The sequence below is a fragment of the Urtica dioica genome, chromosome 6, assembly GCF_054948205.1.
Source record: "Urtica dioica subsp. dioica isolate 48M chromosome 6, U.dioica_male_clone48M_v1_H2, whole genome shotgun sequence".
Classification (NCBI taxonomy): domain Eukaryota; kingdom Viridiplantae; phylum Streptophyta; class Magnoliopsida; order Rosales; family Urticaceae; genus Urtica; species Urtica dioica.
The window spans coordinates 29,209,281-29,281,369 of record NC_142761.1 but is presented as its reverse complement, the minus strand read 5'-3'; the positions used below and the strand labels follow the sequence as shown (position 1 = coordinate 29,281,369).

General features: G+C 38.1%; 4 protein-coding genes across 4 annotated transcripts; 2 read left to right on the top strand and 2 right to left on the bottom strand.

Moving 5' to 3' along the window:
* The first annotated feature begins 5,964 nt into the window (after nucleotides 1–5,964).
* Nucleotides 5,965–8,464, top strand: LOC149393582 (TLD-domain containing nucleolar protein). The gene is made up of 8 exons (XM_089616508.1): nucleotides 5,965–6,302; nucleotides 6,746–7,158; nucleotides 7,262–7,334; nucleotides 7,409–7,489; nucleotides 7,621–7,684; nucleotides 7,762–7,849; nucleotides 7,955–8,039; nucleotides 8,171–8,464. Exons 1-8 carry the CDS (start codon nucleotides 6,198–6,200, stop codon nucleotides 8,207–8,209), a joined length of 948 nt encoding a protein of 315 aa, XP_089472634.1. The 5' UTR covers nucleotides 5,965–6,197; the 3' UTR covers nucleotides 8,210–8,464.
* Nucleotides 8,465–16,350: 7,886 nt separating this feature from the next.
* On the top strand, nucleotides 16,351–16,833 carry LOC149393581 (uncharacterized). The gene has a single exon (XM_089618081.1). It carries the CDS (start codon nucleotides 16,351–16,353, stop codon nucleotides 16,831–16,833), a length of 483 nt encoding a protein of 160 aa, XP_089474207.1.
* Nucleotides 16,834–28,240: 11,407 nt separating this feature from the next.
* On the bottom strand, nucleotides 28,241–35,799 carry LOC149393580 (pre-mRNA-processing factor 19-like). The gene is made up of 18 exons (XM_089617170.1): nucleotides 35,662–35,799; nucleotides 35,485–35,570; nucleotides 34,671–34,742; nucleotides 34,273–34,335; nucleotides 33,989–34,075; nucleotides 33,750–33,891; nucleotides 33,535–33,656; nucleotides 33,212–33,328; nucleotides 32,399–32,494; nucleotides 31,894–31,953; nucleotides 30,739–30,813; nucleotides 30,242–30,346; nucleotides 29,767–29,883; nucleotides 29,617–29,694; nucleotides 29,444–29,540; nucleotides 29,177–29,228; nucleotides 28,789–28,859; nucleotides 28,241–28,708 (listed from the first exon to the last, which is right to left on the bottom strand). The coding sequence occupies exons 1-18, from the start codon at nucleotides 35,672–35,674 to the stop codon at nucleotides 28,587–28,589; spliced, it is 1,575 nt and encodes a 524-aa protein (XP_089473296.1). The 5' UTR covers nucleotides 35,675–35,799; the 3' UTR covers nucleotides 28,241–28,586.
* A 16,968-nt stretch (nucleotides 35,800–52,767) lies between these two features.
* LOC149393579 (protein FAR1-RELATED SEQUENCE 4-like) lies at nucleotides 52,768–54,894 on the bottom strand. The gene is made up of 4 exons (XM_089618080.1): nucleotides 54,801–54,894; nucleotides 54,566–54,692; nucleotides 53,318–54,401; nucleotides 52,768–53,229 (listed from the first exon to the last, which is right to left on the bottom strand). The coding sequence occupies exons 1-4, from the start codon at nucleotides 54,892–54,894 to the stop codon at nucleotides 52,768–52,770; spliced, it is 1,767 nt and encodes a 588-aa protein (XP_089474206.1).
* Nucleotides 54,895–72,089: the final 17,195 nt, after the last annotated feature.

Here is a 72,089-nt window from a genome sequence, read left to right as displayed (position 1 = left end):
GAGTCATTGTGTTTAAAAGTTCACACATACTAAATCCAACCATTCTCTTAAGAGTCTAGTGGTAGGAACTTTCGTGGTAGCTCGACAGGTTCAAGAAGACTAGTGGGAGAGGCGTGCTACGTGGGTAGACGAATGTTTCAACCTTCCGAAGGCTTCTCAACGTTCAAGCTCCATTCGAGGTTAGTACCGAGTATAAACTAAATGTAGTTTTAAAATTTTAAATTATATGTTCATGCGCTTTGTCTAGGTTGTAAAAACGTTTTATGTGTTTTAAAAAAAAAAATTATATTCCGCCGCTTGCTAGAAGCGATAAAACTTTTCTTAACCCTAGATCTATTCCAACAAACGGTATTAGAGCTATGATCAAAGTATAAGCATATGCATATTATTTGAAATATGAGTTTGAAAATCGTTTTGTTGAATTTACTCGAGTTATGGTTTTGCTAGAATTCTTATTTTAGATTTTTTTTTAATTTATTACTCGTGTCTTTAAATTAAAAGGCATGTTAATCTTCTACAACCTTGGGATTAAATTAAAACACATTAGAATCAGTTCTAAAAGTTTTTAATTTTGTCATGATCAAAATCATTTTTTTGATAAGTTTGAGAAATTTCGGGTAATTTTCATGATCAAAATTTCGGGTAATTTTGCTTATTTACTCGCTCGTTTTATTTTTTTTATTATCTCTTGTGCTATAATATTAATATATTAATAAGATACATCTCAAAGACTTAAAAACTCAATAAAATGTTCTGTTGCACTTAAATCTTTTGCACTTAAGTCCCGACCGAAATTTTGTCCAGTTTTCCTTTAGCTTAAAAAATACCTATTGTAAAAGGGGTGTATCTTTCTGCTCGGAACTTGGATTTGAATGGTTCTTGAACCAAATCAAATTTCTGTGAGTCTAATTTCCAAAACAGCTGGAATTAGCTCAATTAGACATTGGAGTCTCCGTTTACGACATTTTTACTCCGAGGTGTTTGCTGCCTGTGATTCTAGGATTTCTAGAAAATTTTATTTTTGAATTCCGAATCCCGACTTCCATTCCAAGAGTTCTATAACTCAAATGGAATATTTTCCTTGAGCAAAAATATTTTCTGAATATTATAAACATAATGTGTAAGATTGAAAAGTTTTGATTTTTGAATATTTAATTGAAATTGAACTTTTACAAAACTAGTTTGAACTTTGAAAAACCGTTTTCACTTTCGAACTTGGAAAATTTTTGTCATCCAAATCAAATAAGCTTTCAAAATGTTTTCAAAACTATATCTATATCACTTTGTTTGCTCTTGAAAATTTAAGTGGGAGGTCTCCTCATAGACTAATCGAAAAACTGCAAGAAGATGTGTAATCTCAAACTTCAAGTGTTCGAATAAGTTAGAAGTTCACACTTCCCTCATATACTCTCCCGAGTAGAAAATATAGGAAAATGTATGAGTACGTACCTTGCGCCTGAAACAAATAAGACATAAAATAAACACGTTTTCGGTACTTAACAATAAAAGTAAACATAAACAGTCACCGGCGTGGTGTCTAATGGAATATATATTAGAGACTAGTCGGAGAACATGTCACAAAATCGAAAGAATTCACTCAACAATGTCACTCAATAGTCGCTAAAGTCCACGTGGGTTCTTTTTGGGATTTTCAAAGTTATCGGCTTGGCGATTAAGTATCGAGAAGGGAAAAAATCGTTCTACTTTTTGTGAGCGAGTTCTAAAGGCATCACTTTCTTTTGTGAGCGACTTTTCTGAGAGCTTGTAATGTTTGGGCTCGGGTCGAGTTCTAAAGCCTTTTTGTGAGCGACTTGACGCTCCTTTACAACCGTGTGGCCCTTTCTCTGATCATCACGTCATTTGAACTCGAATGAAATATTTTGGGCTTCGCTCAAAAGGCTAAGTGACACAAATATACCGACTTCTATTGCTGATGATGAGTTTTTGGTATTAATATTTGATTCCCGTTTGTAATTATTTCTTAAATTGTTGGTGAATGAATGAGTTTTTGGACTATCAATCCTAATTTAATTTATTTTTATTAATATTGAATTTTATTTTATTTTTTTATCCGAATTTAATTAAATTTTGTTAATTATATTGTCTTTGCCTTGGTTAGTTAATTTGGTTGATTAGGTTCGTTGATTTAGATTCAGTTTAGTTGATTTGGTGAATGGCGTTGATTTGGTTGATTTGTAATATTGTTGTTGACTTGGAATTGATATTTTGATAATATGTTGGTTGATTTTAAGCTAATATTTGGATAATATGTTGGTTGATTTGTAATATCTGTTTGTTGATTTGAAATTGATTTTATGTTGTTCATGCCCTTGCTAATGGTGTTGGTTTGGAATTGATATCTTGAAAATTTATTGTTTAATTTTTTTTTTGTGTGGAATGAGTTCGGATCCCACCCGAAAATATTGTCGATCCTTTGAAGGAAAGCCGCACGGTATTGTGTGCAACTTTTGTGGCTACGAGATGCAAGGCGGAGATATTAATAGGGTGAAGAGTCACTGTGCTGCCGTAAAGAATCAAAGAAGTATGAAGAAGTGTAAAAAAAATGTCTTTCTGAAGTACGGGAATAGATGAGAGAGTGTATTATCTTCGTATCTGAGAAGTCAAAAAGTAAATTAACCGCCTATATTCGATACAAAACCAATAAATTTAAAGGATGTCATGACTACAACTTTGAAGAAGAAGAACAGGAGGTTTTAGTCCGGTCAAATATGAAGAGCGTGAGACAAGAAGAAGATGTTGACCGATGGAGGGCAGAACGAGAGGGACCCGATGGATCTTCGACGGGGCCTCGTTAATTTGTAACAATCACTATCTCGGTACGCATCTTTGTATAAAAATTAACCAATTCACGGCAGCAAAAGATTGATATGATGGCCAAGTCAAGATGAGCTAAGAAGCTCAGAAGAAACATAACCAAGAAACTTAATACCTTGACAAAACTCATTTCTTCTTGAGAAATTGCCCTGTTTGCCACCAATTTCATAATATTTTCCCATTTTCCACCAAAAGACTATTTTTTATCAAAATGCCACCATCTATGTCAACAATGCTGACATCTATTTTTTGCCTTTCACTATGAGATGTCAACATTGTTGACATAGACGTCAACAATGTTGACCTCTCGGTGGCATTTTGGACCAAATTAGTCTTTTGGTGGAAAGTGGGAAAATGTTATAAAATTGGTGGCAAATGGGGCAATTTCTCTTTCTTCTTGCATTGTCCATCTTCTAGTCAATGTGGAATTTTTCAAAACCATTGTGATACATATATATATATATATATATACATATATATATATATAGATGAAATTAGGCATGTACATCGGGTTGGGTTATTCCGGTTTGTACATTTTATGAACTTGATCTGAAATCTTCGATTTGTCATTTTTATAACTCAACCTAAACCGATTATGGTACTGAAACCAAACCAACCCGAACCGATATTAATCGGGTTGGTTTGGTTTGATTTATTTGGTGTGGCTTAAGTCGGTTTGTTCGGGTTAATTTGTCCCAACAAAGGTACAAAATAGAATTGTTGAATCAAATTCATAAAAAAAAAACCATGCAAATACTAAGATTAAATAAATTATGTCTCATATCAAATTTCATATTCCATAAAAATCTAGACCTCATGAAAAATCATTAAGTCTTTAAGATCATATCGAGTCTACTTGTATTATCTATTCGTCAACTGTCGTGAGCATAAAGATACACGTACAAAATATAACTAATTTGAAAACTCATTTATATTTTCATTTTAAAACCATAAACCATATGGTGTATTTTTTTATTTTACCTTGATAATATTTTTTTCATTTTTCTAGAAAAAAAGTTTTTACTTTAACGGGATCGGGTTGTTTGGTTCAACCCAATCTCATGACGATTAAAAATCAAACCAACATGAAACACTTACGGGTTTGGTTGATTGCAACTGGTCATTTCAGTTCCTTTTTAAATTTTTGCTCAAATTTTATTTTATTAAAAAAAAAATAGGCTACCAACTCATAGTAAATTATATGACTCTTTAGTTAATTTAATTCACACCGGGATGGTGGGCTATTTCTTTAATAAAATAAAATTTGGACTACTTTTTAAAAGCAGTTTAGACTATTGGGCTACTGGCCTAATTGCCCATTTATTTTATTTATTTTTTCTTTTTCTTATTATATCAATATTCAACAATAAAAGAAGAGATTTATTAGTATCTAGCTTTTATTAAGAGGGGAGATTAAAATAGTAACCAAACTATAAATTTATTTTAAAAGATAGACAATATTAATTAAAGTCCCAAAAATACCATTCTCTCCTTCTCTGATACAAAATTCGGATGAAATCAAAATCGAATGGAGACTCGAAGCAAAACTCACACCCAAACACCACACCACAATCTTCCCCTGCGATCCACCGGATCTTCACCGGAGACTCGCCGTCGCCGACGCCGAAGAAGGAGCTTCCGACTCGATCGACACACCTCATGTCCCTTCCGGAGAAGCTCGCACCAGTTCTCCTCACCGGTGATTCCGAGATTGATTCGCCAAATTCTGAGTTGAATCACGTGTCGAACTCGAAGGCGGTGGAGGCGGAGGCGGGACCGGCGCATGAGACGGTGGAGATGCAATTTCAAATTCTAGGGTTTTTTGTTCGACATCTAATCTGATTAACTATCACAGTTAATCTCGATTAATTGTCACATTTAAATCGAACCTCTTTTGAAAACGATTTCGAACATCGGCGAGTCTCGCAATTGCGCCGATCTGGTCGTTTGAAATCGCAACTCCAGTTCTGCATATTAACTGTTAATACTTAATCGGATTAACTGTGAAGGTTAATCCGATTAACTGTGAAGGCTAATCCGATTAACCATGACGATCCTCCTCCGAAAACCATCTCGAACATCGGCGAGTCCTGCGGCTGCACCGATCCGACCGTTTGAAGGTCACAAGTCTAGTCTTGAAAACGCCGGAAGAAGTTGAGAATTGAGACCTTCGTCGTCGAATGTCGAGATCTCGTTTTCGATGTAGACGAGCGAGACTTCACCGGAGAATGGAGCAACGTTGGAGGCGATCCAGTTAACGGCGACGTTCGGATCGGAAGCTAGGGTTGAGAATTCGTCGTTCGAAACTTTGATGAAAACTCGGATTTTGGCGCCGGAGATAGCGGCGATGAAAGCTAATAAGATCTATTGTTGTTCTTGTTAAGGTTAATAAAATTTATTATTGTTCTTGTTACGGGTAATGAGATTTACTATTTTCTTGTTACCGTTAATGTTATTTACTTAGACGGTTAATAGTAACAACTTTTAAGGGTATCATTGGAATACTAGAATGTTATTATAACAAATTGGCCGCTTTCCTAAATATGTTAATAGTTGTGCTATTATTCTACAATCAGAAAATTAGAAAAATAGCCAATTTAAACGTTTGACATTGCTAAATAGCCAACGTTTGGTAAATTTTAGGTAAATAGCCGTAAACAATTACGTGGTTAAATATGTAAATACATGAAAATGACTATTTACCAAATGTTGACTATTTAACAATGTCACACGTTTAAGTTGACTATTTTTCTAAGGGACCGCTATTTGGGCTTGATACCCAGTCCGCCCCTAAAAGAATAATAATACTAAATGATAAATTGAATTATTATAAATTCTTAGATTTGTCACCTAATTAATTACAATATGATAATTACTCATGAAATATAAATATGATATATACATATATGTGTTCATTTAATTTAATTTTAGAAGATAATAATAATATGTAAATATAATATATCAGATTTCAATAATTTTTACTTAATCTTAATGTGATTATTAAGATATATATATATATATATGTATATATATATCTTATGAAACATATTATTAATTTATTTGGATCTCAAATATTTATTATATATACTAATTTGTAAAAGAAAGAGAAACACAAAAAGAAAAGAAAAATAATCTTTCATTCTCCCCTCGAAAGAAATAGAAGCACAAAGGAAAATAAAAATTCCAATTCACCGTTGATTCCTCTCTTAGCTTTTTTTAACCCCTTTACCGACGACGCGTCTTCGCCTTTTTCATCTTGTTAATTAAAAAAAAATAACTAAAAGAAAAAGGGAAAAGTATGAGATTGATATAGAGAAGCCTGCGGAAACTCTTCCGAATATTGAGGGAGGGAGAGTAATGTGATGACAATGTACACATTGAAGGACAAGGTATCAGAGAAATTGTCACGTCTGTTTCATGATCCCACAAACCCATCTTCCTCTGTCGAGCGTAAGCCTCAGCCTCAGGTAATTAATTATTTTAATTCACTGATTATTCACAAATCCCAGATGCAATATTCTAATTCTCTTACATTCGGAAGATAAAGACTAGAACTTTGAGCTTCATGAGTTTGCAAGCAATGTTTCGAGATCTAGCTGTGCTGAAACAAAATTATTAACTTAAAACTTGGATTATTTTAGTTGGCCGTGGCTTGGCTTTTTCTTATATTTATTTAATTATTTGTGATATCATCATTGACGGTTAAATAAATGGCTGTTTTCTTAATTATTATTTAGCATTGGAACATTTGGTCAGGTTGGTGAATAGCTTTTTAGAATTGTTGATCTGCCCATAATTTTGAATGTTATTTATGCTCAAGGTGAAGATATAGCTTTTCATTTTGTTCAAAGATGTTTGTGTATAAGATGAGGAACTGGATTTTGATGTCGAGTTTGTGATGGAAATGTAGGAAAGGTCTTATTCCAATGGTGTGAAATCAATTACTTCATACATATCAAACATAATTCCGTCGAGAGTCCTCGATGGATCGGAGAAGCACCAACACGAGTTCAAGCTGATTCCCTCTGACCCCGTTCGGTACAGCAATATAAACTCGAAACCCCAAAAGGACGAGTTGTTGGATAGTCGTGTTGCATCGAACGGGTCAAATGGCAAGTCTCAAACACAAACACAAACTAACTCGGTAAAAGATGAGACCATCGACGATAATGGCTCTCGGGTAAGCACGAGCCACGACTCTCCGCCAAAGCCTTTGTCCAATCTCATGGACGATTCGGCTTTCATTTCCGCGGACTTGTACGAGTTTCTCTTCTCGTCGATCCCAAACATTGTGAGAGGTTGTCAATGGGTCCTGATGTACAGGTAGGAAGAAGAAGAAAATAAAACGTATCTGAAAATGTTGAAATTATATGTTGTTTAGGCAAGTTTCTCTTATTCAATGTGGAATATTTGAAATGAAGGGCAGTACGTTAAGGCATGGAATATCGCTGCGAACACTGATACGTAAAAGTGCCGACATTCCTGGCCCTTGCTTGTTGGTATGATCTGATATGACATAGAAAGTTATATTTTGATATAATGTTAACTATGGTGTTTGGGTTTATTTTTTCAGATTGTGGGAGACAAACAAGGAGCGGTTTTCGGGGGACTTCTAGATTGCCCAATAAGACAAACCACAAAACGAAAATTCCAAGTGAGTTTGATATTTTTTTCTCTTAATCATCATATATAATTTGATCTTTGGTGACATGTTTCTTACTCCACAATTTAGGGGAAGTTAATCTCTTTTATCGGTTTTTAATCTCGTTCTGTTGGTGGTGCTAGGGAACAAGCCAGTCTTTTGTTTTCACAACAATATATGGGGAACCAAGGCTGTTCAGACCAACAGGTAATAACCACTTTTATTTTATTTTGTTTTATTTTTAATCTTAATCTAATGAGATGTTGCTTGTGCTTGTGAAATAGGAGCGAACCGGTACTACTACTTGTGCGTTGATGACTTTCTTGCTCTCGGCGGCGGTGGTAATTTCGCGTTGTGCTTGGATGGAGATCTGTAAGTTTTTCGTTGACATTATAGATCTAAATTTTAGATTCAATATTTCCAATTAAAAAAAAATTAAAATAAAATGCGGCTCTGATTTTATTTTTGGTCAAACAGCTTAAACGGAACAAGTGGACCGTGTGAGACATTTGGGAACATGTGCTTGGCTCATAAGCCGGAGTTTGAGTTGAAGAATGTTGAGGTACTTTTTTCACCCTTTTGAACCATTTATGTTTCACTTTTAATACCATATTATTCTCTTCATGCAGAAACAATTTGATTAGTTATATGTGCATTTGTATTTATACCAATTTTTCTTCTTTTTCTGGGCAGTTATGGGGTTTTACACATGCGTCGCAATACCTTACATGATGATGAGGCAACTTTTTTTTTTTCTTTTTCCTTTTTATAAATATTATCAATTTACCATTCTTTAGTCCTTCGCTCATTTGGAAGGCTTTAATTATGTGGTCTCTGTTTTGTATCTGTAGGTTTAGTGATGTAGCTTGTAGTATTTATTTATTTATTCATCCACATTGCAGTTCAAGTCAATGCATATGATACGGATTGGGAAACAGTACCAACGAAAGCAGTGGGATCATTAAAAGATTTATTAGCATGCATTTATATTTTTTAGAGTATTATTTGTTTGAGGCGTTTTTTTTTATTTTAAGTGCATTAGGATGTCATGGTTTTTAAGCGTTATGTTCAGGTCAAGTGTTAGGAGTCTTTTATTTTTAATTCTGAAAGCCCATTAAGAAAACTCGGTTGTAATTTGATGACCTACCTATAAATAGGTCAATTATCGTTAATAAAGAGTCATCTTTCAACCATTAAACTCATTCTTCTCAAACGAGGAAAGAATAGGTTTATTCTGAAAGACTCGCACCTAAACTCGCAGCATACACGCTTACGAATTATTGTTCACGCAAAAAACACACAGCCAATTCAGAAAGACGGCTCCCTTCACAAGATAACAATCTCGGGCCTTATCAAGTTTGGTATCCGAGCTAACTCTTGAGATGGGGGCAACAATTGAGGATCTTATAGCAGAGATGAGGCAATCCCTAGCGGAGCGATCTGCGGCCATCACGATACTCGCTGCAAGTCAGACGGCGGCTCAGGCGGCCCAGGAAAAATCGCATTCGGCGCTGCAAGAGGAGATCAAGGCGTACCAGGCCCGCCAGGACGAACTTCACTCCCGAGCGACGAGATTGGATTCAAGTGGAATAGAACGCCACGACGGAGTGGCGATGGGAGGAGGAAAGTCGCAGGTCTCACCGAAGAAGCCAGGCCACAACAAGGGCTCCGAGATCGCGAACCAAACAGAGAACAATCGGCAGAATTTCGGGGAGGAAACAAGCGCGATGTGTACCAAGCGTACGGCGAATGCTCGCGTGGTGGAGGAATGAGTCACGACCAAATTGGCAATAGATGGGAGGCGAGGAGCTGAGAAACAAGCAATGAAGGACCCCGCAACTACAACGACGACTGATATGAAGACGCCATTGATGATCGCGCAACATATGATTCCGGAGGGAGACGCGGGTACCACGGTTCAGGAGAGTTCAAACCACCAAGTGGTTCCGAAGGGAGACGCCATAGTCCGGGCGAGTTCAAACCAGCTCGCCTAGATTTTCCTACCTATGACGGACTCGGGGACCCGACCGAATGGCTCCAAAAGGCAGAGGATTTCTTCGAAGACCAAGGCATGGCCAATGATCGAAAGGTCCGACAAGCGAGCTTTTACTTAATGGGACCGGCCTCAAGGTGGTTCCGCACGTTTCGCCAATTATCCGCCCAGTCAATCACATGGGCCAGCTTCGTGGAGCGATGTGTGAATTGCTTCGGACCGCCATCCAACAGCAACCCCCTCAGCGAACTCCCATTCCTTCGGCAAACAGGGAAAGTAGACGACTACTGCATCGAGTTCGAAGTGTACCTAGGGCGAACGACAAAGGTCACACAAGAGCCGGCAATCTGGCACTTTTGCGCGGGACTCTCGGATGTCATTCGCCGAGAGGTGGTGTACCAAAAGCCTGAGTCGGTTTACGTGGCCATGAATTTAGCTAGGAAGATTGAACTGAAACTTCCGGATGGTAAAGGTATTCGCACTTTCGGTGGGTTTCTAGCCCCGTGTACTCGCACCTCGGGACAGCCAGGGTCTGGTGGTGCCCGAAATGGAGAGTCAGCCGGAGGACGTTAACTCGGACCACGAGGAGAAGCGCCACGAGCAGCAGGGCCACCGTCATTTTTCAAGAAGCAATCATTTCAGGAGATGGCTGACCGTTGCGCAAAGGTGCTCTGCTTCAACTGCGACGAGATATTTGCGCCTGACCATCGCTGCAAGACATTGTTTAGCATAACCATGTGTAACGAGTGCGATGGAGTCGAGGACAACGAGCCTGACCTCGAGGAAGACATGCCAAGGCTCTCCCTCGATGCCTTTCGAGGACGACAAGAAGACGAAACCTTCCAGGTCCGGGCTTCCTTAGCCGGAGAGGAAGCATGGGCGATACTCGACACCGGGAGCACGCACAATTTCGTGCGCGAGGGAATGGCTGCACGGCTGTCCCTACCGATTCTCGAGCGTCTGAGGGCATGTGTTTCACTTCCAAACTATGGAATGACGGCAAGCAACGACATGTGCAAGGACCTCCAATTAGAGGTTCAAGGAAACGAGTTCCTTGTCGATATGTACGTGATACCACTAACAGGGTTTGACATGGTTCTTAGAATTCGCTGGTTGAACACGCTCCGGCGCATCATGTGGGACTTCGAAGCCAGAGAGATGGAGTTCAAGCTAAATGGCACAACCTTGATTTGGTATGCCGAAATTCCTACCGACTCCACACACCTTAATGTTCTTGATACCAAGCGCAGTCCCGACACCGATTTAGCCAGCCTTATGAAGGAGTTCGAAGATGTGCGCCACACCTAAGGGATTACCACCACCACGACCATGCGATCACCGAATTCGGCTCCTGACCGGTACGAATGTTGTGGTCGTCTGACCTTATCGATATCTGTACCTCCAGAAAGACCAAATCGAGTGGTAGTTCATGGACATGCTCGCCAATGGGACCATTCGTGAAAGTCGCTTGCCATTCTCGTCACCGGTTCTTCTCGTCAAGAAGGCAGACAACTCTTGGCGCTTCTGCGTCGACTACTGGGAGTTAAACTCTAAGACCATGAAAGATAAATTTTTTATGTCGGTGGTCGACGAGCTACTTGATGAAGTCCACGATACCACATACTTCACCAAACTCGATTTGACTTTCGGTTACCACCAGATTCGCATGGCGCCGGAAGACATCAATAAAACTACGTTCCGAATTCACCATGGCCACTACGAGTTCCTAATCATGTCGTTCGGCTATCCAACGCCCCGTCCACGTTTCAGTGCCTCATGAACACCGTGTTTAAGTAATACTTGCGACGGTTCGTTCTCGTTTTTTTTATGATATACTAATCTATAGTCAATCATGGGCCACTGATTTACAACATGTTCGGATTGTGTTGACTATCCTCCGATCGTACCGTCTCTTTCTAAAGCACTCCAAATGCTTCTTCGGGCAACTACAAATAGCCTACCTCGGGCACGTCATCCAACACTCGGGTGTAGCGGCCGATCAAAGCAAGATTTCATCGATACTAGAGTGGCCGCAACCGCGATCAACACGAGCTTTGCAGGGATTCCTAGTTCTCTCCGGATATTACTGAAAGTTTATTAAAAACTACGGCATCATCTCGACGCCTCTCACGATCTTTCTCTGCCGCAATAGCTTCATGTGGGCTCACATGGCTTCCTTGGGTCGAGTATTGCTACAATACATGGTATCATGAGGCTCTCCAAGCAACACCATTCCGTTTGGTGTACGGGCGCGAGCTGCCGCATCTTCTCAACTACACAACGCGAGCTTCGTCGCTGGAGGCTGTTGATCGTAGTTTCATAGAGCGAACAAAATTTATGCATGAGACGAGAGCCCGCTTAGCGCAAGCACAAAAGTGAATGAAAGACCACTATGACGGAAGCCACCATCTTGTCCCATTTGAGATCGGAGATTTTGTGTGGCTTAAGCTTTAACCATATCGCCGGGTAACGGTTGCTCGGCACACTTTGAGCAAGTTGTCGCCGAGGTTCTATTTGCCGTTCAAGGTGCTGGGCAGAGTAGGGGAGGTGACATACCGTCTTCGATTGCCGGAAGGCAGTTGAATTCACGACGTCTTCCATGTCTCGTTGTTGAAGCCGCACAAGCGACCGCTGTCAGAGACGCTCACAGAGCTTTCGCCAATCTACGAGGGCCGCACGCTACTGACCCCACACGCAGTATCACGCAGCTATATTAACAAGGGCACGCGACAGTTGCTTGTCCAGTGGCATGCAAACGCCAGAGTCTGCCACGGGGGAGGAGTTCGAGAAGTTTGTCAAGGCATATCCAGATTTTGAACTTGAGGACAAGCTCGTTGCGCAGGAATGACTAATGATAAGAATACTTTTATTTGGAAATAGTACCAACAAAAGCAGCGGTATCATTAGGAGACTTATTAGCATGCATTTTTATTTTTTAGAGTTTTATTTGTTTGATGTGTTTTTTATTTATTATTTTAAGTGCATTAGGATTTCATAGTTTTTAAGCGTTATGTTTAAGTTAAGTGCTAAGAGTCTTTTATTTTTAATTATGAAAGCCCATTAAAAAAAGCCCGGTTGTAATTTGATGACCTACCTATAAATAGGTCAATTATCGTTAATAAAGAATCATTTTTCAACTAATTAAACTTATTCTTCTGCAATGAGGAAAGAATAGGTTTATTATGAAAGACTCGCACCTAAACTCACAGCACACACGTCTACGAATTACTGTTCACACACAAAACACACTACCAATTCAGAAAGACGGCTCCTTTCACGAGATCACAATCTCGGGCCTTATCAGTATACTTAATATTATGTAAATGAGGTAGGAAGTCATAACTGTAAAAGTTGACTTCCCGGGTGGTATTAGTTATTTGTTCCTAATTAAATTCGGAAATCCTTTTTGGCACGTTTAACGACTTTTGACGATCCACTCAGAGATTGACACGTGGTATTAAACTGCCACGTGTCAACCTCTGAGTGGATCGTCAGAGGTCGTTAATCGTGCCAAATAGCATCTCTCAATTAAATTCTTTGAGCTTCATAAAACTTTTGGCTTTTGTTGCTACGGCAATTTGTTTGATAAAAAAATTCCAAGATGTCATCGAGTCATGTTCTAATCTTGGAAAAATATATTGGCAATAGGCAACAATAACCAGAACAAACTCTAATTTTTAAGGTAAGGGATTGGTTTTTCTCATGAGAGGGTTGGGTTTGGTTCGTTTTCCAAAACTAGGAGTAAAAAATATGCAAATGACTTTTTTGGACGTTTTTTTCAAAAGGTCAGTAATATGACCTCTTCATTTATTTCTATTTATGTAACTACCATTATACCCTTATTTATTTTCTATTTACTTTTTGTAAAGAAAAACTAAACCTTACTCTCATCTCTCCTTCTTTCTTTTCTTTCATTTATGCTCGGTTTCATCTCCTCCATTGCCTCCGTTTCATCTCATCCATTGCCTTCGTCGCATCTCCTTCATTGGCGTCGTGTCTCATTGTCGTCCGGGTGTCTGGATCTCCGCCGGCGTCCCTCTTCTCTCTCTCTAACTTGACGGCCATCCCTCGTCTCTCTCTTAGTTTGCGTCGTCCGTCGTCTTCCACGGCTACCCACCTTCGCCGCCGTCTCTCTCTGCCCGTTTCGACGCAGCAAGCTCCCGCATTGACACTCTTATCGCTCTTTATTCCGGTAAGCTCTATCATGCATAGTCATTGCGTTACAGTATTTGTGACCAATGTTGTCACGAAAGCTTCAGCATGACTCCATATTTCGTGACGATATAGTCATAAAACTAAATTATTTCGTGACAATATTTTCACGAAACTAAATTATTTCGTGACACCATAGTCACGAAACTAAAGTCTGCAGTGACAACATAGTCACGAAACTAAAGTCTGCATTGACAACATAGTCACGAAACTAAATTATGAAGTGACACCATAGTCACGAAACTAAAGTCTGCAGTGACTTCCATAGTCACGAAACTAAAGTCTGCAATGACTTCCATAGTCACGAAACTAAAGTCTGCAGCGACAACATAGTCACGAAACTAAATTCTGCATCCTATATTTTTGCTTATATAAAATTTTTTAACTCTTTGTCAATTTTGCTTATATAATATGGATTCAAGAGCTTACATTTTTTTATTAACATTACATTTACACACACTATATATCTGCGCATATAATAAATTTTTATGAGAAAATAATTTAATGTGACTTTATCTCCACTATTTGCAGTTATGAAAGACATTCATACCTTCGTCAAGCATAGCGGTAGATGGGTGAAACACGAACGATACGATGCTGGTCTTGGGTGTGTAGTGGGAATCTTAATACCGGCAAAAGCAACGTACGAGGAGTTTATGCAGTTGTTGTATGCCACGCTCAATCGCTCACCTAAAAATCAAGTCCTCCGTGTTTCTTATGAGACAGAAGGGTCGGTACCCCCAGTAATTATTGACTCCGACCTAAGTTTGAAATATTACTTGCATCTTCGGAAGGAGAAACCGGACAAATCCAAACTTAGTTTGGTAGTAGATATGGAGCCATTGAACCAAGAGCCGTTGGTTTCGGACTCAGGCGTTGGTTCAACTCCGAACATCGGTCAACCAGCACAACCGGACATGTCGTCTCCTAAGTCGGAGGCTAGTTCTCCTGAGATCCCCGACCCGAATCAGAGTCATTCAGGCACACCATGGCAGGCCCCTCCGCGCTCAGGCACTCTAAAACGGTTTAGAACGCCTTGCTCTAGAACGAGGAGGACGAGTCAATGCGCTACGCCTTCCACGGATAACCAAAATATGCATCCTGACCTTGATGTGTCGGATAGTCACTCTCCGTTGAGACTACTCAAAGGAGGATTGTATGTCAACAAAGCAACTCTGAAGAAACATTTATGCATGTTAGCAATCACCAAACATTTTACGTTCAAGATGAAGACTTCTAACAAACGGTATATCCATGTTGTTTGTCGAGATGACTCATGCGCGTGGTCTATTTGTGGAGTAATAAAGACTACATCCAAGATCTTTGAAGTGAGGAGGTAATTTATTACTTATTTCTACATTGATATTATCGTGGTCACCCGAAATTAACATTGCTCATACATTCTTGCAGGTATGATTCTGAGCACACGTGTGCTACACAATTCAGACAAGGAGAACATCCTCAGGCTATGTCTACATTTGTAGGCGAGACTATGAAACACAGGTACATCGATCCCTCATGTTCACCATGCAAACCCAAAGACATCATGTCCTACATGCAACAAGATTTTGGAGTGGACATGTCCTACAAAAAAGCATGGAGGTCAAGACAGGCGGCACTATCATCATTGTTTGGCACCGATGATGCATCGTATAGATCTCTGCCTAAATTCATGTACATGATGTCGACTAACAATCCAGGTTCGTCATTCGACCTTGTCACAACTCCTCGATCTCACCGTTTCAAATAATTCTTCATGTCGCTTAGTGCTTGGAAAAGGGGATGGAAGTATCTGCGGCCCGTAGTTATCATCGATGGCACTTTTTTGAAGAGTTACTATAAAGGCACACTGTTTTCAGCATGTGGTATGGATGCGAATGAACAAGTTTACCCCCTCGCATTCGGCGCTGGTGATTCAGAATCTACTGAATCGTGGGTTTATTTCTTGACAAGGTTAAAGGAAGCAATCGGGGAGAGGTCACATCAGGTCATAGTGTCTGACAGGAACGAGGGAAACATTAACAGTGTGAAAAAGGTTTTCACTAACTCAGACCATGGTTATTGCATGTTTCATCTTTTGAAGAACGTGAAGAACCAAATCAAATGTCTATCAAAAGAGGTGAATTGGACGTTCTATGCTGCAACAAAGGCATACTCGTATGTAGAGTTTGAAAAGTATATGCTTATGATAGATGAGGAAGATCCAGGAGTCCGAGCGTATCTTGAGAACGACGTAGGCCACGAAAAATGGGCTCGTAGTTTCTACACGGAGAAGAGGTACTCAATAATGACATCAAACAATGCAGAGTGGCTGAATGTTATGAATGTCAAACCGAGAGAGTTCCCTATTGCCAAGCTATTTGATTTTCTCCGGGAGAGAATGAGTAAATGGTTTTACGAAAGTAGAGAAAAAGCGTTGGGAACGTTGACGATTCTTTGCGTTGACGCGAATAAATAACTTGAAGAATACTACGCTAAAGCTATTGGAATGGGGGTAGGTGGTAAGCTTTCAATTTAAATTTTTTTACAATATGTTGTTTAATATGTCCAGTTTTTTGTGACAACGTTGTATGTACTGAACAGGATTTCGTGACTACCTTTTTTGGTCACGAAATCTTGTTATCGTAGTATTTCCCAAAAATTATTATTATTATAACCCGTAAACAAAATGGTATTGGGTGTGGAACAGGTGCATCCATCATCGGTATACGAGTTTGAAGTCGTTGATAGAGAGGGGCAAAAGTGGGCTGTAAATTTGAGAGAGAAGACATGTAGTTGCCGTGTCTTTCAAACTGACAACTTTATATGTCCCCACGGCATTGCGGCTTGCGGTTTTCGAACCTTCGCAATAGAGAAGTACATATCAAATTACTACACCACCGAATATTGGAGAAGTTGTTATGCAGGTGTAATTCATCCAATTGGCAGCGAGGAGTCGTGGAATTTTCCAGAGGAAGTCACGCAAAGAATAGTAAATCCACCTCATGTTGCGGCTCGTGCCGCCGGAAGACCGAAAAAGAAAAGAATACCCTCCCAATGGGAATGGGACGAGGATAGAAGGAATAAATGTAGTCGGTGTGGTGGAGTAGGACATAATCGAGCCACATGTCGCAACGCGATCCCGACCCACCATAGCCGATCCCGAACATGATTTCGATGTTCCTTTTTTTAGACTTTTTATTTTATGTCCAAATTTGGAGTTGTACTTTACTTTATTTCTTATTTAGTTTGTTATGGATTTTTATATTTCTCATTCGTGACGTTTTAGTCACGAAATCCACGGGTTTTGTAACAGGAAAGTCACGAAATTCCCATTTTTCGGGGTGTAGAAGTCACGAAATCCCATATTTATGTGACGTAAAAGTCACGACATCTATTTTTTAGTGACAGAGAAGTCACGAAATCCCCATTTTTCGCGACATAGAAGTCACGACATCCAATTTTTTCGTGACAGAGACGTCACAAATTCCCGAAAGTTCGTGACATAGAAGTCACAAAGTCTGTGCCATTTACGTGAAACATGATATCTTTCGCTGGTTTGACCGAGTTGGTAAATGGGATATGGATATTTAATAGCATCTACTGCGAACAATAGCAATGAATGCCATTTATAACAATTGAATTTCTGAACAACCTTTCGGAAGATAGGTAAGGATATTTATTGGAGCATTTACTTATTACAAAAGTTAGGTAAGGAATCCTCATATTTATCCGACCTTTGATATTTACCTCATATCAAACTCATAATATTGTTTGAAAGAGTCTAACGCTGCAATGGACGTTAAAGATCCAACGACGAAGGGAAGCGATTCGAGTAAAAAGGTGGCGACGGTGAATGAGACGTCGGAGATGCCTTCAGGAAGAGCAAACTCGACCGCAAGATACTACTTGATTCTATGTTCGCGCCCTCCAAGGAAATTTAACAAGCGTCATGACCTGAGCGACGCTAAATTCAACGAGTACGTAGAGATGCATGCATAAGAGGATCCCAATACATCGTTTTTGATGGATAACTCCGTTCTTCTCGAAATATTCGGCGAGAATTGAGAGGAATATTTGAAAGCAAAGAGAGCTATTGTCGAAGACTATAAAGATTTGCCGGCTTGCCAAAGGGGAGTGGGCGGAAAGAAATAAAATGTAGTTTGAGATGAGGTACTCAATATTTACAACACTTTCAAATAGCTATATTGCAATGTTTTACACTAGTACAAAAAACATCATTGGGTGCGACTTTTTTTGCACCTAAAAGTCAAAAGTCGCACCCAATGAGACCTTTAGGTGCGACTTTGTCGCACCCGAAAGTTCGCACCTAAAGGTGTTGGGTGCGAAAAGTCGCACCCGATGGTCCTGACTTTTAGGTGCGACTTTTAGGTGCGGTTTTCCGCACCCAAATTCGCACCCATAAGTCAGAAAAGATGTGCGAAAAAGTCCGCGGGAAGGCTATTGGGTGCGACTTTTCGCACCCAAAAGCCTACCCGCCAAACATTTGGGTGCGATTAGTCGCACCCATTGGCCTACCCGCCAAATCTTTGGGTGCGACAAGTCGCACCCAATGACTTTCCCGCGAAACTATTGGGTGCGACTTTTCGCACCCAATAGCCTTCCCGCCACCTTTGGGTGCGACTATTCGCACCCAAAGGTCTACCCGTCAAATTTTCGGGTGCGGATAGTCGCACCCGATAGTTTTTTTTTCTTTTTTTTTTTTGATTTATTATGCTTATAAATTCTATGATTATAATAAAATAATACTTACTAAATAGTTTATTAATTAGAAAATTCATTAATTAATATTCATAATAATAATAAAAACTAAACATTTGTTGTTCAATTACAATAATTAGTATAATGTACGACAAATAATTAAAAAAAAATGTTCATTCTTTTCCCTTTCCTTTTCATCGGTTTGTAAACCACTCCTTCAATGATTTACTCCCTCTTCCACCAAATCTTCCTCCGGAACTGCTGCTACCTCCTCGTGCACTGCCGCTCGTACGCTCTCGCTGGAATTTTGCTGAAGCTGACGGCGTCGTCTGAGCATCTGCCATTGAAACTGATGGCGGCGTTGTCTGAGGCGACGGGTGCATTTGAGGCGACGGCGTCGTCTGTGGCATCCGTGGCAACATGCCGGGCGACATCTGAGGCATCTATGGCATCGTGCCGGACGACATCTGAGGCAAGGGCGAAAACTGCTGCGTGAACGCGAACAGTTGTCGCTGCATCTCCTCCATCTGCTGTTGTTGGGCTCGCCTCATCTCATCCACAGCGAGTTGTTGTGCCGCCACCTGAGCTTGGAGCTCGCCAACCACTGGATCTGGAACGCGGCGCCGCGACGAGCCTGAGCCTGACGACGAGCTTTCATCCTGAGCTTGAGCAATAGCCCAAGATGATCTCGGGACCGCTGGACCTATTCCAACGTACCAATCTTGACGGTTCCCGAGAATTTCTAGCATTGCGTGTTCCTCTGCGTCGTCCTGGTTAAAGACTACGCCTTGCTCTTCTGCTTGTCACTGAAGATCCGCCAGTAGAGTAACTATCCGCGCCTTTACACATAAGAAAAAATTATTAAAAATTAATTATTATGTAAGTAACGTAATCGTAATTATCACATATGACTTACATGTGCTCGTCTCGCCCAATCTGTCGTCCATTCACATTTTCTATTATGGTGTTTTTGCTCCCACGTTGTTAACGCGGAGCCCAAAGTCCCATCATCCTTACTCTGCAATTGTTATGAAAATATAAGTATTGAATTTATTTCAAATTAAGTATTTCAAAATTAGAATAACTTACGTTCAAATGACGATGAGCCAAGAAAGAAAGAGATCCTTGAGTCGACCTCGTCTTCTTCTTCTTCGAATTCTCCTTGTTGCAATTAGACTTTTTCTGCAAATAATTAATTTTGTCATTATTCAATCTGATAAAGATATTGTGATTTATTACAATCATACATTATGTACCTTCCAATCGTCAGTTGCGAACTCGTCTACCACCGCCTCCCAATCCTCTTTCTTATATCCCGGTTGTGTTTCCGCCTTAGCGTTTTCTTTGCTCCCACAAAACTCCAACCTGAACTTCTCTGATAGCTTGGACTTCTGGTTGCGTCGCCTGATCTTGGCATTCCGAATGATAGCCTGATCAATCGTATTCTGATAGCAATCTGCAGGCAGATCCTCTCCGGTGTCAAGATCCGTGTACACAAATCTGAACTCGGAATGAAGTGCGCTCAAAATAGCAGCCAACGTCTGGGGCGTCACTTCACTCCAATCACGAGTTGTAGGCGGGATATGTGCTTTCACCAAAGCACCGAGGCGGTTGTTAAACAGTCCAACCTTTTTATTTTATTTCCTTATCTCTTGATAGAATGTTCGGTTTATTGGGTCCCACTTGACCACCTTCGCACCCGGTACACCCTGTGTTGCTCGCGCCGACGTCGAGCCGATTGTTGGTCCCCTTGATTTCTTAGGACCTTGGGAATCAGGTTCCTGTGGCGGACCTTGAGAACCCGAAGCGGTCGACATCCTATAAAATGAAAACAACATTTGTAAATTGACATCGCATAAAAGAAAACAACATTTGTGAACATACATCACAAAACAAAAAGGAACAACATCATACAAAAACGTGGGTGACACCACGGATATATTTTATTATAAAACCTCACATATGGCGGAGGAAAACCGTGGTTACATAGATAGTTCTCATTCATCGTCATCACTACTTATATCAACATCAACATCAACATCAACATCAACATCTTCTCCCTAAAAAATGATGCATTCCTCATGATCGTCATCGTCTTCCTCACCATCGTCAACGATATTTACTAGCTCAGCATCTTCGATTTCATGTCGATGATTCAGACGATCGATGTTTGACAATTCTATTGTCAACGGAATCGAGGCTGAGGTGGTGGGGTCGACTTCAGGATCGTCCCAAATCCCTCGATGATTGCATTCCTGAACGATTTCCCAGTTACCACCTAAAACAAGATCTTTAAATTCCCAGCGAGACCATCGGGAAATTTGACAGATTTTAAGTACTCTATAAATCGCTGTCTCTGCTCAAGGGTCAAAACGTACGACGCTCGCGGTTTGTAATACCCACCCCCATTTGGTTCCAAGTGCAAAGCGGTCTTGATGCCCAAGTCCATCAAGTCAAGCCTCGCCTTCTCGGTGTCATAGTTCTTCTTTTCCAAGCTGAGCATCGTCCCGAGAAGATTCTCACACACGTTCTTCTCTACGTGCATCACGTCCATGTTGTGTTTCAACTGCGACTCAGACCAGTACGGCAACTCGTAAAAGATGCTTTTCTTGGTCCAATTCAGTTCGCACTCAGCTCGCTTTCATTTTTTGCCTACAGCGGCAGCGTGTTTGCCAGTAGTCGTGCAAGAAACACCAGCCAACTGAGCGAGTATGTCTTGCGAAGTCAACTTCTCGGGTTTATTTCGTTTCTCGTGCTTATCTTTGTAGTGATCGTTGCTTTTCCTCAATCGGTGACGCCTTTTTAAGAACCGACGATGGTCGTAGTATACGATCCTGTTTCTGACTTTTAGGGACGGCGTGTCAAAGTTGCACGTAGGGCAAGCGAGATACATCTGGCCGCTCCATCCCGATAAATACGATCTAGCCGGAAAATCGTTTATCGTACAAAGTAACGCGGCCCGCAGCCGAAACACTTCATCTTTTGCTCCATCACGAACGCGGACTCCATTCTCCCACAGTTCTTTCAGCTCTTCAACCACAGGCTGCAAAAAAACGTCCATATCTTTTCCTGGTGAATGAGGCCCCGGGATCAGAAGCGTGAGCATCAGGTACTCTTTCTTCATGCACAACCAAGGCGGCAAGTTGTACGCCGTAAATACTACAGGCCACATGCTGTATGAACGGTTCATATCCCCAAACGGGTTGAATCCATCCGCAGCTAGCCCAAGCCGCACGTTCCGAGGCTCTGCAGCAAAACTTTGGTATCTCTCGTCCAAATTCTTCCACGCTGTACCATCCGCAGGATGTCGTAGAACGCCACCTTCCCTGACGCGATCTCTTTCGTGCCACTGCATATGAAGCGCCGTGTGTCGAGATGCGTACAGTCGCTTCAATCGATCTTTCAAGGGAAAATATCGCAATATCTTTTGCGGTATCTCCTTACCAGTTGGCTTCCATCTACTCTCGTTACATATCGGGCACACGTCGACGTTCGCGAAATGTTTTCGGAATAGGACACAGTCATTAATGCACGCGTCGATCATCTCGTATCCCATGCCAAAACGCTTCAGCTTTGCTTTTGCCTCGTAGTGCTTCTCCGGTATTCGATTACCGGCTGGATGAGACTTCCTCAAAAGCTGCAGCAGTTCTGTGAACGACTTGTTCGTCCAATGGTTCGTGACTTTAAGGTGCATCAACTGAACCAAGAATGACAACGACGAAAACTCCTTGCATCCAGGGTACAATTCCGCTTCCAACTTAGTGAACAAGTCTTCCACTTGCTCCTCCGCACGCACATCGCTCGGAGCCGGCTCCGTAACACCATCGAAATCCTCGTGGTCTCTTATATCCTCCACAGCAGCATGTATTCCTCCTACTCCTCTCTGGGCTGTTTCTCCGATGGGGACTTCTTCAAGATGACCGACGGAGCGCACGACCTCGCCATGATGATACCATTCTGTGTAGCCCGGGGTAAACCCTTTGTTTAGCATAATTTCCCCTATAATTCTAACAAACCAAAAACTTGCAAACTCATTTCAAAAGCATATATAAATCATCCAAAACTATCTTCATAATCAACTAAACCCTAAATCGAACCTCCGTGGCTCGATTACAACAAAAATTCAATAATATCAACTCAACATTGTTTGCAATCTTTATTGCCCCCTGCTTGTACAACTCGGTTGCCATCTTATTTCTATACATGAACATATTGTCTTGATGCAAACTAGTGACCGGAATCCCATGGATCATAAATTCGGCGGCCTTTACGCAGAACATGTAACAGTCTCCCATGTTCATGGTTGCTTACTAGTAATCAATATGCATCAAAATATAACATGACAATCAAATATGAGAAGAGATCTTACCCATTGCTTTGTTGTGGCATAGGCACAATTACTATTCTAAACGGCTCCGGGTTGCCATCTGCAAGACCGACGACGCCCAACACTATCGGGATAAAATCCACCATCATCTGAATGCTGTCACGAACATTGCGTGCATACTTGGAGTCCATAGAGTCGTATATTGTTAGCGATCTACGACTTAAGGAAATTATGACAAGGAGCCAGTGTGCCGGCACGTGGACAGGGGCATAGATAGTGTTAACATCTGCCCATGGAGTGTTCGGAAAACCTGTTTTTTTGGCAGTTATGTAGTCAAGCACCACTAAATGGTCCGTCCAGTAAAACGTGTCCTTGTTCTTCGCTTTGGACCAAGCGTCATGGCATCGGGTGAGCATTGGTAGAAAGTATGAGTTGGTTGTCGTGAACAGCTTTCGGACATTTCCATACTTCCCTTTTTTTCTCAAGTAGTAGAAAATGACGTCCATATGCTGCAAAAAAGAACAAATTCACATAATTCAGTGACATACTTCGTGACAAATTCACCTGATTCTGTTCACTTCGTGACAATATTGTCACCCGATTCTTATCATCATGTCTTGACAACAACACAATTTCTGGTGACAATATTGTCACATAGTAAACATTACAAAAAAAACAAATGTAGTTGATCATTTCGTATGTAGAATAACAAGCGAAATCCAAGTTCAGAAATTCATTGTCACCAAATATATAATTTATTACATGAAGTTCAAAAAACCAAATAAAAAACACGTCACAACATAGCTACAAAAAACAAAAAAGAAAAAACAATCCGAAGTGAAGTGGTGTTTCTCATCCTTGGCTCTAAAAAACCTGGTTGAGTGGACGTACCTCTCCCGTAAGCCACTCAACCGGAGTCCACAAGGCGTAAAACCAAGTCTTCGATGTAATCTCAACCACCGTAAACTGGAACGAGGGAGATAAATTTTCTTCTGGTGACTTGTAATTCACAATGCTGAAAATAACAAGCATGAGATTCCATTTTTATTTAAAATGAACAAACAATATATGTAAGAAGGAGAAGGATACTTATGCATTTTTGTGATTCGAGACCAGCTTTAATCTATTTTGCCATTGCTGCAAGATCTCTCTCGGAAACCTCTTCTTTAGGGTAGGAGAATGGATAAAATGACGATGGCCGAAGTGGTCGTGTGAACCTTGTAAACACAGCTGGTGCGGGTGTCGGGGTGTAGACCGTTGGCGCCCTCCTCTGGCGATTAGGCTTTTCATCTGATGATGAAATCATTATGAGCCTCCCAAGAATCGTCAACAACCGCCTCTGGACGTGGCATGGGCATTTTAGACTCTTGGGTCTCTTCGACTCGGGTCTAGTCCTCGCCGCCATCAGCCTGCGTTTGGTTCCCGTCTACTTCTTTTGTCCCTTCATCTTCAGGACCTCTCCCAACGTCTTCATCATCTTCACCATCATCTGTATGAGAATAGATTCACGAAATGAAGTATTTTCGTGACAGTAAAGTCACGAAATCAAGTAAATTCATGACTTTTATATCACCAAATCAAGCCGATCGGTGGTGAGGTCGAGTCTGTGACAACTGGAGGACTGTTGTGAGCCCCTCTGAGAAGAGGGGGAAGAAGAAAAAAGAAGACATTGTTACCACATCATCATCAACTGAGGTAATGTTTTCTTAACTAATTAGTTTCTTATAGTTTAAAGTAAATTCGTGACAGTAAAGTCACGAAATCAAGTAAATTCGTGATATTTATGTCACGAAATCAATTATATTCGTGACATTTAAGTCACGAATTCAAATTCTTTCGTGACATAGATATCACAAAATCAAGTATACTCGTGCCGTGAAAGTCACGAAATCAAATATTTTGGTGACAATAATAATGTCACGAAATCAAATATATTCGTGACACAAGTGTCACGAAATCAAATATTTTCGTGACAAAATAGTCACGAAATCAAATTGTTTCGTGACTTTCATGTCACGAACATACTTGATTTCGTGACATTATTATTGTCACAAATATTTGATTTCGTGACTTTCATGTCACGAGCATACTTGATTTCATGACATTATTATTGTCACCAAAATATTTGATTTTGTGACTTTCATGTCACCAGTATACTTGATTTTGTGACATGTATGTCACGAAAGTATTTGAATTCGTGACTTAAATGTCACGAATATAATTGATTTCGTGACATAAATATCACGAATTTACTTGATTTCGTGACTTTACTGTCACGAATTTACTTTAAGCTATAAGAAACTAATTAGTTAAGAAAACATTACCTCAGTTGATGATGATGTGGTAACGATGTCTTCTTTTTTCTTCTTCCCCCTCTTCTCAGAGGGGCTCACAGCAGTCCTCGCAGTTGTCGCAGACTCGACCTCACCACCGATCGGCTTGAATTCGATCTGGAAGAGGTCCGCAGTTAATTAAATGTGCATGTTCTTATAAGTAAGAGATTAAAATTTAATTAAATGTGCATGTTCTTATTAATCATATTCATACCTCTTGTAACCGAATCTTTTATAGTTGGGACTCCAAGACCTTCCCTGATTTAGTAGCCCAACGCCTCATCAGCGGCGTTGCGTCGGCAACGAGTATCGAGGCGAAGTCCAGCTCCACGAATCGTGGGATGCACTCGTAACCCCAAATCTGGAGTGGGAGCATGAAACCCGACAGGTGGAGTTTTGGGTTGTTACCCTCCTTGATGGTCTTGGCCTTGCTCACAAAGCCCTTGATAGAATCCAGAAAGAAGTCCCAGGCGACGTTTCCCCATGGGTAGTTGTTGAAAACAACCGGGTCGTCCACCATCTTGATGTAGCTATCGCATGGGAGGTTGACGATCTTCTCGACTGCCAAGAGAACATTGTACAGAAAGTGGAGGAGGAGTAGTCTCACCCTCCTTTCATCTGGCCATTCATGGCTAGTCTCAAGGACTGCCCCAATGTTGGCCCTTTTCCGGCCAAGAGCACCATTACAGAAGGTGACATTGTATAGCCCTCCATCAACCACATTAGCGTACTGTAGTTGCTCTGCGTAGTTTTCGTTGAATCTTAACTCTGTGATCAGGGAAAAGTGCTCTTTGGTGAACTCGCGGGGTCTTCCACCAATCTCCATGACCAGAGATTCGTTCGATGGACCGGCCCCATCATAATAACCAAATCTCAATACCAAATGACTTATTATTCTGGATGATTTTGTTATCAAGGGCATGTCCAGAAACTGCCCAAAACACGTCTTTTTGAATAAGTCTTTTTGGTTGGCGATCATGCCGGTCTCCTTTTCGAAGGCATCCAAGTTCCCATGGAAGTTGAACGAGTAGCCTGAGTCTATTTCTTCTTCTTTTATCCATCGTATGAAACCCTAAAAATTAGAACATTAAACACATAAAAGTTAGAACATTAAACAAATATGAGTTAGAACATTAAACACATAAACACTGTGGGTTTCGTGACAATTGTGTCACGAAATTTCTGGGTTTCGTGACACTTGTGTCACGAAACTTCTGCGTTTTGCGACAATTGTGTCACGAAATTATGAACTTCGTGACACCTATGTCATGAAATTTCTGGGTTTCGTGACAATTGTGTCACGAATTTCTGGGTATCGTGACAACTATGTCACGAAATTTCTGGCTATCGTGACTTGACTTGACTGTCACGATACCCATAAATTTCGTGACATAGTTGTCACGATACCCAGAAATTTGTGACATAGTTGTCACGATACCCAGAAATTTCGTGACATAGGTGTCACGAAACCCAGAAATTTCGTGACACAATTGTCACGGAAACCCATAAATTTCATGACACAATTGTCACGATACCCAGAAATGTGTGACACAAAACAATTCACAGAACCTACATCTAATATGAGCAAGCCTAGAAAATCTAATTTTCTTACACAATACACACATAATCCCCAATAACATAACAAATGAACACTTTTGTCAAACTAACAGTTATACCAAACACACAATAAACATGCAAACCCATGAATCAACACAAAATCCACACGGAATCAACACAAAATCCAGACATGATCCATAATAACATCAAACTAACATAGAATCAACACAAAATTAACAAGCAAACCCAAAAGTTTTCATTTTTCTCACGAAATAAAAAATTAAGCAACCAAAAAACTGAAACCACCAATTGCAAGTAAAAAAAATCTCACCATGTGAGGTCTCTCGGATGTAGAAGGGACAGAGGAGTCAGAATTTGAAGGCGACTCAACAACCACCTTCCTCTTCTTCTTCGGCGGCGCAAGAACCTTCTTCCGTTTCTTCGCCAGGGAGTTTTGCGTTGGTGGATTCCGATGCGGGGATGCATGCGTCACTGGAGGTGGAGTTTCGGCCGATGATTGAGGAAGACTCCTCTTTTTAGGGTTAGGTTTTGGAACTTTTGGGGGGCGTTTGATCGGCGAACTATTCTTTGTCTTCATTTCTTGGGCGAAGAATGGACGAGAGTGACGAAATGAGTGAGATAATGGAGTTTGAAAAACAAATCGAGACGTTTTTTAGAGTGTTGGTTAAGGGAAGTTGGATGGGTTTCTCTCTCTCTCTCTCTCTCTCTCTCTCTCTCTCTCTCCCCCCCCCCCCCCCCCCCCCCCCCCCCCTTGGTTAAATTGTCTCGGGTGAATGAATAAATAAAGAGGAAGGTGACGTGGAGGCAAGGTAAGTGGGAAATTGAATTGGGTTACGTGTAAAGTGGGCTTAATAAGTGGGCCCGTTTCAGCATAAAATCCGGCTTTTTCATGACATTTCGTGACTTCTTATTTAAATTTTAATGTTCACGGGGGTAAAATGGTAATTACATAAATCCAAATTAATTACGAAGTCCTATTTGTGACCTTTTTGAAAAAAAAAGTCAACTCTTTTTTTTACTCCTATTTAGAGCAATTTCCCATACTTCAATATAGAACTCAAATACAAGCCCGGAGGAAGAGCCAGTCTTAAAGGCCCCGTCAGATCTCTATGATAATGAATATAATGACCTCTATGTTTTGTTCTATTTTGTATGCGCTGAGAAATTACTTCTCTTTTTCTAGCCAATTATGCTGATATGATTTGCAACATTAACTATGAGATTGAAATATAACACTATTTAGACACTCCATTGGAGAGTATCTGTTATATTTCACAACGACACTTATAGTAACCGGGGTTGTATATATGATTGAATAAGCTAAAAATAATCCACCTATCCCGTATTAGCTTTTCACTCATCTTTTTTTTTTTATCCTTTTTCCTCAAGTCATGTATTTTTTCCGACGATAATTCTATATACATTATTTAGAAAGTTATTCCTTCGCGTACACTCTGTACTGTTTTAATATGACTTAGTTTTTTTACATTTCTTTGTTTTAGTTTTGAGCTTTTCAATTTTTTTCGTCGAAGTTGATAGGTAATACAAAAGCATAAAATGGGAGAGAAAGCTTTGATCATGTTTAGAACTAGTTATACTAAGAGCCAAATGCAAATTGGTGGGCGTGTGAAAAATTCTAAGTGCATAAGATATTGTAGATAATACAAAATCATTAAATGGAGAGTCCAAATGGTACACGAATGATCCTCTGCCTATGTTTTTTACTGCTGGCTCTGAGCTATTTTAAAAAAAAATTGCACAACTCGGTTAATACTGCAAGAATTAATTACCCCCATATTCCCCAAATGAATAGACCCTCTTCACTCTTCGTTCGGTCATAGAAGTACAACAAACATTAGGGTCGTCATCATTATCAACTTTTGGCATAGAAGTGTACAAGAAAAGAAAACGATGAATCAGAACAATAATCCTTCGTAGCTTAGATCTGAGAAAATTTCTCTTCACTTAAGACTCCATTTCATCGGTGTTGTTATTTCCGGGTAGGCCAAAAATGCGAAGGTTTCTGTCCATTGATCCAACGGCCACGAATTTTGCCTCCGGACCGAACTTGACACATGTAGCTTTACCTAAATTTAAAAAATTTGAACACATTATTGTAGTTCAAAAGACGTTTTCCTCGGCGTAAAAATAAATAACAATTAATTACCTGTGCCCGACAAATCTGGGAAAGTTTTGATGCCGTTCCATTCTGATTTTACATTAGCAACCTGGTAAACTCTGCAAAAGCACATAGATCGAGGTAGATCACACTGTAAGTGTTTGGATGAGGTTTATACCCTCTAGCCAGATATATATATATATATATATATATAAAAAAAATTGTAAGTTTAACATGAATTACTAGAAAGCAAAACTTGAGTAGGTACTGAAACTAATGGGGTGTAATGCAAGAACACAATCTTCAGCTTTAACGACTTCAAATACAAAGCAAAAATTAAAGTATTCTGCAGAATGTATGAATTTTACCAATCAGCATGGGAAACACTTGCATCTACAAGTGAAACTAGTATTATCATATTTAATGATATGCTTACCTTATATCTGAACCCGCAAGAGCAAGGTAACTTCCACTGTGGTCAAACTCAACTGCACGATCACACAATGTCTTGTCATCATACTAACAAAAAACTAGTGTAATACCAGAATTATAGTACCCAATAAAATTAAATAAATAAAAATTCTGTTATAATAAGATAGGTGGTGACCACGAGAAACCAAAACCACCTTGTAGATAGCAAAATAAATGGATATTTCTCCTCAATTGATAAACATTTACATGTATTCGATGGGGATAAGCAAACCTGAGTTTGTCGGTATCTCGGAATCATAAGGAGAAAATGTCCGGAAGTTTTTCAATTTCCGCAGATCCCAGAGTTTGACACCATCACTGGCTGCAGTCTGTTCATTACAGACTCTAATAATGAGCACTCCACACATTTCACATACAAAGTCAACTAGAAGAGAGAGCACATACCGCGAGGAAGTATCCATTTTCTGAGAAAGATATGGCAGTTACAGCGCCAACATGTCCGTCGAATCTGGCAACGTTCGTCTGGGCACCAATTTGAGGATTAAAGTAAGTGAGATACAAAAAATGGACTTTTAGCGTTACAGAAGTATTTACCTGACTTTTCACGTCCCAAATTTTAACAATAGCCCCTGATGTTCCTGTTCCAAGGATGAGACCATCAGGATGAAATGCAGCTGATGTATACCCTTCCGTTTCTGAAGCATCTTCAACCTGCAGTATTATGGGTAGGCACTCGGTGATCCACACGACAACAAAATATTTTCCCCAGGAAATTTTTAAACATAGCTCCAAGGGAAGGTTAAAACACTTCAATAGATAATGAGAATGCTATATTTAGACCCCTAGTTTGTTCATTTTAGATGCAAGCAGAAAGTAAATATCATCATCACCACCTGTGCTTTTATGCTTTACTTCTGTATCATGCAGCAGATCTATATAACGTTTTATAACTATTCTCGTCAATTGTATAATACGTTCACTAAGCAGAAAATGACTGACGAAATATCCAGAAAAACCACACGAGAGAAGTTGGACACTTCCATCAGACTGAAAAAGAGGCGTGCTAAACCTGAGTGAGACACAATCCGGAAGCAAACTCGTAAAAACACCATGTGTTATCAAGAGAAGCAGTCACAAAGTAGTTATTTGTGGCATGGACTGTAACAGCTTGTACCTAAAAGAAAAAGGAAAAAAAAAAAACGATATTAGATTTAGACCAAAAAAAGAATAAAACGTAAATTAAACAAGCTGCAGACATGAAGGTTAAACCATGAAACTAAATATAGTGAGAAACCCTGGTGTAGATCGGGTATGCATCCAAAAGTCAGCACTACCAAAGTTTATTAGAGGATGAGGAACACCTCCTCTTTCATTTTTTTGTTTTCCTTAATTTTCACTCCATATGCGGTATCTATCATATATTCTCTCTATCTTAGAAACTGCTAGGACAAGTACCAGGAGTAAAATATACGAGGCAACCCTCAATTTGATGGGTTTGTGACACTCAGCGGTCAGCCCATTAGTTGATAGGTAAGGAAGAGACACATACATCAGATATACATTTACCTCAGCCTTGTGATCTTTCAGAGTATGATGGCAGTTGTAGTTTCCATCATTAGAACCTTGCCATATGCGCACTGTCTGCACATTGAGATAGCCATGTAATTACTAATCGAGTAATGACTCCAGAACCAATAAAAAAATGTGTACGCTGCAGCTTCGAGATAGCTATGTAATAATCGATTAATAATAATATTCAGATAATTTACATCTTCGGAAACAGGACCATCCTAAGGCTTTGTTTGGTAACATGGAAGGAGAGATTGAAGAGGAGGGAAATGGAAGGAAAAGAAATGGATGGATTGTATTTTTCCAAAAACTTGATTGGTATGTTAAGAGGAAAGATTAAAATCCATCCACTTGTTGTTTGGTATAAATCATAAAGAAAAACATGACTATTTTTTATTATACTAATGACATTAATAACTCTTTTATTATATGAGACCAAATTGTGTAATTTATCCAAAAATAATTTGAACAATTTAATATATATATTTATATATATATTTATATATATATATATATATATTAATATTTATATATTATAAAATATGTGAGTAAAATAACTATATTGTCTACATATCAAATATATAATCAAGGTACATAAATAAAAGTATATAACATTAATTTTAAAATTATGTTTAATTTTTACTCATTTTTGCTTCGCATCCAAAATAATTTAGAAAATAAATTGTGTATAAAATAATTAGATACTATGAAATTGCATCAATAAATATTATAAATGTAATTTTCATGAATAAAATGCTATGGATTTCTACAATCCTTCCAAAATGGAGGGGAAAGTTTTTTGGTGGGTCCCACGGATACAAATTCATCCCTTCATTTTTTTCTCTTCCTACCAAACAAAGAAAATGCATAATCCATCATTCCAAATCTCTCCTATATAATCCATCCCTCCTATTTTCTCTCATACCAAACAAGGCCTAAGATTCCATTACATAAAAAATGGTATCAGTTCCTCTTTATTATCTAACTTGATCAATTTGCACTTAGTTTCAGATCAATTATAAAATCAGGATCAACTATATCTAATAACCCCGTAAACTCAGATTGATCAGATCATAATACCGAGAAAAAAAATATTAGACAGCAGGAGGCAATGTTAGACTAATTGTAACCACCACAAGGATTGTAGCTTACCTTGTCTGCTGAACCAGTCAAAAATAAGTCATCCCGGCCGACAAATTTAACACATGTGACCTACAGAAAGAAAAATGCAACTGTTAGACAACCTTTGACAGAATATAGTAAAGCAACACACCATACTTATAGTTTATTTTTATTGAAGTAAGAAATGAGTCCCACATTGGTTGTGTGTGTGAATGGACGTGTGTTTATATATTGGTTGGGACCCTCCACTTAATACCAATTGGTTTTGAGTTGGATTTCCACATGGTATCAGAGCCTTGACCGTTCATACACATATTTGGCCCCACTCATGCGTGAGGGGGATTGCTCTTCTGCCCTGCCCGACCACGCTACGCGTGAGGGAGGGTATAGAAGTGGGAAATGAGTCCCACATTGGTTGTGTGTGTGAATGGGCGTGTGTTTATATATTGGTTGGCACCCTCCACTTAATACCAATTGGTTTTGAGTTGGATTTCCACAATTTTAAAGTACAATCATGATCTTGCTAGTAACAAACCTTCTTTGAATGACCACTAAGAGTTGACAAGATTTCTCCAGATGATCGATCAAAGACTACAGCATTTGTATCAAAACCACCAGTTCCAATTATGTCCTGAATAGGCATAACAAACAAACATAAATAACCAAAGGCAGGAAAAAAAATCTGATCAGGAATAAAAAAACACTTTCAAACCAGATATAAATCTTTTTTTTTTTTGTTATCAAGGCTAAATCAATGTTTAAATAGGCGTAAACGAGCCTCGAAGGGGATTTCTGTTTTTGAGGCGAGGCGTAAGCCTCAAGGCGTATCAGGGCGTAAGCCTTAAAAGTTAGGCATAAATTAAAGGTTTTTGACTCATAACACAAGTCATACTGTCATAAAATATAGTTTGTCTCAAATAGCAATTTTACAACAAGATTTTCGTTTTATATTGCATTAGATGCCCTGATCGTAAGTTTAACAAATAACAATTTAACATAGTTTCAGTTAGCGATTAAATAAAACCCTAATCGTAAGATTTTCGTTTGTTTTATTTAACTCTGATTAAATAAAAAAATAAAAAAAAAAAATAAAAACCATAAAGGTCCAGAAAAACGCCCAAATATTTTAAATTGGGCCAATTTTTTTTAAAGCGGCCATTTTCCAGGCGGTTTTAGAGCAATTTTTTCTGGGCGTACGCCTAAAACGGCCAAGGCGTAAAACGTTCAATATTTTTCCAAGCTTAAGCCTTGAGGAGATTTCTTTCGTAAAGGCAAAATGTGTGCCTAACCGCCTTTTGAAACATTGGACTAAGTTGATAGATAAGAAGAAATATACAAACCCCCGAACCTTTTCATGATGTATATCAATAGAAGTAATTCCTGGCTTGCTTGTCTTGTGAAGCGGGTGACTAGATATTTGTGTGTACCTCTCTATATCATCAATAGGAGCCAGTGTCGAGGGGATCTGTGGAATCCAAAATGCGTTAGAAATAAGAAAGTTACAAGAAAATTTACTTTGTAACAACAATAATAATAAAAATGGTCTTTACTTAAGTTTCTATTTATACAAATCATAGATATGAAACTAATACTGTTTAGAAAATATCACTAAATATATCATACTAAACTGAAAGGCATATAATTGGGATACCAACAAGGTATATAGGATACCTGGCGTTTTTTCCGTTGCTGTGAAAGAGTGGCATTGCATTCGGTAAGCTCATCAAACACTGCAGCTGATATTCCAGGATGTACTGTTGGTCCACCGGGACCCACCTCATCAGCAGCAGATGCTGCGGACACAAATCAACGAAATCCCATGAATCATAAGCCAAGGTGCACTTATTTACTAAATAAATATTTCACATCAAATGTGAAGAAAGAACCTGCTCTCCCATTGCTAACAGCTGGGGCATTTTCTGTAGCTGGGGTTAAAGTTGGAGCGTATCTCTCAGCCTGAGCAAGTAGTGATCTTGCTTCGTCCCTTTCTTTCTTTAACCTTGCAATCACACGGCAAGCAGCATCGTGCTGCAACCGAAGAAAAAACAAATAATACATTTAGGCAGAAGAACCTAAAATTGCTCTTGCCTTGCAGCTGAGTAAGTTATACTTAAGGCAATGATACCTGGTACAGAGCATGACTAAGCTCTTGCCTTGCAGTGTGTAGCTGTTGTTCCAATGCAAAATTGGACAGCATTAAAGTATCCCATTCCTGTTTGCATTTAAGAGGGGAAATACATTAGCAGATTAGAAACAGACTCCCCTAAACAAATTTAAGCAATAACTAAACCACAACCCACAGCTTGAAAATAACAACCATAATCTACAGGCAGAACTAATGCAATGATGTATATATTCATTTAGATACAATCTGAAAAGAACAGAAATTTATTAAGTGAAACCACATACAGTCTGAAAAATTCCAATCATGCCCGGGATGCTAGCAGCTTGTGCAGGTCTCGGTCGCACGATCTGTATTGTAATAAAATAAACTGAATCAATTTGAAGGTCATTGAATACTAGGACTTTGGCCAATTACATCCAATTTGAGAATTATTTTATAATAATGCAGAGTAATAGTTCAACTTCTTCAAGGACAGGATCCGCTACTAAACATGCATATACATATTTATTATCTGACAAGCACAAGACTGCTCTGTTGTGCTTTCTCTTGTACAACTTCTTATCTAGTTGATTTTTAAAATAAACCTTTTACCAAGTTCTCAATCTTTCCTCTCTTCTATTAATGAAAAATAGTGCATGTGCAAGGTAGATGATAGAATGTGAAACTTAAATAACAGCCATACCTTGCCTGTTTTGACTGGAACAAGGTCATCCATAGTAAGTGGTTCTCCTGTTACTGGACATTTTCCATAATCCTAGAGAGAGAGAAAAGAAAGAGACGTAGGAAAAAAACTGTCAATCACAAATTTCACGTTAGATAAAAGATATTAGAAATGTGAAAGACAGAATAGAGAAAAATCATTGAGGGTTTGGTGAAAAATTGTAAATCTATACAAAATACCATAATGTTTTTTCCATGGAAGATTCAAAAGAGTCTTCACTAGTTCAGCGAAAGAATAGCTGTAACTAGCATAAATATACTATTAAAATTAGCTAGAGTTTGAAAAGTAAAAAAAAATAAAAAAACGCATTTCATTGGTACATGGCCCAACTATCAAAGCCTCAAGCAACTGAAACATCAAATTCACGCTGAATTAACTTCATTTATTTAAAATATTAGTAATAAGTAGCCATCGGAAGCAGAAGAAAAAAATTCTTCTAAAAATAAAAAATAAAAATTGCTATAGCCGAAAATTTTAATTCTTCCAAAAGCATTGTCATTCACATTGATACATGAAAAACATTCTAGGCTTACAATTAGAACTTCAAATTTACTATGAACATTTCTTTCACTTTTCACTTTCATTTTTACATTAAACTATCCTTCAAGTCAATGTGATAAAAATCTTCACTTAACTAACATTATTTCCGTTTCCTGAAGAGCTCAACTTGTTTGAATGATAAACAACGATTCAAAAACCGAAACAAATCACAGTGAAACATAAACCCTAGAAATTACATATACACAAAATTAACAACTGAAAGAAAAAAGATTACCGAAACGTGTCTCTCAATTAACCGCTTCTCGTAGAGCAGACCGGACTTCGCAGAGACCACCGGCTCCCCCGGCACCTCGCCGGAAACTGTACGGACGAACCATGACCACGCACAGAATTGAGCAAATTGCCAAAATCGAAACAAGGAAAAGAGAAGATAGAGAGATAAGTGACTTACTAGAGCAGTTCATTGTGAAGAGAAAGAGTTAGGGTTTTGGGTTCTGAAATGAAATCTTCCGAGCGGGTTGAGCAAGAGCGTAGAGTAAAAGAGAGCGAGACTTTTTGAACCAGAATATGGGGAGCGCCTTAGCGTTGGTGGGCTTACATCATTTTGGGCTTGATTGTCATGGACTTATTTTGGCTTTAAAACTTTTTTAAAATAATTAATAATAAATCTATCTTTTTTTTTTTTTTTGCTCAAAAATAATAAATCAATTGTTATACACTTCATGCCCTTGTAAAAGACAAGAAAATTGTGTAAATTATTCAAAAATATATATTCATAAGTTTTTCTTTCACTTTGGAGAGTCATTAGCACGTTAAATTCTAGGGAAATTGCCCTAAATAGAGTAAAAAAAAGGGTTTTTACTTTTTTGGACTTTTTTCAAAAAGGTCACAAATAGGACTTGGGAATTAATTTGGATTTATGTAATTACCCTTTTACCCCCGTGAACATTAAAATTTAAATAAGAAAACGCAAGCCAATTCTCACTTACGCACGTCACCTTCCTCTTCTTCATTGACCGAGATAGTGTAACCAGAAGAGAGAGAGAGAGAGAGAGAGAGAGAGAGAGAGAGAGAGAGAGCGACCGAGCGAAAAAAAAAAACCGTCCAACTTCCCTTAACCAACACTCCTAAAACCGTCTCAATTCCATTCTTCGCCCAAGAAATGAAGACGAAGAATAGTTCGCCGAGCAAACGCCCCCCAAAATTTCCAAAACATAACCCTAAAAAGATGAGTCTTCCTCAATCGTCGGCTGAAACTCCACCTCCTGTGATCCATGTATCCCCGCGTCGGAGTCCGCGCGTGGCTTTTGCCCCGGAGCCACCAACGGAGAACTCCCCGGCGAAGAAATGGACGAAGGTTCTTGCGCCGCCGAAGAAGAAGAGGAAGGTGGTTGTTGAGTCGCCTTCAAATGCTGACTCCTCTGTCCCTTCTACATCTGAGAGACCTCACAAGGTGAGATTTTTTTTACTTGCAATTCGTGATTTCAGTTTTTTGGTTCCTTAATTTTTATTTCGTGACAAAAATGAAAACTTTTGGGTTTGCATGTTAATTTTGTGTTGATGAAACTATTAGTTTGATGTTATTAGGGATTCTGTGTGGATTTTGTGTTGATTCATGGTTTGCATTGTGTGTTTGAACTTTGATTTTGTGTTGATTCATGGTTTGCATGTTTATTGTCTCCTGTTAGTTTGACAAAAGTGTTCATTTTTTTATGTTATTGGGGATTCTGTGTGTATTTTGTAATAAAATTAGATTTTTCTAGGCTTGCTCATATTAGATGTAGGTTATGTGAATTGTTTTGTGTCAAATATTTCTGGGTATCGTGATAATTGTGTCATGAAATTTCTGGGTTTCGTGACAATTGTGTCACGAAATTTCAGGGTTTTGTGACACCTATGTCACGAAATTATTGATACAGTCAAGTCAAGTCACGATACCCATGAATTTCGTGACAATTGTGTCATGAAATTTATGGGTTTCGTGACAATTGTGTCACGACATTTCAGGGTTTTGTGACACCTATGTCACGAAATTATTGATAGTTATAAAGTGACAGTCAAGTCAAGTCACGATAACCATGAAGTTCGTGACAATTGTGTCACGAAACCACGAAGTTTTGTGACATAAATGTCACCAAATTCATGGGTTTCGTGACTGTGTTATCACGAAACTGAGTGTATATATTTTGTTCAATGTTCTAACTTTTATATTTTCTAATTTCTAGGGTTTCATACGCAAGATAAAAGAAGAGGACATAGAAGAAGGGTATTCATTCAACTTCCGTGGAAACTTGGACGCGTTCGAGAGGGAGACGGGCATGACCTCGAACCAAAAAGAGCTATTCAAGAAAACGTGTTTTGGGCGGTTCCTGGACATGCCCTATATCACAAAATCATCCAAAATAATCAGTCACTTAGTGTTGAGATCGGGATTTAATGACGGGGCCTGTCCATCAGACGAATCTCTGGTCATGGAGATTGGTGGGAAACCCCGGGAGTTCACCAAAGAGCACTTTTCTTTGATCACAGGATTAAGATTCAGCGACGACTACGCAGAGCAGCCACGATACGCCAACGTGGTTGAGGGAGGGCTATACCAAGACACCTTCTGCAATGGTGCGCTTGGCCGAAAAAGGGCCAACATTGCTGCAGTCCTTGAGACCAGCAAGAAGTGGTCAGATGAGAGGAGAGTGAGCCTACTTCTCCTCCACTTTCTTTACAACGTACTCCTGGCGGCCGAGAAGACCGTCAACCTCCCATGCGATAGCTACATAAAAATGGTGGACGACCCGGTGGTTTTCAACAACTACCCATGGGGAAACGTCACGTGGGACTTCTTTCTAGATTCTGTCAAGGGCTTTGTGAGCAAGGCCAAGACCATCAAGGATGGTAAGAACCCAAAACTCCACTTATCGGGTTTTGTGCTCCCACTCCAAATTTGGAGCTACGAGTGCATACCACGATTCGTGGCCCTGGACTTTGCCACGATACTGGATGCCCATGCAAGGCCGTTGATGAGGCGTTGGGCTACCAAATCAGGGAAGGTCTTGGAGTCTCAACTCCAAAAAATTCAATTTCAAGAGGTATGGATTGATAAGAACATGCCCATTTAACTAACTTCGCCCCTCTGAGAAGAAAGGGAAGAAGAAAAAAGTGTATGGATGCCCCACATCAGCAACTGAGGTAATGTTGTCGTGACATTAAACAAACAAAATAAAATGGAGGCAACTGCAAAGAAGATGATCTTCAGAAGAAAAAAGATGATGGTGAAGACGACGAAGACGGTGGGAGAGGTCCTGAAGATGAAGGGCCAAAAGAAGTAGACGGGAACCAGACGCAAGCTGATGGCGGCGAGGACCAGACCCCAGCCGAAGAGACCCAGGAGTCTAAAATGCCTATGCCACGTCCAGAGGCGGCTGATGAGGTATGTTCCTCGTTGTTGAAGATTTATGGAAAGCTCATAATGATTTCATCATCAGATGAAAAGCCTACTCGCCATAGGAGGGCGCCAGCGGTCTTCACACCGACACCCGCGCCGGCTGTGTTTACGAGGTTCACACGACCACTTCGGCCACCGTCAGTCTATCCATTCTCCTACCCTAAAGACGAGATTTATGAGGGAGATATTTCAGCAATGGCTAAATGGATTAAAGTTGGTCTTAAATCGAATCACAAAAATGCGTAAATATCTTTCTCTTTCTTACATATATTGTTTGGTAATTTTAAATAAAAATGAGATCTAATACTTGTGATTTTTCAGCAGTCCGAAGTACAAGTCACCAGAAGAAGATTTATCTCCCTCGTTCCATTTTACGGTGGTTGAGATTACATCGAAGACTTGGTTTTACTCTCTGTGGACCCCGGTTGAGTGGCTTACAGGAGAGGTACGTCCAACCAAGCAGGTTTTTTAGAGCCAAGGATGACAAACACCACTGCACTTCGGATTGTTTTTTGTTTGTGTGAATGTCAATAGATAAAACCATGGTTTTTCTAGATTTGTTGTGACGTGTTTTTTATTTGGTTTTTTGAACTTCATGTAATAAATTCTATATGTCGTGACAATGAATTTCTGAACTTGGATTCCTGAATGAATTCACTTGGATTTCGCTTGTTATTCTACATACTCAATAGTCAACTGCATTTATTTGTTTGTTGTTAATGTTTACTACGTGACAACATTGTCACCAGAAACTGTGTTGTTGTCACCACATGAAGATAAGAATCTGGTGACAATATTATCACGAAGTGAACACTTATATGCCACTGATTTCTGTGAATTTTTTTTTATTTTGCAGCATATAGACGTCATTTTCTACTACTTGAGAAAGAAGGGGAAATATGGAAATGTCCGAAAGCCGTTTACGACAACCAACTCCTACTTTCTACCAATGCTCACATGATGCCATGATGCTTGGTCCAAAGCGAAGAACAAGGACGCGTTTGATTGGACGGACCATTTAGTTGTGCTTGACTACATAACTGCCGAAAAAAAAAACAGGTTTTGCAAACACTCCATGGGCAGATGTTAACACTATCTACGTCCCTGTCCATGTGCCGGACCACTGGCTCCTTGTCGTAATTTCCCTAAGCCGTAGAGCGCTAACAATATACGACTCTATGGACTCGAAGTATGCACGCAATGTTCGTGATAGCATACGCATGATGGGGGATTTTATCCCCATTGTGTTGGGCGTCGTTGGTCTCGGAGATGGCAACTCAGAGCCATTTAAAATAGTAATAGCGCCTATGCCACAACAATCCAATGGGTAAGATCTCTTCTCATAATTGTTTATCATGTTCTATTTTGATGTATATTTAATACTAGTAAGCAACCATGTGTTGTCAATGGTGCCCACAAGAAGAGTTGTAGTCTTTATTTTGTACATTTGATGTAATAAAGTCTCATGAAGACTCTTGCTTGTAATTGCCTATCTATTCATTAATAAAGTTGAAACGTTCATTCATTCTTTCTTTGCTTGAAGCTTTATGATAAAACCATAGTCTTTTAGTCCATAAACAAACTTAACAACGTACGAAGAGACAAATGTAGATTTGCATGAACAAACTCTTCGTAGTTTGCTTAAAACGATATATTCGCAATCTTAGGGTCAAATGACTATTGACCTCAGTATGATTGTTAGAAGAATCTATGATGTCTGGTTATGAGGCATTGAGAGTTGGGGACTCTATAGTTCTTCTAGGTATCTTCCGAAGGTACTGAATTGACCAGTGCACTTCTAGAGACAATATAAGAACAAACCATTTAACCTCTTATGTCTCGAAGTCACTATGTATGAATTGCATCATGCTTACCTTAATCCTGAAATGAGACATGCCATTTCACACCTTAGTATTCTCATTTGAGAAAGTCAAAGTTCGGACTCACTATGTGATTCCGAACAAGGCCTATTGGTGAAGTACTAAGTTGTGAGTCTGTCATGAGTAACTTTGTGAAGTTCTCATAGATATGGAATTCATGTACAAGATTGCTGAAATGCAATGTATGTCACCTCATGCTTTGTTCCTTGGAGTGTGAATAAATGAACTGGCCAGTGTCCAAATTGAGTCTTGACTCTTTTGGATGAAACAATGTGACTTGTTAGCTCCTCGTCAATACATTGTTTCTAACTTATTCACAAGCGACAAAGGAGTTGAGGAAATAACAGCTAGAAGGGTAAAATGGTAATTTAGTAAATCCCGACTAGCTGATGACATTCATGAAGGGTAGCATAGATAATATTCAGTGGATCCGCTCATTACAATTAGGTGAATTCTTGAGTAGAAAATAAATTCATTTGAACCGAGAGATTTTCAGTGTCAGCTCTTTAGTGGAGTCAGTTGGCATTAAGCTAAACTTGGAAAAGGTTTGTGAACTTTTGAGTCCAAGTGTTTAGCTAAAGCTTTGTTCATTTGGGTCCATGAGGTCACTGTCACGAATCACATCGATAGGAATAGTTAAACTGGAAGCTAAGCCAAAACAAGAACGAAAATAGTCAAAAGGGTATTTTTGTCTTTTGAGACAAAGGATGAAATGAATGTCAATAAATTTTTTGACAAGGTCATTTTATGACATGTTTCACTCGGCCATGACTTGATCATTGGGCCTTGTGAATTAATTTCATTTCATAAGAATTTTATTGAAAATTCTTAATGGGTCTTTTTCATGTTGTCATGAACAAATGGAAAAGCTTCTAGAAGGCCTTTCTAGAGTGTAATAGGCGCCCACTACCCAAAGAGAAAGAGAGTTCCTTTTGTGCATTAATGTATGAAGATACTTGCCAAAAGAAAAAGAGGAAACAAATTTCCTATTCAAGGCAATGGGAATTTCGACCATAAGGGTCAAGAGAGAAGCAAATAAAAGAGGAAACAAATCCAAGGACTTGCTTGGCAAGTCTTGTCCGTGTGCCTCATTAAAGAAAAAGGGAAATTGGCTCATGAATATGTGATATTCTATAGAAGAGGAAACTACCTTATTGAAGGTAAGACCTCTCCTATAAATAGGAGCCTCATTCTTCTCATTTTACTCATTCAACATAAGTTAGAGATTGAGAGACTCTCTCTCTAGACATTGTTGGCCGAACTCCTCTCTCTCTCTCTTTCTAGTTTATTTTCGATTTTTTCTTGTCTTGGCACCTAGGTCCTCACTCGACCTAGTGTTTAGCTCTGCGACTTCAAGACTTGTTCTTAAGTCGTAGTGTTTAAAAGTGCCCACTCACTAATTCCTTTATTTCGAGTGATTTAGTGATAGAAACTTTCGTGGTTGCTCGAGGTGCCGAGGAAAGGAAGAGAGACGTGCTGCGAGGGGAGACGAGCGTTGCAAACTTTCCAAAAGCTTCTTCAAAGTTCAAGCTTCAAGAAAGGTTAGTAAACTCTTAGCTCATATTGGTTTTTAATTACATGTACTTGCACTTTGTCTAGGTTAGTAAAAACTGTTTTTACTTGTAAAAGAAAATTTTTAAAATTCCGCCGCTTACCGAAGCGTTAATTATTTTCTTAAACCCTAGATCGATTCCAACAAATGGTATCAGAGCTATGGTCAAAGGAATGCATGTGCATGTTTTTAAAATTATGAGCTTGAAAATCGTTTTCGAAAGTTTACTAATTTTGTGACAAGTTAGAATTGTAATCTTAGATTATTTTTAATTTATTGCTCTTGTCTCTAAATTAAAAACCATGTTGATTTTCTATGAGTTTGGGATAATGTTAAATCACATTAGAATCAGTTCTAAAAGTTTTTAATTTTTTATATTGAAAAACGTGTTTTAAAGGTTTGAGAAATTTCGAGTAAAATTTTGTGACTAGTTTTCTTGTCTTACTAGTTTCTTATTTTTACTTGAATCGTTTTATGCTTGTTGTTATTTCTTTTATGCCTTGTTATTACCCTGCTAATAAAAGACAAATAAAAGCTTTAACAACCTTCATAAAACGTTCCGTTACACTCGATTCTTTTTCGCACCTAAAAAGGACCAAGCTTTAATTATTTCTTTTTCTTCGAGCTAGAGTAAACCCGCATTAAAAGCGGCATAAATCTCTGCTCAGAAATCTAAATTTAATGATTCTTGAATCAAATTAAAGCTCTGTCTGTCCTCTGTCCAATGCCACCGGTTTTGGCTCAAAAGGACATCGGAGCCGCCAGTTATGGCGATTTTACTCCGAGGTGCGCGGCTGTCTGAAATTCCAGTTTTTTTTTAGAATTCCGGATTTTCAAACCCCACTACCATGAGTTATAGAACTCTAATGAGAAAATTTTCTTGAGCAAAAATGTTTTTCATATGATTATAAACATAATGTGTAAGATTAAAATGTTTTGATTTTTGAAAATTTAATTGAAATTGAGTTTTTACAAAACTAGTTTGAATTTTAAAAAACCGTTTTCACTTTCAAACTTGAAAATATTTTGTCATCCAAATCAAATAAATTTTCAAAATGTTTTCAAAACTATATCTATATCACATATGTTCAAAATCTATATGCTCTTGAAAATTTGAGTGGGAGGTCTCTTTGTAGACAAAAGCCGAAAAATAAAAAGATGTGTAATCTCAAACTTTCAAGTGTTCGAGTGAGTTGAAGTTCACACTTCCCTCACGCACTTTCCCGAAATAGAAAATAGGAAAAGATCGAGTATGTACCTTGTGCCTTTATGCACTAATACTGCTCTGAACATGTCGATCTAGGATTCTCTTCTAGTTGTCCGCTCTGTCGCTCTCTAACTAGGAAATCTGTTTCCGAACTTATAAGAGTCGATGAACCAACTCCAAAAACTAAGTGGGAGGGTTATACTTGTTGTTTGTAACCCACGATCCCCAACACTAATGAAAAGTGCAAGTGTCGCCGGACTAAGAGTCACCCTCGTGGCCCTCTCTTAAATGAGAGTACTCAAGGGCGCTTTGCTCTGATCATTGCTCAATGAGCTACGTCCGAGAGTGAGACGATGATGACAAGGCCTCCCCTTGGGGGATTGTTTTTCAAAGTTGACCTTTTGGACTAAGTGGTTGGTTGCACACTTAGACTCAATCCCTAGTAATCCTCCCTCGAGGCCCTGCGAAAGGATGTGAGTGATCAAACCAATTTACAAGGTGGCTAGTCAAGTTGATGTATTGACATCTTGGCTATGCATTAATGATGAGTCATTTACTTATGAAAGGAGACTCGTTGCGGCCTTCCCTCGAAGGAGTAAAGTGTCATTTCGTTCATAACACCTTTGGATTTTATAAAGTCTTAAACAAACTTAAATCCTAAACCAAAGACTAATCATAAACTTGTTTCAACTTTTATAGGCATAATGTCTCCCAACTCTCTCTCTTTCATCCTTTCCTCGAACAAACTCGAAAACGAAAACTACATAGATTCGAAACGTAACCTCGACATAATACCTACCGTTAACAAGCACAAATGGGTACTCACCACCCCGTGTCCTCCTCTGTCGAATGATGATTCAACTCAAGAGGACAATGACGCCTTAGCGGCCTGGCTTCGATCCGATGAGATTGTGAGGTGCTATATCTTGGCATCTATCAACAATATGCTGAAAGAGCAACATCGTGACATCGAGACTGCCGCCGAAATGCTCTACAATCTCCTTGAGATGTTTGGAGGGCAAGGACGTCAAACAAGGCAACAAGCAGTCCGACAGTTTATGAACTGTCACATGAAGGCTAGGACTCCTGTTGGAGACTTTATGATACTGATCATTAGTTTTCTGAATAAAAAGGAAATCCTAGGATCTGAGATTGATTGGAAGAGTGTCATAGATATGATCTTAGAAACTCTCCCCGCATCTCATGATTCCTCCAAGATGAACTACTCCATAAACAAGCTAGAGTACACTGTTACCAAGCTTATGAAGGAACTTCACACTGCTCTAGGTCTCACTAAGAGAAAGAGGAATCAAGGAGAGGCACATGCTACTGAGCAAAAAGCCTCCGTCTCTGGAACTAAGAAGAGACCTCACAAGGCCGATAAAAAGAACTGTCCTGCCAATCTCAAAGCAAAGGAACATAGTATTGTACTAGTTACCGAAGCATGCTTAGTAGCTGATAATGTATCAACGTGGATTCTTGACTCCGCTGCTACTAACCATATTTGTTGTTCCTTGAATGGTTTCAAGAAAACCAAAAGCTTAGAGGAAGGCGAGTTCTGTTTCAAATGGGGTGATGGGAGCCTGGTGTCTGCGAAGGCTGTGGGATCCGTGACGCTGTCTTTTGAAGACCGCACTTTAAACTTGAATAATTTTTATTTTGTTCCTACCTTTGGGAAGAACTTAATATCTGTTGCTCGTCTTCTTGAGCAAGATTATTGTTTAAAGTTCATTAAGAATGGAATTCGTATTTCGTTTTCTGATAATTCTTTTGTCACTAATGCATGTATGAAGAATGCTCTTTTCTACATCTATCCCACTAAACCTTCTCTTTTAGACACCGAAATAGATGACGATCTAATTAGGGAGCCAAAGAGGATTAAACTTTTTGAATCCTCCGATCTAACAAAATCAACATACTTATGGCACTTGAGACTTGGTCATATCAGTCTAGATAGGATTAAGAAACTTGTGAGGGATGGTCCACTCCAAGCCTCTGCAATAGGTTCACTACCTACTTGTGAATCCTGCATAGAAGGAAAAATGACCAAGCGACCTTTCTCTGATAAGGGTCGAAGAGCCACTGAGTTGCTGGAACTAGTACATTCTGATGTATGTGGTCCACTCAACCAACAGGCACGTGGAGGATACGAATACTTCGTTACCTTCACTGATGATTACTCACGATATGGGTTTGTCTATTTGCTCAAACACAAATCCGAGACCTTTACCGTATTTAAGGTCTTTAGGGCTTTAGTGGAAAAGCAAACTGGCAAAGTGATCAAAACCCTTCGATCCGATCGAGGTGGTGAGTATATGTCTAGAGAGTTCGATGACTTTCTTAAAGAAGAAGGTATCGCTTCTCAGCTTACCGCACCTGGCACACCTCAACAAAACGGAGTGTCAGAGAGAAGGAACCGAACTCTAATGGAGATGGTTAGATCAATGATGAGTTACTCATCACTCCCTCCTTCCTTTTGGGGATATGCCCTCAAAACAGCCGCTTACATTCTGAACCAAGTTCCGTCCAAAACGGTTCCTGGTACTCCTTATGAAAGATGGACTGGCCGTAAAGTTAGTTTGGGCCACATCCGAATTTGGAGTTGCCCTGCACATGTGCTAAGGCAAAAGACTAGCAAGTTGGCTAGTAGGTCAGAATTGTGCTTGTTTGTGGGATATCCAAAGGAAACCAAGGGTTTCATCTTCTATAGTCCCGAGGACGATAAGACTTTCGTTAGCACGAATGCTCGTTTCCTTGAGGAGGACTTTATGAAGGATGCGAAACCTAGAAGCAAAATTGTGCTTGAAGAAAAGTTGGGTGAGGAAGCTTCTACGTCATCTGTAAGAACTGTTCTTACCCCAACTGAAACACAACCTAACTCATCAGAATCTCGTCAAGTAGTACTTCGACGTAGTGGGAGGGCTACTCAAAAGCCTGACAGGTACATGTCTTATGGAGACTCTCTTGTAGCCGTCTCCGACATGGATGATCCTGTTTCCTATAGCCAAGCAATGGCTTGTTCTGAATCAAACCTTTGGCTTGACGCCATGAAAGTTGAGATGCACTCGATGTATGTCAACAAAGTCTGGAAACTTGTAGACCTTCCTGAAGGGATTAAACCCGTAGGGTGTAAGTGGATATACAAGAAGAAAAGGGGTCCTGATGGGAACGTTGAGACGTTCAAAGCACGACTTGTGGCGAAGGGTTATACCCAACAAGAAGGGATTGACTATGAAGAAACCTTCTCGCCAGTCGCGATGCTTAAATCCATCCGCATACTCCTATCCATAGCTGCAGCTCTCGACTATGAGATCTGGCAAATGGATGTCAAGACAGCCTTCCTGAATGGCAATCTTGATGAGCGCATTTACATGGCTCAACCAGACGGTTTCGTGGATAAAGGTCAAGAGACCAAGGTTTGTGAGTTGCTTAAATCCATTTATGGACTAAAGCAAGCATCTAGGTCATGGAATATTAGATTCGATGAAACTGTAAAGAGCTTCGGCTTTGAAGAGTCAATAGATGAGCCTTATGTTTACAAGTTAATACACGAAGGCAAAGTTGTGTTTCTGGTATTGTATGTCGATGATATACTACTCATTGGTAATGACGTGGGTAAGTTATCTGAGGTTAAGGTCTGGTTAGCAAAGCAATTCAATATGAAGGATCTAGGAGAAGCCGCGTACATTCTGGGGATCCAAATCTTTCGAGATAGGAAAAACCAGACTTTGTCGCTCTCTCAAGCATCTTATATTGATAAGATTATGGATCGCTTCTCGATGCAAGACTCCAAGAAGGGCCAAACACCCTTTAGGCATGGAGTTTCACTCTCTAAGGACCAGTCTCCCAAGACTGCACAAGAGATTGAAGACATGAGGAAAATTCGTTACGCCTCTGCCGTAGGAAGCCTCATATATGTTGCGCTTTGCACCCGACCTGACATATGTTTCACCGTTGGCGTAGTTAGTCATTTCCAATCCAACCCTGGACCCGAGCACTGGATTGCTGTTAAGCATGTTCTTAAGTATCTTCGAAGAACTAGGAACTTGATGCTTACATACTCAGGTACTGACCTGACTATGACGGGATATACCGACTCCGATTTTCAAGCGGATAAGGATTCCAGGAAATCCACTTCGGGATCTGTGTTCATCCTTAATAGTGGAGCTGTCGTGTGGAGGAGTATTAAGCAATCTTGCATTGCTGACTCCACAATGGAAGCAGAATATGTGGCTGCTTGTGAAGCATCCAAAGAGGCTGTATGGCTTAAGAAATTCCTTAAGTATTTGGAAGTTGTTCCAAACGTCGACAAGCCCATGACCCTTTATTGTGATAATAGTGGGGCTGTTGCTAACTCAAAGGAACCTTGAAGCCATAAGCGCTCTAAGCATATTGAGAGGAAATACCATTTGATCAGAGAGATCGCGCAACGCGGAGACGTGGAGGTGAAGAAGATCTCTGGCAGATCTATTCACCAAGGCCCTAGCGAACATGGTCTTCGACCAACATCGTGAGGGATTAGGCATGAAGGACTACACACACCTTCTTTGAGTCAAGTGCGAGTTTGTTGTCAATGGTGCCCACAAGAAGAGTTGTAGTCTTTATTTTGTACATTTGATGTAATAAAGTCTCATGAAGACTCTTGCTTGTAATTGCCTATCTATTCATTAATAAAGTTGAAACGTTCATTCATTCTTTCTTTGCTTGAAGCTTTATGATAAAACCATAGTCTTTTAGTCCATAAACAAACTTAACAACGTACGAAGAGACAAATGTAGATTTGCATGAACAAACTCTTCGTAGTTTGCTTAAAACGATATATTCGCAATCTTAGGGTCAAATGACTATTGACCTCAGTATGATTGTTAGAAGAATCTATGATGTCTGGTTATGAGGCATTGAGAGTTGGGGACTCTATAGTTCTTCTAGGTATCTTCCGAAGGTACTGAATTGACCAGTGCACTTCTAGAGACAATATAAGAACAAACCATTTAACCTCTTATGTCTCGAAGTCACTATGTATGAATTGCATCATGCTTACCTTAATCCTGAAATGAGACATGCCATTTCACACCTTAGTATTCTCATTTGAGAAAGTCAAAGTTCAGACTCACTATGTGATTCCGAACAAGGCCTATTGGTGAAGTACTAAGTTGTGAGTCTGTCATGAGTAACTTTGTGAAGTTCTCATAGATATGGAATTCATGTACAAGATTGCTGAAATGCAATGTATGTCACCTCATGCTTTGTTCCTTGGAGTGTGAATAAATGAACTGGCCAGTGTCCAAATTGAGTCTTGACTCTTTTGGATGAAACAATGTGACTTGTTAGCTCCTCGTCAATACATTGTTTCTAACTTATTCACAAGCGACAAAGGAGTTGAGGAAATAACAGCTAGAAGGGTAAAATGGTAATTTAGTAAATCCCGACTAGCTGATGACATTCATGAAGGGTAGCATAGATAATATTCAGTGGATCCGCTCATTACAATTAGGTGAATTCTTGAGTAGAAAATAAATTCATTTGAACCGAGAGATTTTCAGTGTCAGCTCTTTAGTGGAGTCAGTTGGCATTAAGCTAAACTTGGAAAAGGTTTGTGAACTTTTGAGTCCAAGTGTTTAGCTAAAGCTTTGTTCATTTGGGTCCATGAGGTCACTGTCACGAATCACATCGATAGGAATAGTTAAACTGGAAGCTAAGCCAAAACAAGAACGAAAATAGTCAAAAGGGTATTTTTGTCTTTTGAGACAAAGGATGAAATGAATGTCAATAAATTTTTTGACAAGGTCATTTTATGACATGTTTCACTCGGCCATGACTTGATCATTGGGCCTTGTGAATTAATTTCATTTCATAAGAATTTTATTGAAAATTCTTAATGGGTCTTTTTCATGTTGTCATGAACAAATGGAAAAGCTTCTAGAAGGCCTTTCTAGAGTGTAATAGGCGCCCACTACCCAAAGAGAAAGAGAGTTCCTTTTGTGCATTAATGTATGAAGATACTTGCCAAAAGAAAAAGAGGAAACAAATTTCCTATTCAAGGCAATGGGAATTTCGACCATAAGGGTCAAGAGAGAAGCAAATAAAAGAGGAAACAAATCCAAGGACTTGCTTGGCAAGTCTTGTCCGTGTGCCTCATTAAAGAAAAAGGGAAATTGGCTCATGAATATGTGATATTCTATAGAAGAGGAAACTACCTTATTGAAGGTAAGACCTCTCCTATAAATAGGAGCCTCATTCTTCTCATTTTACTCATTCAACATAAGTTAGAGATTGAGAGACTCTCTCTCTAGACATTGTTGGCCGAACTCCTCTCTCTCTCTCTTTCTAGTTTATTTTCGATTTTTTCTTGTCTTGGCACCTAGGTCCTCACTCGACCTAGTGTTTAGCTCTGCGACTTCAAGACTTGTTCTTAAGTCGTAGTGTTTAAAAGTGCCCACTCACTAATTCCTTTATTTCGAGTGATTTAGTGATAGAAACTTTCGTGGTTGCTCGAGGTGCCGAGGAAAGGAAGAGAGACGTGCTGCGAGGGGAGACGAGCGTTGCAAACTTTCCAAAAGCTTCTTCAAAGTTCAAGCTTCAAGAAAGGTTAGTAAACTCTTAGCTCATATTGGTTTTTAATTACATGTACTTGCACTTTGTCTAGGTTAGTAAAAACTGTTTTTACTTGTAAAAGAAAATTTTTAAAATTCCGCCGCTTACCGAAGCGTTAATTATTTTCTTAAACCCTAGATCGATTCCAACACCATGAACAGGGGAGACTGTGGCATGTTTTGCGTAAAGGCCGCCGAATTTATGATCCATGGGATTCCGGTAAGTAGTTTGCATCGAGACAATATTTCCATGTACAGAAAGAAGATGGCAACCGAGTTGTACAAGCACGGGGCATTAAAGATCGCAAACAATGTTGAGTCAGACGAAGAGAATTGAAAGTAGGAGAAGTGATTAGTGATCCAAATCTTATAAATAGGGTGAAGTGTATTCTTTTGGAATGTCTTTGTGATGGCGGTGTGACTCTTAATTCTCCTTTGTAGAATTTGTGTGACAAGGTCGTCACGAAGACATGGTCTATGTTTTATACGTACGTATAGGGGCCAGTAAATTATTAAATATGTAACTCTATACTCTTTTGGATGCGATAATATGAAATACAATTCATATGATTTCATAACAACGCCAAATAGATTCATGAGTTCGGTTAATTGGTACGCATCTCGTGACGTTCCTGTCACGAAAATTGTGCACTTCGTGACGTTCCTGTCACGAAAAATGGGGACTTCGTGACGTTCCTGTCACAAAAAATGGGGACTTCGTGACGTTCCTGTCACGAAAAATGGGGACTCTGTGACGTTCCTGTCACAAAAAATGGGGACTTCGTGACGTTCCTGTCACGAAAATTGTGCACTTCGTGACGTTCATGTCACGAAAAATGGGGACTTCGTGACGTTCCTGTCACGAAAAATGCAGATTTCGTGACGTTCATGTCACGGAAAATGGGGATTTCGTGACGTTCCTGTCACGAAAATGAAGTCTTCAAGTCACGAAACGGTACGATTTCGTGACATACCAGTCACGAAATTGTTCCCTTTGATGGAATTTAATGAGAAATCTCTTCTTCTTTTCATTAAATCCGTCGTAGGGGATCAATGGTTGCTATGAATATTAAAATGATAAAATTTGAAAAATAAATGGACAGCCGTTCTACTTACCTAGAATATCAAGAAAATATGAGAAGGATAAATGGTAAGTGAGTTCTACTTACCTAGAACATCTTGACGAACTAATGTGTTTTGTATCTTGAAGTGTTGTTGACATACATTCATTTGTCCCATTTCATTTCATCATCTCAAACGGACAGAATTTAAAGTACTCTAAACATATGAACATAGGTGAATGAGGTTGAACGTCATGTCGTCCGACATGTCGTTTTCAACTCTAATTTCTCCTTAATGTTGGAATTTTTTTATTAATAGCGTTGGTAGTCCTCCCAAAACAACTCATTTAAGAGTCTAGAAGGAAATTTATGAGGACCAAACGAGATCAAATGAGCGAAGTAGATTCATGAGTTCGGTTAATTGGTACGCATCTCGTGACGTTCCTGTCACGAAAATTGTGCACTTCGTGACGTTCCTGTCACGAAAAATGGGGACTTCGTGACGTTCCTGTCACGAAAAATGGGGACTTCGTGACGTTCCTGTCACGAAAAATGGGAACTTCGTGACGTTCCTGTCACAAAAATTGGGGATTTCGTGACGTTCATGTCACGGAAAATGGGGATTTCGTGGCGTTCCTGTCACGACAATGAAGTCTTCAAGTCACGAAACGGTACGATTTCGTGACATACCAGTCACGAAATTGGAAAAAAAAAGTCCATACCCAACATTAGTACATCAAGAAAAAGTCTTAAAAACATATGAACATATGAGGAGAATTATACAAATAGTTTTAAAACATGTGATATCGTCTAAACATTAAAACATTAAAACATTGTAAATATTGAGTACCTCATCTCGAACTACATTTTATTTCTTTCCATCCACCCCCCTTTGGCAAGCCGGCAAATCTTTATGGTCTTCGACAATAGCTCCCTTTGATTTCAAAAATTCCTCCCAATTCTCGCCGAATATTTCTTGAAGAACGGAGTTAGCCATCAAAACCGGAGATTTGTAATCTTCACCTGCATGCATCTCTACATACTCGTTGTATTCAGCTTCGCTCATGTCATGACGCTTTTTTAATTTCCTGGGAGGGCGCGGAGATGGAATCATGTAATATCTCGCGGTCGAGTTTGCACTTCCTGAAGGCATCTCCGACGTCTCATTCACCGTCGAAACTTTTTTACTCGAATCGCTTCCCTTCGTCGTTGGATCTTTAGCGTCCATTTCACCGTTAGACTCTTTCGAACAATATTATCAGTTTGATATGAGGTAAATATCAAGGGTCGGATAAATATGAGGATTCCTTACCTAACTTTTGTAGTAAGTAAATGCTAAAATAAATATTCTTACCTAACTTCCAAAGTTGGTTGTTCAGTAATTTAATTGCTATGAATGCCATTTATTGCTATTAAATATCCATATCCCAGTTACCAACTCGGTCAAAACAGCGAAAGATATCATGGTTCACGAAAAGGGCTCGAATTTCGTGACTTCTATGTCACAAACTTTCGGGAATTCACGAAACAATTGGATGTCGTGACTTATATTTCAAGAAAAATGAAGATGTCGTGACTTCTCTATCACGGAAACAATTGGATGTCGTGACGTCTATGTCACAAAGAATTGTTATTTCGTGACTTCTCTGTCAATAGATTTCGTGACGTTTACGTCACGTAAATTGTTTAATGGGACTAAAATGTCACGAATGAGAAATATAAAAATCCATAACAAACATAACAAACTAAATGAGAAATAAAGTAAAGTACAAATCCAAATTGGTACATCAAATAAAAAGTTAAAAAAAAAAAAGAACAATCGAGCTCATGTTCGGGGTCGGCTATGGTGGGTCGGGATCGCGTTGGGACATGTGGCTCGATTATGTCCTACTCCACCACACCGACTGCATTTATTCCTTCTATCCTCATCCCCTTCCCATTTAGAGGGTATTCTTTTCTTTTTCGGTCTTCCGGCGGCACGAGCCGCAACATGAGGTGGATTTACTATTTTTTGCGTGACTTCCTCTGGAAAATTCCACGACTCCTCGCTGCCAATTGGATGAATTACACCTGCATAACAACTTCTCCAATATTCGGTTGTGTAGTAATTTGATATGTACTTCTCAACTGCGAAGTTTCGAAAACCGCAAGCCGCAATGCCGTGGGGACAGATAAAGTTGTCAGTTTGAAAGACACGGCAACTACATGTCTTATCTCTCAAATTTACAGCCCACTTTTGCCCCTCTCTATCAACGACTTCAAACTCGTACACCGATGATGGTTGCACCTATTCCGCACCCAATACCATTTTGTTTATGGGTTATAATAAAAAAACATATTATAAAAAAATTAAAAATTGAATGCCTATCACGTACCCCCATTCCAGTAGATTTAGCGTGGTATTCTTCAAGTTTTTTATTCGCGTCAACGCAAAGGATCGTCAACGTTCCCAATGCTTTTTCTCTACGTTCGTAAAACCATTTACTCATTCTCTCCCGGAGAAAATCAAATAGCTTGGCAATAGGGAACTCTCTCGATTTGACATTCATTGCATTCAGCGACTCAGCATTGTTTGATGTCATTATTGAGTACCTCTTCTCCGTGTAGAAACTACGAGACCATTTTTCATAGCCTACGTCGTTCTGAAGATACGCTCGGATTCTTGGATCTTCCTCATCTATCATACGCATATACTTTTCAAACTCTGCATACGTGTATGCCTTTGCTGCAGCATAAAAAGTCCAATTCACCTCTTTTGATAGACCTTTGATTTGGTTCTTCACGTTCTTCAAAAGATGAAACATGCAATAACCATGGTCTGAGTTAGTGAAAACCTTTTTCACACTGTTAATGATTCCCGTGTTCCTGTCAGACACTATGACCTGATGTGACCTCTCCCCGATTACTTCCTTTAACCTTGTCAAGAAGTAAACCCACGATTCAGTAGATTCTGAATCACCAGCGCCGAATGCGAGGGGGTAAACTTGTTCATTCGCATCTATACCACACGCTGAAAACAGTGTGCCTTTATAGTAACTCTTCAAAAAAGTGCCGTCGATGATAACTACGGGCCGTAGATACTTCCACCCCCTTTTCCAAGCACTAAACGACATGAAGAAGTATTTGAAACGGTGGGATCGGGGAGTTGTGACAAGGTCGAATGACAAACCTGGATTGTTAGTCGACCACATGTACATGAATTTAGGCAGAGATCTATACGATGCATCATCGGTGCCAAACAATGATGATAGTGCCGCCTGTCTTGACCTCCATGTTTTTTTGTAGGACATGTCCACTCCAAAATCTTGTTGCATGTAGGACATGATGTCTTTGGGTTTGCATGGTGAACATGAGGGATCGATGTACTTGTGTTTCATAGTCTCGCCTACAAATGTGGACGTAGCCTGAGGATGTTCTCCTTGTCTGAATTGTGTAGCACACGTGTGCTCAGAATCATACCTGCAAGAATGTAAGAGCAATGTTAATTTCGGGTGACCACGATAATATCAACTTAGAAATAAGTAATAAGTCACCTCATCACTTCAAAGATCTCGGATGTAGTCTTTTTTACTCCACGAACAGACCACGCGCATGAGTCATCTCGACAAACAACATGGATATACCGTTTGTTAGAAGTCTTCGTCTTGAACGTAAAATGTTTGGTGATTGCTAACATGCATAAATGTTTCTTCAGAGTTGCTTTGTTGGCGTACAATCCTCCTTTGACTAGTCTCAGCGGAGAGTGAATATCTGACACATCAAGGTCAAGATGCATATTTTGGTTATCTGTGGAAGGCGTAGCGCATTGACTTGTCCTCCTCGTTCTAGAGCAAGGCGTACTACACCGTTTTGGAGTGCCTGAGCGCAGAGGGGTCTGCCATTGTGTGCCTGAATGACTCTGATTCGGGTCGAGGATCTCGGGAGAACTAGCCTCTGACTTAGGAGACGACATGTCCGCTTGTGCTGGTTGACCGGTGTTCGGAGTTGAACCAACGCCTGAGTCCGAAACCTGTTGTCAATGGTGCCCACAAGAAGAGTTGTAGTCTTTATTTTGTACATTTGATGTAATAAAGTCTCATGAAGACTCTTGCTTGTAATTGCCTATTCATTTAATAATAAAGTTGAAACGTTCATTCATTCTTTCTTTGTTTGAAGCTTTATGATAAAACCTTAGTCTTTTAGTCCATAAACAAACTTAACAACTTACGAAGAGACAAATGTAGATTTGCATGAACAAACTCTTCGTAGTTTGCTTAAAACGATATATTCGCAATCTAAGGGTCAAAGGACTATTGACCTCAGTATGATTGTTAGGAGAATCTATGATGTCTGGTTATGGGGCATTGAGAGTTGAAGACTCTATAGTTCTTCTAGGTATCTTCCGAAGGTACTGAATTGACCAGTGCACTTCTAGAGACAAGGTAAGAACAAACCATTTAACCTCTTATGTCTCGAAGTCACTATGTATGAATTGCATCATGCTTACCTTAATCCTAAAATGAGACATGCCATTTCACAGCTCACGTATTCTCATTTGAGAAAGTCGGAGTTCGGACTCACTATGTGATTCCGAACAGGGCCTATTGGTGAAGTACTAAGTTGTGAGAATGTCATGAGTAACTTTGTGAAGTTCTCATAGATATGGAATTCATGTACAAGATTGCTGAAATGCAATGTATGTCACCTCATGCTTTGTTCCTTGGAGTGTGAATAAATGAACTGGCCAGTGTCCAAATTGAGTCATGACTCTTTTGGATGAAACAATGTGACTTGTTAGCTCCTCGTCAATACATTGTTTCTAACTTATTCACAAGCGACAAAGGAGTTGAGGAAATAACAGCTAGAAGGGTAAAATGGTAATTTAGTAAATCCCGACTAGCTGATGACATTCATGAAGGGTAAACATAGATAATATTCAGTGGATCCGCTCATCATAATTAGGTTGAATTCTTGAGTAGAAAATAAATTCATTTGAACCGAGAGATTTTCAGTGTCAACTCTTTAGTGGAGTCAGTTGACATTAAGCTAAACTTGGAAAAGGTTTGTGAACTTTTGAGTCCAAGTGTTTAGCTCAAGCTTTGTTCATTTGGGTCCATGAGGTCACTGTCACGAATCACATCGAGTATGAATAGTTAAACTGGAAGCTAAGTCAAAACAAGAACGAAAATTGTCAAAAGGGTATATTTGTCTTTTGAGACATATGATGAAATGAATGTCAATAAATTTTTTTGACAAGGTCATTTGATGACATGCATCACTCGGCCAATACTAGTCTTATTGGGCCATGTGGATTAATTTCATTTCATAAGAATTTTATTGAAAATTCTTAATGGGCCTTTTTCATGTTGTCATGAACAAATGGAAAAGCTTCTAGAAGCCCATTCTAGAAGGTGATAGGCGCCCACACCCAAAGAGAAAGAGAGATTATTTTGTGCATAAATGTATGTAGATACTTGCCAAAAGAAAAAGAGGAAACAAATTTCCTCCATGAGGAAAGTAGAATTTCGGCCAAGAGAGAGTCAAAGGCAAGGCATGGAATAAAAGAGGAAACTAATCCCTTGGGGATGTGTTTGATGTAGGCGCCCATTTAGGAGATTTGGGCAATAAAAGATTGCTCAAAAATGCTTGGAAAATAAGAGGAAACTACTTTTTTCCAAGGCCAACCCTTCTCCTATAAATAGGACCCTCATTCCTCTCATTCTATTCATTCCACACAAGTTAGAGATTGAGAGACTCTCTCTCTAGACATTGTGGCCGATCCTCTCTCTCCCTCTCTCTTCAATTTCGTTTTATTGTTTTGGCACCTAGGTCCTCATTTGACCTAGAGTTTAGCTCTGCGACTTCAAGACTCGTTCTTAAGTCGTAGTGTTTAAAAGTGCCCACTCACTAATTCCTTTATTTCGAGTGATTTAGTGATAGAAACTTTCGTGGTTGCTCGAGGTGCCGAGGAAAGAAAGAGAGAAGTGCTGCGAGGGGAGACGAGCGTTGTAAACTTTCCAAAAGCTTCTTCAAGGTTCAAGCTTCAAGAAAGGTTAGTAAACTTCTATACTCATAATCGTTTTTAATTACATGTACTTGCTCTTTGTCTAGGTTAGTAAAAAACTGTTTTTACTTGAAAAGAAAATTTTTAAAATTCCGCCGCTTACCGAAGCGTTAATTATTTTCTCAAACCCTAGATCGATTCCAACAAAACCAACGGCTCTTGCTTCAATGGCTCCATATCTACTACCAAACTAAATTTGGATCTGTCCGGTTTCTCCTTCCGAAGATGCAAGTAACATTTCAAACTTAGGTCGGAGTCAATACTTACTGGACCCTTCTGTCTCATAAGAAACATGGAGGACTTGATTTTTAGATGAGCGATTGAGCGTGGCATACAATAACTGCATAAACACCTCGTACGTTGCTTTTACCGGTATTAAGATTCCCACTGCACACCCAGGGCCAGCGTCGTATCGTTCATGTTTCACCCATCTACCGCTATGCTTGACGAAGGTATGAATGTCTTTCATAACTGCAAATAGTGGAGATAAAGTCACATTAAATTATTATCTCATAAAACTTTATTATATGCGCAGATATATAGTAAGCACTTGAATCCATATTATATAATATCGTTCATGTTTGTCATTGCAGAATTTAGTTTCGTGACTATGGTGTCACGAAATAATTTAGCTTCGTGACAATATTGTCACGAAATAATTTCGTTTTGTGACTATATTGTCACGAAATATGGAGTCATGCTGAAGCTTTCGTGACTATGGGTGTCACGAAATAATTTAATTTCGTAACAATAGTGTCACGAAATAATTTCGTTTTGTGACTATATTGTCACGAAATATGGAGTCATGCTGAAGCTTTCGTGATTATGGGTGTCACGAAATAATTTTGTTTCGTGACAGTCATGAAATAATTTCGTTTTGTGACTATATTGTCACGAAATATTGAGTCATGCTGAAGCTTTCGTGACAACGTTGGTCACAAACACTGTAACCACAATGGCTATGTATGAGGGAGCTTACCGGAATAAAGAGCGAAAAGAGTGTCAATGTGGGAGCTTGCTGCGCCGGAAAGGGCAGAGAGAGACGACGGCGAAGGTGGGTGGCCTTGGAAGACGACGGACGGCGCGAACTAAGAGAGAGAGGAGGGATGGCCGTCAAGTTAGAGAGAGAGGACGGACGCCGGTTGAGATCCAGACACCCGGACGACAACAATGAGACACGACGCCAATGGAGGAGATGCGACGGAGACAATGGAGTAGATGAAACAAGTGCAGTGGAGAAGATGAAGCCGATAATAAATGAAAGAAAAGAAAGAAGGAGAGATTGAGAGTAGGGTTTAGTTTTTAGGATTCTTTAAAAAAAAATAAATAGAAAATAAATAAGGGTATAATGGTAATTACATAAATAGAAATAAATGAAGAGGTCCTATTGCTGACCTTTTAAAAAAAAAACGTCCAAAAAAGTCATTTGGTCTTTATTTACTCCTAGTTTTGGAAAACTCCCTAAATTCTATATGTATAAAGTTTTATGTTATTTATTTGGATGAAATGCACCTACATGTCTTACAAAAATTGAATCTACATAGAGAAAATTATAAAGATAGTGTTTTAAAAGTGTAACATTTCTAAATTATTAAGTGTTTTAAATCATTTCAAAGATGGTGTTTGTTAAAAAAAAAATAGTTAACAAGTTTTAGCTTATAAATAAAAATGTAAGCATAAAAAAATGTTTACAATTTGAAAAATATTGTTTTCGCAATAAATTTTTATGCACATTATTTTAGTGATTAATAAAGTTTAAAACATTGAAAAAAAAATAACTTTTAAAAAAAATTGTAAACATAAAATAAATAAATTGCATATGACTTAAAAACCGTTGCTTTTGCAATAAAACTATTTATACACATTTTTTTTGTTATTAATTTGTAAAAGTATTGAGAATTTCCGCATCCTACATAAGTTGACACCTTAAAAACACTCTTGAAATATATCGGTAATGCAATTTTAATGTTTATCATATAGTCAATTTTTGATAAATTTAAGTGAATAGCCCACTAGATTCTATTTATAAGGCCAAAATGACTCATATGCCTTGTTTTTCCTGCCCGCATGCCTTGAGCTTTATTAATTAAATTAAATCAAATAGCAACCATTAATATAAATCCCTAATTATTTTTTTGATTCACACATTATTTATATTGATTATTCTTTTAAATTTTTTTGTTTCAAATTATTCTAGTTTTCCACGTTTTTCATTTTCTTTAGTTTCATAAGAATTTCGTTCATAAACACTATTAACTATTATTAACATATACTAACCAATTTATTATGTTTATTAACTATTATTTACAATTATTAACCCACGGATCATATATTTTATTTTTCAATCAATGTTTTGAATATAGTAGTTCAACAAAACAAAAATTGTTTGATGACAATAAATAGTTATAAATATAATTAAGTTAATATATTTGTAAATAATAGGTGTAAATAATCATAAATACTTCTTCTTCTTCTTCTTCTTCTTCTTCTTCTTCTTCTTCTCTCTCAAGCTTCTTCTTCTTCAATGGCTCTCAAGAGCACCCAAAACTTCGTATTTGGCTAATGGGCCTAGATGATATAGATTTGGACCAGATTAAGACTATAAGTCATTGGATCGGAGCTTTTTGAACCCTTGGATGGGATCCAAGGGTCAAGATTAACTCAAAACGAACTCCTTTAAAAATCTGGTCCGTCATCATGAACGTCACATGACGGTTTTGCGCGACGCGTAGAGGTTTGCGCATCTGTCACGCTGGACTTTGGGACTTTAGGTGCCTCGTGAAATTTGGATGCGCGACGCGCAAAAGGTCTTGCCCATCGTGCTCCTCTGAAACCTACCAACGCCTCGCGCGCTAAATCTTACGCTACGCGCAAGGCTTTTTGTTGACTTCTTCTCCTGCTTTGACTTTAGCTCCAGAGGTCATTTCTTGTGCCTTTACGCTCCAATTTTGCTCCTTTTTGCACCATAACCCTCCTCTAGTCTCTTGACCTGAAAAACATCAAAAACAACCAAAAACTATCAGATGCCTAAAGATTAGCTTTGGTTTTCGTATAAAAGAGTAAGATTTCGTGTGAATGAATCACATCATCACGTCTATTTATTCAGATTTGTGGGAGCTTCTGTTACTATGTCCATAGTCTCCGAGTAGGCTCTGATAAAGTTGAATAAGAACTCTCTAGTAATAATAAGATTTATTGTTTACAATCTCACAACTGTAAATTGTCTAGCAGCATTTATTTGGAAAATTGAATTTTAAGTTTGGTCTTATGGACATTGTAAAATTCGAAATTCATAGGCCTAGATACAACATTGTAGGCACATACTTTAGGGAAATATTCCTTGATATTGTCTCTTTAATTGGTTCTTATATTTGTGGATAAATTCTAATAATTAGTTATATCCAAGATAAGATTTGTGGATAAGGATGAAAGAGAATAATATGTTTGATATTATCTCACTATGAATTATACATTTCATTTATTCTCTCATGGTGGTTTCCTTAATTTGTGAAGAAATATAAGGAACCACCAAATCAAATATATTGATCTAATGTACGAGAGAGAAAGTAGGATCCCTAGTTAAAGATCCGATAGATCATATTTAACTATTATTTTATGGAAGATATTATTTTTTTCAAAGGTAATTTCTACCACTATAAATAAGAGTAATGGAGAGCGCAAAAAAAAAAAAAAAAAAAAACTCCAACTGATAGAAAATTCGACTCCCCCTCTTTGTGGGTATCAAATTTTTTCTCTTTCCCTCTCCCTCTGGAACATCCAGATTCCAAATCCCAAAAACACGAACATGATCTGAAACCCTAATTCAGAGATCGTAGTGAGATAATGAGTGTGCCAACACTTTATTCTTATTCTTTCGGAGATTACGACTTCGAAGATTACAGTGCCATTCTTGAAGATCCGAACGACGAAGCATCCTATCGTCGTTGTCAAAGTTTTAGAAACAAGAAGGAGATCCAGATTTCAGAAAATTCCAAGAATCAAGACCGGAGATTAAAGCTTAAAGATCAAGAATCGGAGCGCAGAATTAGATCTTGAAGTCTCGAATGTGGAATCAGATTAGTAGCAGAATATCCAGCTCGTAAGTTCTTGGGATATCCCTTCTATGCTATTTAATTACTTGGTTGATTGATCCTTGCTATTTAGTATTCAATTAGCAAATCTAGATCGTTTATTATAATCGTATATTTAATTATCTCTCGTAGCTTAGTTATTTATCTTCCGCACGATTATAGGGATACAAGCTACCATCATAATCTAGCTTCTAATAAAGAGAGTCAATATTCGCTCACCTGATAACTGAAGCTAGAATTGATCGATTGTCGACACCTTTGTGCTATGAGCATCAAATGAATCTTTCACTAGGGAATCGGTGGAACTCAGGGCTCATAAGTGACTCGAGGGTATAACGATATATTTGACCCTTCGTGTCACGAGCTATACCTGTAGAGTAGATACGTACGTACTGGCTATATCAATAAATGGACATTTATCTTTAAGGATCAAGTAAATATAATTATTATCATTTCGAGAGGTTCAGTCTTGGAATTATAATGGAATATCACCAAGATTTGATGAAACAAAAAAAGAGAGGTAACATTGTCTATGCTCTCACTGGTGTTCATCTAGCTCTAAGTTATTAGATCCATAGTCCCCAAGTCCGCTTTGGTAAAACGAATTATAATACTCATGTAGTAAATATGTTAATTTGACTACTCACTCACTACTGCAACTTGGTTGCAATCTCTTTTGCATTTGCAATAAAGTACTTTACGAATAACTTATTAACTATTAAGCAAGTTTTGAATATCACGAAGATTTAAATGGGTCTGTAAAAGAGCAATTTAAATCAACCCACGAGCCTAAATAGGGTTTGTCTTACGCGTGTACAACATAGTACATGAGCCATGAGTTTGTTTTATCAAAGCCCAATAGGATTTAGGCTTATCTCAAATATGAAATATTTATTAAATATGACCTTATTCGATAAGTATTTAATGTGATGATTATTTATGAGAGTACCTTGAAAATATTCTCTACTATTCTATTTATAGAATAATATATCTTATTATAAGAAACAAATAAGATATTAATTATATTATTTAATGAGAATATCATGGAAATATTTTTTATTATTTAGTTATCTAAATAGTTTATTATAATATAAGAAGTGAATAAATATTAGATATAATCTGAATATTTTATTTATTAAAGTATTTTGGAGATATTTGATTTATTATATTCATAAATAAATATCTCTTATTAAATAAAATAAGAACAAATAAAGTCAGGAAAATGCATAGTGTATTTAGGTAAAGCTTGAAAGCTATAAATAAGGGATTGAAGCATGAGAAAAAAAACGTCCAACCTAGTGCATTCCTCATTTGGAGTTCACGCAACCCATCTCCCTTGGTGTGGTCAAATTTTCCTCACTCCAGGCTTGAGAGAATTCGTCTATACCCCTTACCAAAGAAAGAAATAATTATTCTGACACCTCGTTGAAATAATTAGTCAAGTAAAGAGTTGGTCCACGCCTTGGTTCTATCTCATTTGGAGAAACGGTTTGGAAGACTTAGTGTTGATCCAACCCGAATAACACGAAGAACAAAAGGAACGCGAAGAACACGAAGACTGACAAACGTCGTGAAAATTCAAATAGCGGGAGATCATGTGAGCAGTTTATGATCTCATTAGTTATTTATATCTTATATTTGTTTTGTTAGCCACACATTCATCTCGATTAATTAGATTTGTTGTTAAGTCTTGTGTTGGCTTATTTTTTACTACAAGTTGTTAGGTAAAGATGTCGGACAACATGCCTCGGGATTTTTGGAGACATCTTTATCTTTGTGCGCAGAATATAATTCTGGCAAGTTTCATGTTTTGCCAGAACTATTCGCTGAAGACTTTTCTTGTTGACTATAATTCCCAGCTCATGTAATTGATGGTTTGTATGTCGAGGAAGTTTGGGAAGTTACTCATTTTTCAAAACTATTGAGCTTCAAAATCCCTATTTTCTCGCTCTTTATTCTCGCAATTTTTCTGGTTAGTGTAACCACCCCTTGCTTCGTATTATTTTGTGGAGGTTATCTTGCAAAATTCGCTAGAATGGTTGGAACAAGAAGTGGGAAACTTCTGCCATGGCGAAAAAGAAAGTTGTCACGAATGAAGCCTATGATTTTCAGATCACCCAACATGGTGTTCGTGTTAAGAGAATATCCTCTGGGAAGAGTGTCGATGGTCAGTCCGGAGGTAGTCAAGCCAAGTAGAATCTCCCTACAAGAGAAAATATTATTGGCAAGAAGAAAATTGTGAAGTTTGCTCCAAGAAAAACCGCCTTGACAATCTAAGATGTTACTGTGTCTGTCTCTTCCAGTGATTCTTCTGCTACAAGAGGAGAGAGTGTTGAAGTCACCGTCTCAAATTCAGGGAGAGGCCATGTTTTGGTAATCACTTGTAGTAGTAGTTTCTAGAGCATTTATTTTGGTGTTGTTCATATAAGTCCTTTGTTTGTACTATTGACTACTTGATGGTGAATTCATTTCCACTGCCTGAGAGCCCCCAGATGTAGGTGACGTTGCACGGAACTGGGTAACCATATTGTGTTTCTTTACGCACTGTTTATTTTATTATCTGTTATCTGTGTAGAGCAAGTTGTCGAACACAATGACTCTTGTGTGCGACATCTTGCCTTTCTCTAAACAGAATTTCAAGATTTTCTTAAGAACTAAAACACAATAAAAGCTAACATGTGTTTTTGAATTAAATTTTTTTTTAATTATACTTTACGCTATAAACACGAAAAGTAGGTTTTCTGGAAATTTTTCCATTCCGAGCTTCATGAACTCGTATCAAAAGTTTTAAAAGATTTTTGTAAAGTGAAAAGAACTACCAACAAAATATACCGTAACTGAAAAGAGTTTTCGTATTTTTCATTCTTGGTTTCATTGATGAACATTAAATTATGAAACATTGGACGAACAACTCATTCACTAAACTTTTCCGCACTTGAGGAAAGCTCACCATGCTAGAAATCGAATTAAAAAAAATCACTACAAGGCAAAGGCAAGGCTGCAGCGCATCTAAATGTTTCCCACCAAAATGCGGAAATATAGATTTAGATGGGACATGTCGCATCTAAATCTATATTTCATATTTTAGCAGGATGGATTATTATGCGACATGTCTCATGTAAATACACCAACCCCCGCGTTCAAGATGTGTTCTATTTGAATTAGATGCGACATATCGCATCTAAAAAAAATTAGAGGCGAGCTTTTAGATGCAAAGACTTATTCATCTAATGTCACATCTAAAACACTTTAAGATGCGACATTTGGACTTTTAGATGCATAAATTATTGCATCTAAAGGCCCTATTTGTCCTAGTGAGTGTAGCAATCGAGGAACTATGAGTGCCTATAGAAACTACAGGTGGAACAATCGCTGCCATGTTCACATCCATATTTCCACTGTGACGATGACTGCACCTTGTCCAACAATTTGAGACAATTGCGCCTTCCAATGACCGTTTTTCTTGTAGAAGATGCATTCATCGTAACTAGCCTTAGCTTGTCTTGTGTTGATTGTTGGATTGATGAAGAACAACAAGGACATAGAGATCATTAGTAAGCAGAATCCCTTTATTTATGCCTCGTCTATCAAGATGAGACTTCAAATACATATCTTCTGCCAACAACTCATTAACCAATGAATTAACAAATGGAAGAGGATTGTGATGAAAAATTTCTCAACAAAGACCTTTAAATTCATATTAAGAGCCATCAAAAGCAGAACTAGTCGTTGTTTCTCCCTTTGAGCAATGTAAGGTTCAAACACTCGTAATCCTTCCAATTTAGTCAAAGAAAGCTGATCCCAAAGACTCGACATAGCACAATAAAATTCTTGTACACTCAAGCTATTTTGTTGAAGGGTCTGAATATCGATTTCCAACTAATATGGCTTTGTGAAATTAGACTGTATCTGTAGCCTTTCCAAATGCTACCAAACCTCCTTAGCCGTCTTGTATTTTGCCAATTGAACATTGATCGATTGCTGAACATAGTTGTTGACCAAAGTGATAATTTTGGAATTTGAACCATCCTAAATATCCAAGTGTTCTACAAAGCCCTCATCCTCTTCTTTTTTTTTGGCTTCATGTAGGTTTCAGAAACATAATCCTACATACCTCATGACATAACTCGAATATGAATAGTTTTGCCTAGTTAATTGCACATCGATGGCGTGAAGCAAATTTTCTTTAGTTCCAACCATGACGAAGAGACAAACAAGTTCCAAACAAAACCTAGACAGAACCCAAACATAGCAAAAGCATGCAATTATAAATCGTAGTAGGAACAAAGACATACCAGAAACAAATCAAAGCCAAATATGTAGATGTGAATCGGTACAAAATCTCTAGAAATCGAGTTGAACAATCTGGGAGTCGCGCTCTGATAGTATGATGAAATTGAGAAAGTGATTTGAGATGGCGAGAAATAACCAAAGAAAAGAGGCTAAGATTTATATTTCAAAGCCTAAGTAAAACAATACAAAGAGAAGTAATAAATAGTCAAGACAAGAAATACAAACTAAAATTAAAATAGCCTTGTATAAAATACATATATTCTGATAGTTCATAGGCTTTCTCTCGAAAATTCTCATAGTTCCGGTTATAATACCAATAGTCGTGTCGTTTGGAATGATTGATTGTTTTCTTACCATTGTATTATCTAATAGTTGTGTTAGTTTGTACGAAATACTTGTCTGACCAACGTTCATGTTGTTTCGGTTAGCGCCATCATGTTTTTACGAGTTCACTATTGTTGCTTATCTTCACAAATAAGTGTGTATTTGCGTATAAATCGAGTTGAGTTTATAGAAAACACTTCACATTCGAATATCTCTCTCAAGTATCTAATTCCATAGAGCATAATTGGGCTGCATGTTCTTTTCTCTCTATAAGCAATCGTATCTTGTGCAAGTGATATTATAAATATAATGTATTTTATACGTGATTCAAACCCAACATATTTAATCTCTGCGACATTTCCTACATGTTCTCTCAGTGCTTGATACTCCCATTATTCGAATAAGATGTTGCAAATCTGTCATCGGATGAAACTGATAATCCCAGAATAACTATTTAGGATTATAACTTTTGAGCATTTTAAGCATATAGTGTACACACGCCACTATGAATCTAAGAGCAAAGGGAGTAGTGTACAATACGTACGCCACTATGCAAATTCTAAATTACATGCAGACGCGTATTTTTTGTTTTTTTTTTCGTGTGTCGATCTGAATTTATTTTTCGGTTTAATTATATATATATATATATATATATATATATATATATTTTAGATCATTTAAAAAAAAAAAGAGCTCAGATAAATATGAATAAAGAAGAATATAAAATCGTATCACGGGGACACGACCAAAAAGTAACCGAAGTAACACTCTCCACACTTTATCATAAATAAATAATTAAAAAAAAAAAGAACAACCTTCACACTTTATTGATACCATCGTTTTATCACGTTTGAATTTATGTGTTGCTTATTAGAAACATTTCGAATCTATCTTTGTAAATACTAAATACACATACATGATTAATATTAATACTGCCATAATTTTGCTTTCTATTCCAATAATCTCATAAAGACGTATGGAATCAAATGTATGGTGGATTCAAAGAAGTCTTATACCATCTAACTTTAATTAAGCATGTAGAAGATATGAATATATGTACTCATAACGTTTAAATCTATTGCTCGATATCTTTCTCATATATAAGATGTAATGTATAATTTCTTTCAAAAGCACACCCACGTACACCACTAGTTTCAACAACGCGCAACAAGTGAGTCAATAAAATTATTATTATTTTTAAACAAAAAATAGAAAATAAAAATAAGGAAAATAAAGTAAATTAAAGATTTTTAATTGTATTAAATTAAATTTAGCAAACTATTTTTAAAATGTAATTAAAGGTAGAAAAAAACTCTTTTATGATTCAAAGTTTTTCAAAATATTGCATGTATTCCTATCTGTCAAATTTCTTAGAAGTATTATGGACAAAAAAAAGTAGGTAAATAAAAGTTGAAGTTAAATTTTGATTAAAAAAAAGATATAGGAAATAGAAAATAAGAAAAGTTTCTTATATTTATATTAATAATATATATTGTTATGTTAAATTACAAAAGTGTATTATATATCAAACAATAACCTATAAAATCTACGTGTAATATTAATATCACATAGTTTTTCCAAGAATATATATATATATATATATATATAATAACATATACTCAAAATAATGTATGCTATTGATATAGTATAATATAGTATTAGTAATTATGATTATAATATAAATAAAAAATTATACAAAATATATTGATGAGAGAGGAAGAAAATAAATATGCATAAAAAACTATACAAAATATATTGATTAGAGAGAAAAAAAAAGACCGAAAAAAAAAATTTAAGGCCGTCACGTGTCGTTGCCTGTCGATGCCACGTGGCGGTCTAATATGAAAGTAGGAGAGGAGGTGCTCTTTAATATATGTTATAGATATATGTATAAATATATATATATGTATATATCTGTGCTAAGGCTATTAACGCACACGTTTAATCAAATCAACGTCTAGTATTCTTAAATCTAACAGTGTTCATATTATAATAAGATTTGATGCCTTATCATATATCGATACTAACTTGATTTTATTCAGCTTGCATAACTTCCTTTTTCTTTTTCTTTTTTCTTTTTGTGCTTTGCTCCATATTTATAAGCATTAACACTTTAATTACTTATGTCTCATACTTTTTATCGGGTTATAAAAATTCACAATTGACGCCTCCATTGCACTTTATCCCTAAACTTTTATCTAGGAAAAACAAAGACCTGTTTTTTCTTTTCATATTCAAAAATAGTTCCAAATCATCACACACAACACATGCATTTCTCACGTGACCACATAAAGCAAGGCTATAATATATATATATATATATATATATATATATATATATATATATATATATATATATGCACGAAGTGTTCAAGGTCGACTCTCAATTTCTTTTTATTTATTTTTTGCACTTTTTTTCATTTTATTTTTATATTTTTTTATCCTCAAAATTTACAAATCATCCTCCAAATTTGTTTTTGCAAACTAGCCTCACTAATTTAGATTTCTAACTTGGTCTCATATATATATATATATATATATATATATATATATATAATCGTCGTGTATCCATGATTGTGGTTTGGATTTATTTCCCGTTGTTGTTATTATATTAGTCTAGTAATAGCTTTACACCACCTCCGTAGTGAGGTCATAGATTTAAACCCTTTAAGCTGTAGATCCCCATTATATAATTTACTATTTTTCTTGAAGATAGAAGTTTATTTTGTATCAAATTTAAACTTATGTATCATATATCCGCCCGTTGCAAGGGAATGTTTGTGCATTTTTATGATAATAAATTACGCAATAATTTATTGTTTTCTTATTATAAGAAAAAATACCTAGTCAAAATATGTAACTACATAGTTGAAATAATAAATGTAATATATGTATTAAGCCATGCAAATAACATGTTATTGGAAAACTATTAGACCAAACATTAATACTATTAGAAAATATTAAGAAATTAGTAATAAAGATATACACACTAGTACAAATTCGGAAATCCAAATTCTAAACCCTAGAAATCGAATTCCAATTTGGGGGAGAAATCCTATCTCACCTTGATTGTGAAATCACGTCTCCTCGGCGCTCTCTCCCTCCTTCCTCGACGATCCCTTCTCGGCTGGCGTCCTCGGCGTGCTCGCGGCGGCGCTCGCTTCTTCTCGGTCGCGCGCGCGAGGTGGTGCTCGGTCTCGATGGCTGCTGTCGGCCGCGCGTCCTCTCACTCGGTCGCTCTCCTTCTCAGTCTCCCTCTCTCACTCTCTCACTCCCCCTCAATCTCTCGTTCTCTCTGTCTCTCTCTCGGTCGCTTCTTCTTTTCTTTTCTCTTCTTCTCTTTCCTTTCCCTTCTTCTTCTAATTAGCGAAATTTTTAGAAATGTTTTGAAATGTTTTGGAATGTTTGGGACTTTATCAATCCCGCTAAATTTTTAGAAATGTTTTGGACTTTTGGGTGCGACTTTGTCGCACCCAAAGGTATGATGAGCTTTTGGGTGCGACTTTTCGCACCCAAATTAAAAAAAATCAGCGAAATTTTGAGGTTACTTCAGTGACATTTGGGTGCGAAAAGTCACACCCGAAAGTAATTTTGGTGCGACTTTTAGGTGCGAAAAGTCGCACCCAAAAGTCATCCGCACCGAAAAACTGTATTTATAGTAGTGTGACATTTCATTCTAAATTGCATACAAAATAAAGAAGACGCGTATTTTGTTAGGATAATAAATCACTAAAATGTAATTTCTATGCTTAAGAAAATCAAAGATTCTTTATTTGAAAAAAAAAAAAATACAAATTTTACCCCTTAAATTATAAAAAAAAAAAATATTATGAAAAATGATTAATTAGAGCACTAATTGCATATTTAATATAAACTACAACTTTTTTTTATATTACAACAAACATAGTATATACAAATTTTAATAGATGTATAGTACAAATATTTTTAATGAACTTTATTTATGTAAAATATGAGAAGCATATATATATATATATATATATATATATATATATATATATATATATATATATTTTCTTTTGATAGTTCAATTGAAATCGTTAAAATCATTAATTAAAATAAATCATTTTTCAATAATATATTATATTCTCTAATATTTGTATGCCCTTTATTTCATACAGAAATAATTACCACATCTCAATTTTATTTATATTAGCAATTTATAAACAGTTCAAAATTTTCTGGTGTAATTTTGTTGGCCTAGGTCCGATACATCAGCCCATTGCCCATACCCAAAAATAATTGAAAAAATGAAAGCTTCTTATTTGTTGTTTACCTAGAAACGACAATCTTCGCCATTTTTCAATTTCGATTTTTAACCGTTGGATAAATGCTATGCAACGGCCTACAAATGTCTAAAAATCTAAGTGTCATGGTCTGCTTGGAAATCGGAGTCAGTGTAACGTTGTACCACCAAGTCATTACTTGTGTATACAAGCATCACATCCCTAGTTCTCTTAAGATATTTCAATATATGTTTTACAGCTCCACAATGATCAGGACTAGGGTTAGACTGGTATCTACTCACAACTCCCACTGCATAGCAGATGTCAGATATTGTACACAACATTGCATACATTAATGCATACGGTATTCGACTCATATCCTCCACTTCTTGCGGTGTCTTAGGACACTGCCCTTTAGACATGTGTAAACCTGACTGCATCGGCAATAAAGCCCCATGAGCGTTTCGCGTCGAGAAGCGAGTTAACACCTTATCAATATAAGCGCATTGAGGCAAAGCTAGTAGTTTGATCTTCCTATCACAAATGATTTGGATTCCAAGAACAAATGTAGCATTCCCCAAATCTTTCATTTAGAATTGCTTTGCCAGCCACGCCTTTATGTCAGACAGCAATGCTATGTTGCTTCCTATAAGAAGGATCTCATCCACATAAAGTACTAAGAAAATCACAACTTCCTTTCTCGACAAGGGCAGTGTAGTAAAATAGCCAAAATAAAACTATGAAATTTTTTTTTAGTCTACGTTTGACAATTTTTAGGGATATAGCCAAATGACATATGTGAGAATAATTAAGGTCTGATTTACCCTTATTTATTAACAAATTCGTCACTTTCTCTCTCCTATTTTTTTTCAAATAATTTTTTTGCATCAAAACTTCAAAAATTAGTATCTTTCTCATACGAACTCGAAATTCAGTGATTCTAAATCATACGGATTCGTGACACCGAGATCTTAAAAAATAGATCTATTATGTTTGATGAAAAATCATATTTAATACAATAGATGTAGAAAAATCACATTACTACCTTAAATATGGAAATAACTGAAATTTATAAAAAAAATAGAAACGTAAATATGATGCATTAAACATAATTTTTCATCAAACACATGGATCTATTTTTGAAGATCTTGACGCCACGAATTTGTAGGATCTGAAATCACTCAATTTCGAGTTCGTATGAGAAAGATACGAATTTTTGAAGTTTTGATGCAAAAAAAATTATTTGAAAAAAATAGGAGAGAGAAAGTGACGAATTTGTTAATAAGTAAGAGCAAATCAGACCTTAATTATTGTCACATAAGCCATTTGGCTATATCCCTAAAAATTGTCAAACATAGGCTAGATTCAAAATCACGTGTTTAAAGTGGCCTAGTTAGTTAGAAATCTGTATAAACAAACACCACTAAACCTGAATAATCACGGTAGTTTATAAACAAATGTCTCACCTCACCTATCTCTCTCTATACAGTTGATCGGTCCCCTTTCTTCACTAATCCATAGACGCTCATACGAAACGAATCGAATCGAAGGTGACCACTTTTATAGTGGATATCGTTTCGTATTTCTCTCCACGTCTGCATTGATTCGAAATCCCGAAAGCGGCGACATGGCTCAGAGCGACGGCCCGGAAGCTCCCGATACTCTGTGATTTGCCATCGATTCTTTATTTTTTTTTTCCTTTGTGATCCTCTGCGTTTTCTTTGCCATTGATTTTTTTATCTTTTTTTGTTTTTATATTATGGTTTTGGTGACTCTTATTATGACCTCTGCGTCAAGGTAAGACATTTGTTTCGCTAACCTCTTTTACCGAGCCCTCCTTCGCTGTTTACTTGCGGGAGATTTTTTGTTCTTGGCCAGTGGTTCGGGAACAGAAGGTTGTGGTGGTGGTTTGGGGTCTTTCGAAACTCATTGTTCAAGGTAAAGTCTCAAAATTCTTCTTCGAGTGCTCGAGTTTTAGAAAAGCTAGGCTTTGGATTCTATTTTGAATTTCTGAGATTGAGATGTTTTGGGTGGTATTCAATGATGAATCGATATTTGTTTGCGGGTATTAAGATTTATCCCGATTCTCTTATCATTTTCGTCTTTTGATCGGATGAATTGAGGTTGTGAATTTAGGTCTTTTCGGATCTAGG

Bases quoted from the DNA above. Each gene is read 5' to 3' on its own strand.
- LOC149393582 (XM_089616508.1), top strand. From the start codon at position 6,198: ATGACAATGTACACATTGAAGGACAAGGTATCAGAGAAATTGTCACGT. The intron at 7,850-7,954 runs GTAAGTTTTTCG...TTGGTCAAACAG, and splicing joins TTGTGCTTGGATGGAGATCT to CTTAAACGGAACAAGTGGAC. The intron at 8,040-8,170 runs GTACTTTTTTCA...TTTTCTGGGCAG, and splicing joins TTGAGTTGAAGAATGTTGAG to TTATGGGGTTTTACACATGC.
- LOC149393581 (XM_089618081.1), top strand. From the start codon at position 16,351: ATGGTATTGGGTGTGGAACAGGTGCATCCATCATCGGTATACGAGTTT.
- LOC149393580 (XM_089617170.1), bottom strand. The intron at 33,892-33,988 runs GTATCATTGCCT...CTTCGGTTGCAG, and splicing joins TTAGTCATGCTCTGTACCAG to CACGATGCTGCTTGCCGTGT. The intron at 30,347-30,738 runs GTAAATGTATAT...TTTTTCTTTTAG, and splicing joins TGAAAGATCACAAGGCTGAG to GTACAAGCTGTTACAGTCCA.
- LOC149393579 (XM_089618080.1), bottom strand. From the start codon at position 54,894: ATGTCGTCTCCTAAGTCAGAGGCTAGTTCTCCCGAGATCCTCGACCCG. The intron at 54,693-54,800 runs GCACTCCAAAAC...TTGATGTGTCAG, and splicing joins GCAGACCCCTCTGCGCTCAG to ATATTCACTCTCCGCTGAGA. The intron at 54,402-54,565 runs GTATATCCATGT...ACATTCTTGCAG, and splicing joins ACGAAGACTTCTAACAAACG to GTATGATTCTGAGCACACGT.